The sequence below is a fragment of the Aegilops tauschii genome, chromosome 1 (genome assembly GCF_002575655.3).
Source record: "Aegilops tauschii subsp. strangulata cultivar AL8/78 chromosome 1, Aet v6.0, whole genome shotgun sequence".
In the NCBI taxonomy this organism is placed as follows: Eukaryota; Viridiplantae; Streptophyta; class Magnoliopsida; order Poales; family Poaceae; genus Aegilops; species Aegilops tauschii.
In genome coordinates this window covers 331,990,811-332,062,899 of record NC_053035.3, presented here as the reverse complement: position 1 = coordinate 332,062,899, position 72,089 = coordinate 331,990,811, and the positions used below count along the sequence as shown (strand labels likewise).

The following is a 72,089-nucleotide window of genomic DNA, read 5'->3' as shown; positions in this document are numbered from 1 at the left end:
ACTAATCCGGATGACTCTGAGTAGTAAACCGGATTCGTATAGTAGAGCAGTTATTTGAAATGGCTCCAAGTAGCGCGTGGTAGCATCCACAAGATGACATAGATATTCGTAAAGCACACACGGATCTGAAAGGTTCAGACCCGTTGACTAATAACCTCTCTCACAAGCATAACATGATCAAACCAGAACTCATTGAGTGTTAATCACATAGTGATGTGAACTAGATTGTTGACTCTAGTAAACTCTTTGGATGTTGGTCACATGGTGATGTGACCTGTGTGTGTTAATCACATGGTGATGTGAACTAGATTATTGACTCTAGTGCAAGTGGGAGACTGTTGGAAATATGCCCTAGAGGCAATAATAAATTGGTTATTATTATATTTCCTTGTTCATGATAATCGTTTATTATCCATGCTAGAATTGTATTGATAGGAAACTCAAATACATGTGTGGATACATAGACAACACCATGTCCCTAGTAAGCCTCTAGTTGACTAGCTCGTTGATCAATAGATGGTTACGGTTTCCTGACCATGGACATTGGATGTCGTTGATAACGGGATCACATCATTAGGAGAATGATGTGATGGACAAGACCCAATCCTAAGCCTAGCAGAAGATCGTGTAGTTCGTTTGCTGAGAGCTTTTCTAATGTCAAGTATCATTTCCTTAGACCATGAGATTGTGCAACTACCGGATACCGTAGGAATGCTTTGGGTGTACCAAACGTCACAACATAACTGGGTGGCTATAAAGGTGCACTACAGGTATCTCCGAAAGTGTCTGTTGGGTTGGCACGAATCGAGACTGGGATTTGTCACTCCGTGTAAATGGAGAGGTATCTCTGGGCCCACTCGGTAGGACATCATCATAATGTGCACAATGTGACCAAGGAGTTGATCACGGGATGATGTGTTACGGAACGAGTAAAGAGACTTGCCGGTAACGAGATTGAACAAGGTATCGGGATACCGACGATCGAATCTCGGGCAAGTACCATATCGGTAGACAAAGGGAATTGTATACGGGATTGATTGAATCCTCGACATCGTGGTTCATCCGATGAGATCATCGAGGAGCATGTGGGAGCCAACATGGGTATCCAGATCCCGATGTTGGTTATTGACCGGAGAGTCGTCTCGGTCATGTCTACGTGTCTCCCGAACCCGTAGGGTCTACACACTTAAGGTTCGGTGACGCTAGGGTTATAGAGATATTAGTATGCGGTAACCCGAAAATTGTTCGGAGTCCTGGATGAGATCCCGGACGTCACGAGGAGTTCCGGAATGGTCCGGAGGTAAAGATTTATATATGGGAAGTCTTATTTTGGTCGCCGGAAAAGTTTCGCACTTTATCGGTATTGTACCGGGAGTGCCGAAAGGGGTCCGGGGGTCCACCAAGGGGGTCCACCAGCCCCGGGGGGCCACATGGGCTGTAGGGGTGTGCGCCTTGGCCTATATGGTCCAAGGGCACCAGCCCCAAGAGGCCCATGCGCCAAGAGATAAGGGAAAGGGAGAGTCCTAAAGGGGGAAGGCACCTCCGAGGTGCCTTGGGGAGGATGGACTCCTCCCTGGCCGCACCCTTTCTTGGAGGAAGGGCCAAGGCTGCGCCCCCCCTCTCCCTTGGCCCTATATATAGTGGGGGGAGGGAGGGCAGCAATACCTAAGCCCTGGCGCCTCCCTCTCCCTGCCGTGACACATCTCCCTCCTCCCGCAGCGCTTGGCGAAGCCCTGTTGGAATCCCGCTACTTCCACCACCACGCCGTCGTGCTGCTGGATCTTCATCAACCTCTCCTCCCCCCTTGCTGGATCAAGAAGGAGGAGATGTCGCTGCTCTGTACGTGTGTTGAACGCGGAGGTGCCGTCCGTTCGGCGCTAGGATCATCGGTGATTTGGATCACGACGAGTACGACTCCATCAACCCCGTTCTCTTGAACGCTTCCGCTCGCGATCTACAAGGGTATGTAGATGCACTCCTTCCCTCTCGTTGCTAGTAAACTCCATAGATTGATCTTGGTGATGCGTAGAAAATTTTGAATTTCTGCTACGTTCCCCAACAATTGGGCCATTAAAGAGGTCAATTATGATTTCAAACTTGCCGGTGAGAAGAGGCTATTTGACATTAGCTCACTTGATGAGTGGAGAACCCAGGCCTATGAGAATGCTAAACTGTTCAAAGAAAAAGTTAAAAGATGGCATGACAAAAGGATATAAAAGCGTGAGTTTAATGTAGGTGATTATGTTCTGCTATACAACTCTCGTTTAAGTTTTTTTGCAGGAAAACTTCTCTCTAAATGGGAAGGTCCTTACGTTATCGAGGAGGTCTATCGTTCCGGTGCCATAAAAATCAACAACTTCGAAGGCACAAATCCGAAGGAGGTGAACGGTCAAAGAATCAAACATTATATCTCAGGTAATCCAATAAATGTTGAAACTAATGTTATTGAAACCGTAACCCCGGAGGAATACATAAGAGACACTTTCCAGAACGTTTCAAACTCCGAAAAGGAATAGGTATGTGGTACAGTAAGTAAACCGACTCCAAAACAGTTCTAATAGCAATTTTTCTCCGTTTTGGAATATTAAAAAAATAGGAAAATTAGAAGTAGTCCGAAAGGGACACGAGGCATCCACGAGGGTGGAGGGTGCGCCCTACCCCCTAGGCGCGCCCCCTGCCTCGTGGGCACCTCGTGTGCCCTCCGGACTCCGTTTTCCTGCACGATACTTCTTTTGGTCGGTAAAAATTCATTATATAATCTCCCGAAGGTTTTGACCACCGTACCACGCAAATATCCTCTGTTTTTTTTTCGAGCTGTTTTCTGCCAGAGTTGTCAAGGGCAGGCATCATGTCATCCCCCTCCTCCAACAATGAGGGCGACGATGCTTGGCTAATGAAGATAGAGCTTAAGAGAGAAGACCCCGGGGAGATCAACAAGGATGATAGGATCAAGAAGGCCACGGAGGATCAAGCTCCGGCAGCAGAAGAAGAAGACATCCTTCAACCTCATTACAATCTTCTTACCCCTACTGAAATTCAAGCTTTCAAGATGATTGAAATAGTTCGGGTGCAGAACAAGTATCTAACTCGTGAAAATATTCTGTTGCAAGAGCATATCACCGCACTCAAGGGCATTATTCGTAAGTTGGATCACCTCTTACGCTCGATGTTGGACGACAAGCCTACATCACCACCAACTCCATCATCACCACCTCAAAGAAAGAGACATAAATACATGGGTATGGGCACTCCCCTTGGCAACTGCCAAGCTTGGGGGAGTTGCCCCGGCATCGTATCACCATCACACTTCTATCTTTACCATTTTTCTTAGTTCGATCCTTTTGGTAATATCTTGATCTAGTAGAATAAAGTTTTAGTATGATCTGGTTTTGAGTTATGCTTTATGATCCTTCTATGTAATCGAGTCCATGAGCTATATATAATAAAGATTAGTTTTGAGTCAAGGGCTTGGTTATCTTTCTATGATCTTGAGGGAATAAAAGAAAGAATAAAAAGAATTAAAGAGATCATATTGATCTTATGGAGAGTAATGACTTCACATATAAAGAGTATGATGAATAAAAGTTGTTGAGAGTTGACAAACATAGTTTTGTTCATCATTGCAATTAATAGGAAGTAATAAAGAAAGAGAGGTTTTCACATATAAATATACTATCTTGGACATCTTTTATGATTGTGAGCACTCATTAAAATATGACATACTAAAAAGTTGATGTTGGACAAGGAAGACAATGTAATGGGTTATGTTTTCTTATATCTGAAATAAAGTATATTGTCATGGATCATCCAACATATTGAGCTTTCCTTTCCCCCTCATGCTAGCCAAATTCTTTGCACCAAGTAGAGATACTGCTTGTGCTTCCGAATATCCTTAAACCCGGTTTTGCCATGAGTGTACACCATACCTACCTATGGATTGAGTAAGATCCTTCAAGTAAGTTGTCATTGTTGCATGCAATAAAAATTGCTCTCTGAATATGTATGATCTATTAGTGTGGAGAAAATAAGCTTTATACGATCTTGTGATATGGAAGCAATAAAAGCAACGGACTGCATAATAAAGGTCCCTATCACAAGTGGAAATATAAAGTGGCGTTCTTTCGCATTAAGATTTTGTGCATCCAACCATAAAAGCACATGACAACCTCTGCTTCCCTCTACGAAGGGCCTATCTTTTATTTTTGCTTTATGTCTTATGCAAGAGTCGCAGTGATCTTCACCTTTCCTTTTTACACTTTATCCTTTGGCAAGCACATTGTGTTGGAAAGATCCTGATATATATATATAGATATAGATATATATAGTGTTACTATTCATCACCCAGGGTGCAGAATACGTTATTCTTCACCCGAGGTAATCTTACGATCATTTCATAAATAAATTACATTTGAAATACTAATAGTTACATTCATATTGATTTACTGCAAAAAAAATTGGCATAACAAAAAAAAGGTCAAAAATTGTATTTTACGTACATTTTAAATATGTTTTTACATTTGTAATTTTACGTAACATAAAATATTTTTTACGACGATTATAGGTTTTCTTACGTTCTCTTTTTATGTCTAAAATAAGACAAAATTTACGAAACATAAAATTACGGTGCATAGATGTTAAAATAGAGGTGGGTGAAGAATAAGTATTCCTCACCCAGGGTGACGAATAGTCAATCCTCGCGCTATTCGTCACCCTGGGTGAGGAATAGTTATTCTTCACCCCCTCTCTATTTTGACATCAATACACCGTATTTTTACGTTTTGTAAATTTTGTCTTATTTCATACATAAAAAAAGAACGTAAGAAAATATGTACTCGCCGTAAAAAATATTTTATGTTACATAAAATTACAAATGTAAAAACATATTGTAAAACATACATAAAATGTGATTTTTCTGATCTTATAACTTTTTTTAGACCAAATTTTACATATTGAATTAATGTGCATGTAACTATTTATATTCTAAACGTAATTTATTTAGGAAGCGATCGTAAGATTACCTCGGATGAAGAATAACTTATTCTGCATCCTGGGTGATGAATAGTAACACTATATATATATATATATATATATATATATATATATATATATATATCCAATTGGATGTAAGTTATCATGAACTATTATTGTTGACATTACCCTTGAGGTAAAAGGTTGGGAGGCAACACTATAAGCCCCTATCTTTCTCTGTGTCCGATTAAAACTCCATACCCGTAAGTATTGCGTGAGTTTTAGTAATTGTGAAAGACTAAATGATAGTTGAGTATGTGGACTTGCTGAAAAGCTCTTATATTGACTCTTTCCGATGTTATGATAAATTGCAATTACTTCAATGACCGAGATCATAGTTTGTTAGTTTTCAATGAAGTTTCTAATTCATACTTGACATTGCGAATAGATTGTTACTTTAGCATAAGAAACCATATGACAATATATATATATATATATATATATATATATATATATATATATATGTTGCTGTTATAAGAATGATCATGATGCCCTACCCCCCTAGGCGCGCCCGCTGCCTCGTGGGCCCCTGGCAGACCTCCGGTGCCCATCTTTGGCTATATGAAGTCTTTCGCCCTGGAAAAAATCAGAAGGAAGCTTTCGGGACGAAGCACCGCCGTCTCGAGGCGGAACCTGGCGAAACCAATCTAGGGCTCCGGCGGAGCTGTTCTGCCGGGGAAACATCCCTCCGGGAGGGGGAAATCATCACCATCGTCATCACCATCGATCCTCTCATCGGGAGGGGGTCAATCTCCATCAACATCTTCACCAACACCATCTCATCTCAAACCCTAGTTCATCTCTTGTATCCAATCTTTGTCTCAAAACCTTAGATTGGTACATGTGGGTTGCTAGTAGTGTTGATTACTCCTTGTAGTTGATGCTAGTTGGTTTATTTGGTGGAAGATCATATGTTCAGATCCTTTATGCATATCAATACCCCTCTGATTATGAACATGAATATGATTTGTGAGTAGTTACATTTGTTCCTGAGGACATGGGAGAAGTCTTGCTATAAGTAGTCATGTGAATTTGGTATTCGTTCGATATTTTGATGAGATGTATGTTGTCTTTCCTCTAGTGGTGTTATGTGAACGTCGACTACATGACACTTCACCATTATTTGGGCCTAGAGGAAGGCATTGGGAAGTAATAAGTAGATGATGGGTTGCTAGAGTGACAGAATCTTAAACCCTACTTTATGTGTTGCTTCGTAAGGGGCTGATTTGGATCCATATGTTTCATGCTATGGTTAGGTTTACCTTAATACTTCTTTTGTAGTTGTGGATGCTTGCAATAGGGGTTAATCACAAGTGGGGTGCTTGTCCAAGGAAGGGCAGTACCCAAGAACCGGTCCACCCACATATCAAATTATAAAAGTAACGAATGTGAATCATATGAGCGTGATGAAAACTAGCTTGACGATAATTCCCATGTGTCCTCGGGAGCGTTTTCCTTTATATAAGAGTTTGTCCAGGCTTGTCCTTTGCTACAAAAAGGATTGGCCCACCTTGCTGCACCTTGTTTAATTTTGTTACTTGTTACCCGTTACAAATTACCTTATCACAAAACTATCTGTTACCGATAATTTCAGTACTTGCAGAGAATACCTTACTAAAAACCGCTTGTCATTTCCTTCTGCTCCTCGTTGGGTTCGACACTCTTACTTATCGAAAGGACTACGATAGATCCCCTATACTTGTGGGTCATCAGTATTGCCCTCGTTCATTGCTCCTATGGTACTCCCCTTTGAATCTAGGTTTCTAGGGCAATGTGTGGTGGTTTCTCGATTTTTGGCTAAATCGGGGCTTGAGTAGGATATTGAATGACTGCTAGAAAGGAGGATTGAAGATTTAGTGGAGAATTTTTGAATTTTTGACCTCCGGTACTACCGGATCTGGGGGTTCCGTGTGCCCGTTCCCAGAGCGGTACTACCGCTCCTGCGCAGCGGTACTACCGCTCGGGCGGTACTACCGCCCCGGTTCCGCGGTACTACCGCTCGAGGCCCCAAAATCCAGAATGCTCCCTAACCCTTCCTTTCTCACCTTTGTTTCTCCCTGGCTTATGCATATTCTGTATTCATGTTTTCCCTTGCGGTTTTGTGTCACATTAGGTGGTAGTAGCTCCAAGGTCTGTCGCAAGAATGCGAATCCCCCATCCAAGCGTGGTCGCACCTATCATGCGAGAATCGTGTATTCCGAAGATGAAGAAGAGATTGCCCCCACACCTCCACCTGCTCATCGTCAGTCTGCCAGGAACAAGGGCAAGTCCAATGTCAAGTCAACCGCTGCTCACAAGAAGAAGGAGGAACCGGTCAAGACGGTTGCTGAGTTGAAACAAAATGAGTATTGGCAATATCGTGAGCAAAACCCTTACCTCATTCCTCAGGATCCTTCTATGGTTGGCTCACCATTCTGGAATAAGGACCAATCGCTTGTGTACTTTGATTGGATCAAGGGAAGGAAGAACCTGTTTGTGAAGACCAAGTCAATCAACATGGATCATATGGAGAAGTACCAGGCATACTTTGGAGAAGCTCGTGCCCTTTGTGAACAGCTCAACATCGTGCCCCTTGTGACCTTCAACTATGACTTTGATCTAGAGTTGGTTGCTCAGTTCTTTGCAACCATCTGGTATGGCACCAACTCAGAGCGCACATTGATCTGGATGACCAATGGCAGGCAATTGCGCACCACTTGGGGTGCGTTTATGGCACTTCATGGATATCCTGACGAGGGGCTGAGGAAGCCTCTTGGCCTTCATCCTCGCCATGAGGGGGGCCTACTCACAAGGATGAGCTGAAGCCTCATATAATTATCACCAAGACTGAGAAGGGAGTCAAGAAGGAGCTCAAGCCATTCTTTGACATTATGCATCACATCTTCCGGCACCCTCTCTTTCCTCGCATTGGCAACTTGGACATGGTGCATGGCCATCTTGTGGATATGCTCCTGTTGTGCCACTCTGAGAAGGGCGCGGATGCTGTCTTGGATGTCTCTCACATCATGTGGAAGGAGCTAGTGAGTGCTACCTATGGAGATCACTGCCCAATTTATGCTCCTTTCATCTTCAAGCTGATTCAGACTACCTGGAGCTCCACTTTCCCAGGTGTGCCTCTCGAGACCAGACTCTTGACTCCTCATGACGTTCTCAACTTGCGTCAGAAGGAGCTTTGGGCCTCTACTACTCGTCCTGAGGCGGTTGTGTCTTCTGCTTCTGGCGAGGATCAGGGTGATGATGGTGGTCCTGCTCCCGGCACAGAGCATTCTTCTGGTCAGTCAGGTTGGGCGGCCAAGATCAAGCATAAAGTGAAGAAGCTCTTTTGCCTTCAGACCGATGTTCAGCACAAGAAGTACTTGGCACATGTGGATGCCAAGAAGGCTCGTCAGGAGAGGAAGGCGATCATGAGGAAGCTTGAGATCCCAGTTCAGGATGGCTCTGAGGACCGTATCACTCCAGAGGACAAGTGGATCTCTTCGTACTCTCACTGGACGAACTCGGATGAGTCCAATGCTGCTACTTCTGCTCCAGCTCAAGATCAGGAGATCGAGGAGGAGACCGATGGGTCTGAGGAGGAGTCTGCTGATGGGTCTGATTCTGAGGAGGAGTCTGATGAGTCCATGGGAGGAGACTAGTGCCATCTAGAGTTGCGTTAGGTCACTCTCTGCTCCTTTTGGTGTCTCGATGCCAAGGGGGGAGAGGTTTAGGACCGGGGATTTGTCTTTCTGCAGGGTGTTGTTGAGTTACAAGCTTGGTTCTTGTTGCTTCTGTGTTTCTGCTTGTGAACTCTTTTCCTTCGTTTGCTTTGGTTTGTTGTGAGACTCTGTCATATGGTGCAAGACATATGCTACCCTGGTTAATCTTATTATGTCTCTATGTGCATGAATGTATGATCTTTTGTCTTATTAGTTTCCTTGCTTAAGTGTCCCTTATATCTTTGCAAGGATTGCCCGGTCTATAAAATATAGGGGGAGTGTTGATCCTAGTATGTGTGTTGTGCAGTCCAAAGCACATCTATTGAATGCATACATCTAGGGGAGTCTGTCTATATTTTATAGATTCTTGGGTTTGCTAATGCTCTGTAGCGATCCAACCTCAGACGGTCAAATCTCTGTGTTCAGTGTCATCCCTGGATCGGTCATATTGACACACACAGTACTCGAAGAATTTATAACAGAGTAGCAATCACACACTTATTACATCAAATATCTCAAAAGAGAACTTATTACAATAAATTTGGCTTAAGGCCAGCTAAATAAGATAACAGCGGAAGGCTTGGAAGATAAAGTGAGTCCATCAACTCCAACGGCATAGCTGAGTGCACGACAAACGTCCTAGCGCACCTTACTCCTCGTCTAAAAAGTCTGCAACATGATATGTTGCAGCCCGAAAACGGGTCAGCACATGGAATATGCTCGCAATATAACATAGTAGAGCAATGAACAGATAATTGCTATCACTATATGCATATATGGCTGGTGGAGGCTCTATGGTTATAATGTTTTTGCGAAAAGCCAATTTTTTCCTACAACAAAGGAATATATTTTATTTAACTATCATGGTGGTTGAAACATTGAGAATGGTACCCCCCATCTCAATCCCAATTAAAAAGTGTACATTAACAACCCAACAAATTAATTTAGAGTGATGAGATCAAACCAATAATTCAAGTACCAGATACTCAAGTTGTCCATAACCGGGGACACGACTAACCATGATTAGTTTGTACACTCTGCAGAGGTTTGCGCACTTTTCCCCACAAGACTCGATCTCCTCCGTTGGATTTCTCGCACTACTTGGTATTTGAGAAACGGATGACCGAGACACAGTCTTTCAGAAGCATTAACTCTAACCCCGGTAGACAGTACCAACCTACATCCCCTACATCTGCTAGCCTACCACTGGAAGAGGTCATGCAACATACTCAACTATGCTAGAGCCCATAATAGCTTGTGGCTGCACATGGAAGTTTCTAGCATTAAAAATCTTATGATCCCTTTGAGCCTGGGTGGCGGACCATAGGAGGATCACACGGTATAACCCCGGAATCAACTAGGACAACACTGGTATAACCCCAGGTGCCCTAAACCAACAATCCACCCAGATGTGTATCAAAGTTGACACCTTAAGTTGAACCATTATTTAACAACTCACATCTGTCATGGATACACTCAAACCCAATCCATGTCTACGAGCATAGCATGGCAATATAAGCATAACGTAGAAGTAACTCCCTAGGGTTTGATAATAAAACAAGTAATAGGTTCTAACTCATCATGTACTTCCCAATACCCACAAGTTAATCACATCCTAATCATGCAGTGTTTGAGGATTGTAACTAATGCATAAAAACTGGGTATGAAAAGAGTATGATCAATGTGTTACTTGCCTTGCTGACGATCCGCAAAACCTAATGACTCGTAGTAGCATGCTTCACACTCCGGGAATTCTATCGCACACAAACAATAGCATACATAAGCACTCAAGCAAAGATGCATGGGTAAAACTCAAATAAAAAGATCTAACCAGAAAGTTCAACTGAAGAACTCCGGTTTGCAAAAAGAATCAAATCAAACGGAGCAACGAAACTCAAATTACGAAAGAAACAAGATCTGTTTACTAATCTGGACTAAAGTCAAACTTTACACTACCAAAATCTTGTTCAAGTTGGTTAAACAGAAAGAGGGCTTCGAGAGAAGATCTAGGCGCTCGTTTCACCTAATTTGGATAAACGAGCGAAAAGATAAACTAAAACGAAAATCAGGGCAGAAATCGCGATCGAAAATAATCGCGAAAAAACCCTGGAAAATAAAACGAGACGAACAGGCTAACGAACGAACGTTTGCTGTCTGCGGCTAACTGACGAACAACGTTCGTTAAAATGAACGTACGGACGAACGTCCGCTATATAATAAACCGACGGAAAACCGAACGAACCGATCTAAAACAATAAACCGTGAAACAAAAAAACCGGGGTTAACTAGAAAAAACCGACCGGTCAACCGACGGGGTCAACGGCGGCGGCAAGATTCGACGCGGCGGCAGCGGCTTCGGCGCCGGCGGCGGCAACGGCGCGGGAGGCGGCAGCAGCGGAGGCGGCGGCGGCGCGAGGCGGCGGTGGCGCGGCTGGCGGCGGCTAGGGTTAGGGCGCAGGGTGCGGCGGCTTGGGCCTCGGGGTCGCGGGCTGGCGGCTTATAAAGCCCCGACCGAAGGACTCCGGCTCGGGCACGGCCCGGTAGGTCGGTTGACTTTTTTTTTAAATAAATCCTGATGCGGAAAAACTAACCAAAGAAATACTAAACGGAGTCCAAATATCCTGGAATAAATTTTCACGGTCCTCTAATAATATTGCGGACAAAGTGAACATTTATTTGGGCCTCTAATCAAATTTTGAAAAACGCATATTTTTCCTAACTCAAATAAAATAGCAATAAAATCCAAATAAAATTATTTATTTGATTTTAATTTTTCCCTTTAATATTTCTTTTATTTTGGAGAAGTCATATTATCTCCTCTCATATATTTTAATATCAAATATTTTCGAAGAGAAAAATAATTAAAACCAAATGATCCTTTTTTTTCAAAATTTGAGAAAAACTCAAATATGAAAATAACGAAATTCCCAACTCTCTCCGTGGGTCCTTGAGTTGCTTAGAATTTCGAGGATCACAAAACGAAATGTGATAAAAACATGATATGCATTAATGACCTATTTATAACATTCCAAATTGAAAATTTGGGATGTTACAAACCTACCCCCTTAAGATGAATCTCGCCCTCGTTATTCGGGTTGGCTAGACAATAGGTGTGGGTGGTCTTTGCGTAGATCATCCTCTCGTTCCCAGGTGGCTTCATCCTCAGTATGGTGGCTCCACTGAACTTTGCAAAACTTGATAACCTTGCTGCGTGTAACTCGGCTGGCAAACTCGAGAATCTTGACTGGTTTCTCCTCATAGGTCAGATCACTATCCAACTGAATTGCTTCCAGGGGCACTGTATCTCTCAGAGGAATATCGGCCATTTCAGCATGGCACTTCTTTAACTGGGAAACGTGAAACACATCATGAACTCCTAACAGTCCTTCAGGTAACTCCAACTTGTAGGCTACCTCTCCCATACGTTCCAAAACTCGGTATGGTCCTACAAATCTCGGGGCTAACTTTCCCTTTACTCCAAAACGTTTAACTCCTCGCAGAGGTGACACACAAAGATATGCCCTGTCTCCGACTTCATAGACTACCTCCTTGCATTTTGAGTTTTTAACTCTTCTGCCTGGACTGAGCTACCTTCAGTCTATCTCGAATCAGCTTAACCTTCTCTTCTGACTCTTTAATCAAATCCGGACCAAACAACTGACGGTCTCCTACTTCATCCCACATCAACGGTGTTCTGCACCTCCTTCCATACAAAGCTTCGAAAGGTGCCATCTTCAAACTGGCCTGGTAGCTATTGTTGTATGAGAACTCTGCGTATGGAAAATTGTCATCCCAACTAGATCCATAATCTAGCGCACAAGCTCTCAACATGTCCTCCGGAATCTGATTGACTCTCTCGGTCTGTCCATCTGTCTGCAGGTGAAAAGTTGTACTGAACTCCAGCCTGGTACCCAAAGTCTGGTGCAGCTGGTGCCAAAACTTTGAAGTAAACTGTGTTCCTCTATCTGATACGATAGTCCTCGGAACTCCGTGCAGACATACAATCCTGGTCATATATATCTTGGCCAACTTTGCACTTGTATAAGTGGTTTTCACTGGGATAAAGTGAGCTACTTTAGTCAAGCGATCCACTACTACCCAGTCATATCCCGATCGGGTCCTGGGTAATCCGGTGATAAAATCCATGCCAAGCTTGTCCCACTTCCATTCGAGTATCGGCATAGGCTACAGTAATCCTGCTGGCTTCTGATGTTCTGCCTTCACTCTCTGACATACATCACATACGACTACATACTCGGCAATATCCTTCTTCATTCCAGTCCACCAGAACCGCTGCTTCAAATCCAAATACATCTTGGTGTTTCCGGGGTGTATCGAGTATGGCGAGTCATGAGCTTCCTGTAGTATCAACTTCCTGATCTCGGCATTATTGGGAACATATACACGGTCCTCAAACCACAAGGTGCCGTGCTCATCCTCACGAAAACCTTTGGCCTTTCCTTTGCTCATTCTCTCCTTTATCTCAGCAATTTCCTTGTCATCCTTCTGAGCTTCTCGAATCTTTCCCAATAATGTTGACTGAACCTCCAATGCTGCAACAAAACCTCTAGGAACTATCTCCAAACGAAGCTCCCTGAGATCTTCGGCCAACTCCTTTGGCAATCCTCCGCTTACGAGGGTATTGGCATAACTCTTCCGGCTTAAAGCGTCTGCTACGACATTGGCCTTGCCTGGATGATAATGCAACTTCATATCATAATCCTTTATGAGCTCCAACCATCTCCTTTGCCTGAGGTTCAGCTCCTTCTGCGTGAAAATGTACTTCAAACTCTTATGATCCGTGTACACATCACAACGGTTTCCAATAAGGAAATGTCTCCAGGTCTTGAGCGCATGCACTACGGCTGCTAACTCCAAATCATGTGTGGCATAATTCAACTCATGCGGTCAAAGCTGTCGTGAGGCACATGAAACAACCCTTCCGTCTTGCATAAGTATTCCTCCAAGTCCTAAGCGAGATGCGTTGCAATACACTTGGAAATCCTTGCGTATATCTGGCAAAATCAGCACTTGGGCTGTAACCAAACGTTTCTTCAACTCCTGGAAACTTGCTTCACATTCTTCAGTCCAATGGAACTTGGTATCTTTCTTCAACAATGCCGTCATAGGCTTCGCAATCTTGGAAAAATTCTCAATGAATCTCCGGTAGTATCCCGCGAGTCCAAGAAAACTGCGGATCTCTCCAACTGAGGTGGGTGCCAACCACTCAGTGACAGACTAAACCTTGGTGGGATCCACTGCTATACCCTCTCCTGATATAACATGTCCAAGGAATCCAACTTCCTTCAACCAAAACTCACACTTGCTGAACTTGGCATATAACTGATGTTCCCTGAGCTTCTCGAGAACTAAACGCAAATGCTCCTTGTGTTCCGCTTCATTCTTAGAGTATACCAAAATATCATCAATGAACACCACAACAAACTTATCCAAGAACTCCATGAATACTTTGTTCATCATGCTCATAAAATAGGCAGGGGCATTAGTCAATCCAAATGACATAACCGTGTACTCATATAACCCGTACCTTGTGGTAAAAGCTGTCTTAGGTATATCCTGTTCTCGAATCTTCAGCTAGTGGTATCCTGATCGCAGATCGATCTTGGAGAACACTTTAGCTCCTTGCAGCTAGTCAAACAGATCATTGATCATCGGCAGTGGGTACTTGTTCTTGATCGTCACTTCATTCAACGCACGATAATCAACAACCATTCTTAATGATCCATCCATCTTCTCAACCAAGAGCATTGGGGCTCCCCATGGTGACGAGCTTCGTCGAATGTAACCTTTCTCCAATAACTCCTTAATCTGCTTCTTAATCTCCTCCAGATCATTTGCGGGCATCCGGTATGGTCTCTTCGATATTGGTCCGGTGCCTGGCAATAGCTCTATCAAAAACTCAATGTCTCGATCCGGCGGCATGCCTGGTAACTCCTCTGGGAATACATCTGGGTAATCCTTCACTACAGGCACTTCCTCCTGAACCACTCCTGAGAGAGAATTTACTTGGGTTCTCCTCGGCGCATGCCTGGATACATACTTGATCCTTTTTCCCTCCGGGGTGGTGAGTAGAATTGACCTACTAGCACAGGCAATATTTCCTCCATACTTCGATAACCAATCCATTCCCAGTATCACATCCAATCCTTGTGACTCCAAAATTATTAGGTCTGAGGGGAAAACATGGCTACCAATGGTTAGGGGTATCCGATCGCACCATCGGCTGGCCATATACTCTGCACCTGGTGAGCTTACTAGCAAGGGTGTCCTAAGGGCTAAGGTGGGGAACTTAAACTTGTCCACAAATCCCCTTGAAATGTATGAATGCGATGCACCGGTATCAAATAGAACAAGAGCGGTAAATGACTTAACCAAAAACTTACCGATAACTGCATCTTGCTGCTCTTCAACCTCCTCCACATTAACGTGGTTCACTTGTCCCCTGTTGAAAGGGTTGGGCTTCTTCCCAGCGCTTCCATTGCCATTTTCGTTCTTCAACTCCGGACAATCATTGGCATAGTGCCCAGTCTTCCCGCACTTGAAACAGGTAATGTGACTTTGATCTTTCTTGGCGGGTGTGGCTGGGTTAGAGCAGTTCTGATTGCTGCCTGCTCCATTCCCGTTTCCATTCTTGGGGCCACTCTGGTTATGCGTACTTCCTCCATTGTGAGTGTGGCCTCCATGGTTGTGGGTATATCCTCCCGTGTTCGGGGTAAATCGAGGCTTCTGCTGAGTTCCTGAATTGTACTTCCCTTGTCCATACTTCCTTTTGCGGCTCTCAATCTTCTGTTGCTTCCCTTCAATCATAAGAGCCCTGTCTACCAACTCCTGGTAGTTGTTAAATGTCGCCACCATCAACTGCATACTCATCTCATCGTTCAGTCCTTCCATAAACTTCTCCTGCTTCGCGGCATCTGTGGCCACATCATCAAAGGCATAGTGAGCTAATTTACTAAACTCATCTACGTACTGAGCCACAGTACGGTTTCCCTGGCGTAAGTTGCGAAACTCACGCTTCTTCATGTTCATAGCTCCAGTTGAGACATGTGCAGTGCGGAATGCTTGCTGAAACTGATCCCAAGTGATGTTGGCTATAGGAAAAGTGGATGTGTAATTCTCTCACCATGAGGCTGCTGGTCCATCCAACTGATGTGCGGCAAAACGCAACTTCTCTGCATCTGTGCAACCTACGGTGGTCAACTCCCTTCCAATCCTGTGCAGCCAGTCATCTACAACTATTGGTTCGGTGCTACTGGAGAACACCGGCGGCTGCAACCTCAGAAAACGGGCTAAGTTGTCAACTGGTGGTGGCGGTGGCGGGGGGTTGTTGTTGTTGTTGCCTTGGTTCTGGACTAATATCTGCATCAAGGCATTCTGCTGCTGGATCTCAGGTGGGAAGACAAATCCGGTGTCACGTCTCGGAGGCATCTGATGGGTTTAGAGGGGAGAGATTAGAATAGAAATGAGGTCTAGTGAGAAAGCACTACCCATATGCACATGAGTCAAACACAATCATATCACACCAAATCAATTCAAGCAAGGGCATACAATCGGTCTAGAACTATCGTTACAAAAGTGATCGGACTACTACTATATACATGGGGGGAATACTACTAATCTTATGGTGGTCATCTAGAAATTTTGATCGGTGGAAGACTCCATGATATCTGCTCCAGCTTCGTCTTCATAATCATCATCACTATCATCGGGGTCGGAGTCGGTGTCATCGATCATGATGTAGTCTTCAGAACGTATTTCCTTAGGTTCGTCGTCTTCTCCTCCTGGCGCGGTGTCTCCCATAAAAACTCCTAGCTTCCTTGTCAGGTCGTCATTCTTCCCCACGAGTATCATCATTTCCTCCTCATATCCATCGCGTGTAGACTTGAGTTCCTCTTCTAGCTCTGAAATCCTGGTCATTGCCTTCTTTAGGTCTATTATGCCTGCGCACATCTGATTCTCCTGCCGACGAATGTGCTAGTTTAACTCCTGGATGAACGCTGCAATGGGCATGTCCCTCCTGGTGCTGACTATCTCCCATTGCTCATCTCGGCGCCCACATATTTGGTAGATAGTATCCTTGAGATCCTTGTGATAAACTTCGCCAATGCGTCCCATGGCGATGTGGGCTACCATGCTCTTTCCTAGACTCCAGGTTGGTGCATCAAAGGAAAACTCTATGGGTTCTGTGACTGGCGTGAATGTCCTTCCTGGAATTTGAACTCGAATCATCCAGCGCTCCTCTTCTGGTAAAATGGCAGTGTAGGTCCCAGTGAAGCTTGGTATTCCGATGTTCAGGTACCTAGTGACTTCCTTCAAGTGTCTCCCGAAAGGTGTGTCTTCATCCGGTTGTGCAAACTTGTTCCTTGAGTCCGCCATCCTAAAGAGTAGAAAATGGAGAGGAGTCAGAAATGAGTAGAGAAGAGTGACCTATGGCTCATCTTAATGGTCGTGTCCTACATTCAGCGTGTGCTTTGGTACCATCTTGTAGCGATCCGACCTCAGACGGTCAAATCTCTGTGTTCAGTGTCATCCCTGGATCGGTCATATTGACACACACAGTACTCGAAGAATTTATAACAGAGTAGCAATCACACACTTATTACATCAAATATCTCAAAAGAGAACTTATTACAATAAATTTGGCTTAAGGCCAGCTAAATAAGATAACAGCGGAAGGCTTGGAAGATAAAGTGAGTCCATCAACTCCAACGGCATAGCTGAGTGCACGACAAACGTCCTAGCGCACCTTACTCCTCGTCTAAAAAGTCTGCAACATGATATGTTGCAGCCCGAAAACGGGTCAGCACATGGAATATGCTCGCAATATAACATAGTAGAGCAATGAACAGATAATTGCTATCACTATATGCATATATGACTGGTGGAGGCTCTATGGTTATAATGTTTTTGCGAAAAGCCAATTTTTTCCTACAACAAAGGAATATATTTTATTTAACTATCATGGTGGTTGAAACATTGAGAATGGTACCCCCCATCTCAATCCCAATTAAAAAGTGTACATTAACAACCCAACAAATTAATTTAGAGTGATGAGATCAAACCAATAATTCAAGTACCAGATACTCAAGTTGTCCATAACCGGGGACACGACTAACCATGATTAGTTTGTACACTCTGCAGAGGTTTGCGCACTTTTCCCCACAAGACTCGATCTCCTCCGTTGGATTTCTCGCACTACTTGGTATTTGAGAAACGGATGACCGAGACACAGTCTTTCAGAAGCATTAACTCTAACCCCGGTAGACAGTACCAACCTACATCCCCTACATCTGCTAGCCTACCACTGGAAGAGGTCATGCAACATACTCAACTATGCTAGAACCCATAATAGCTTGTGGCTGCACACGGAAGTTTCTATCATTAAAAATCTTATGATCCCTTTGAGCCTGGGTGGCGGACCATAGGAGGATCACACGGTATAACCCCGGAATCAACTAGGACAACACTAGTATAACCCCAGGTGCCCTAAACCAACAATCCACCCAGATGTGTATTAAAGTTGCCACCTTAAGTTGAACCATTATTTAACAACTCACATCTGTCATGGATACACTCAAACCCAATCCACGTCTACGAGCATAGCATGGCAATATAAGCATAACGTAGAAGTAACTCCCAAGGGTTTGATAATAAAACATGTAATAGGTTCTACCTCATCATCTACTTCCCAATACCCACAAGTTAATCACATCATAATCATGCAGTGTTTGAAGATTGTAACTAATGCATAAAAACTGGGTATGGAAAGAGTATGATCAATGTGTTACTTGCCTTGCCGACGATCCGCAAAACCTAATGACTCGTAGTAGCACGCTTCGCACTCCGGGAATTCTATCGCACACAAACAATAGCATACATAAGCACTCAAGCAAAGATGCACGGGTAAAACTCAAATAAAAAGACCTAACCAGAAAGTTCAACTGCAGAACTCCGGTTTGCAAAAAGAATCAAATCAAACAGAGCAACGAAACTCAAACTACGAAAGAAACAAGATCCGTTTACTAATCTGGACTAAAGTCAAATTTTACAGTACCAAAATCTTGTTCAAGTTGGTTAAACAGAAAGAGGGCTTCGAGACGAAGATCTAGGCGCTTGTTTCACCTGATTTGGATAAACGAGCGAAAAGATAAACTAAAACGAAAATCAGGGCAGAAATCGCGATCGAAAATAATCGCGGAAAAACCCTGGAAAATAAAACGAGACGAACAGGCTAACGAACGAACGTTCGCTGTCTACGGCTAACTGACGAACAGCGTTCGTTAAAACGAATGTACGGACGAACGTCCGCTATATAATAAACCAACGGAAAACCGAACGAACCGATCTAAAACAATAAACCGCGAAACAAAAAAACCAGGGTTAACCAGGAAAAAAACCGACCGGTCAACCGGCGGGGTCAACGGCGGCGGCGAGATCCGATGCGGCGGCGGCGGCTTTGGCGACGGCGGCGGCAACGGCGCGGGAGGCGGCAGCAGCGGTGGCGGCGACGCGGCTGGCGGCGGCTAGGGTTAGGGCGCAGGGTGCGGCGGCTTGGGCCTCGGGGTCGCGGGCTGGCGGCTTATAAAGCCCCGGCCGGAGGACTCCGGCTCGGGCACGGCCCGGTAGGTCGGTTGACTTTTTTTTAAATAAATCCTGACGCGGAAAAACTAACAAAAGAAATACTAAACGGAGTCCAAAATTCCTAAAATAAATTTTCACGGTCCTCTAATAATATTGCGGACAAAGTGAACATTTATTTGGGTCACTAGTGCAATTTTGAAAAACACATATTTTTTCCTAACTCAAATAAAATAGCAATAAAATCCAAATAAAATTATTTATTTGATTTTAATATTTTTCCTCCAATATTTCTTTTATTTTGGAGAATTCATGTTATCTCCTCTCATATATTTTAATATGAAATATTTTTGAAGAGAAAAATAATTAAAACCAAATGATCCTCTTTTCAAAATTTGAGAAAACTCAGATATTAAAATAACGAAATTCCCAACTCTCTCCGTGGGTCCTTGAGTTGCTTAGAATTTTGAGGATCGCAAAACGAAATGTGATAAAAACATGATATGCATAAATGACCTATTTATAACAATCCAAATTGAAAATTTGGGATGTTACATGCTCATTATATATCTCTTTGTGCAAATCTCGTATTGTCATCAATCCACCTAAAAGGGGGAGATTATAAGGGCATATTTCTCCGTAAGTGGTTTTGATGATTGATGACAATGCATTTGCGGACTAATCGTGTGCATTGAGCATTTCAGATATCTCATGGCTAGGCACTAGACGATTCGACGCCCCTCGGAGCCTTTCGAAGATGGTTTTTCTACGTTTCTTTTTTGGTGGATTTGAGTCGTACGAAAGCCGTACTATTAAGAGGGGGTCCGTTTCGTAAAGGTATGGGTGGAATCAACACGTACACGTCCCTATATGCACCCACAGCCTCCTTCCCATCTCCGGAGCCCTTTTTATGTTTTTGTAGTGTTTTCAGAATCTTGCTAGCGGTAGTACCGCCTGTGCCTACGGTAGTACCGCTGGTACTTCCGTACTACCGCTTAGGGTTTCCCCGAGCGTGCAACTTTCGGTTGTTTGTTTGTAATTCACGATAGTCGGGCGGTAGTACTGCTTCGGCAGTACTACAACCCGTACTACCGTCCTCACTACCGCTTGCGGGGTTTTCTTACGTGCAAGGTTCTGTTCCCACTTTGCCACAAGCGGTAGTAGAGTGGCACTAGGACGGTAGTACCGCTTGGCACGGTACTGCCGCCCCTGGCACCCTCTACTACCGCTGCATCTCCAGGACTAAGACCCAAAGCGGTAGTACCGCTCGGGTCAGCGGTAGTACCGCTCCAGCGGCACTACCGTAGATACACTCTGTGTAGTCTTAGGCCTAGGAGCGGTAATACCGCTTAGCTGCGGGCTGGGCAGAAAACGGTTGGATTTTTGCTCCCCTATATAAAGGGGAGGGGGGTCTTCTTCTTCCTAGGGTTGACATCTTCCCTTCCAAGCTCCATTATTGGTCAAAGCTTCATTTTTGCCCGATCTCTCTCCCTAGCCAATCAAACTTGTTGATTTTCTAGGGATTGGTTGAGAAGGCCCCGATCTACACTTCCACCAAGAGAAATTTGATTCCCCCACTAATATTTTGCGGATCTTGTTACTCTTGGGCGTTTGAGCACCCTAGACGGTTGAGGTCACCTTGGAGCCATATTTCATTGTGGTGAAGCTTCGTGGTGTCGTGGGAGCCTCCAATTAAGTTGTGGAGATTGCCCCAACCTTGTTTGTAAAGATTCAGTTGCCGCCTTCAAGGGCACCAATAGTGGAATCACGGCATCTCGCATTGTGTGAGGGCGTGAGGAGAATACGGTGGCCCTAGTGGTTTCTTGGGGAGCATTGTGCCTCCACACCGCTCCAACGAAGATGTACTTTCTCTCAAAGGGAAGGAACTTCGGTAACACACCCTCGTCTCCACCGGCTCCACTCTTGGTTATCTCTCACCTTTACTTGTGCAAGCTATATTGTGTTGTATCCCTTGCTTGCTCTTGTGCTTGCTATTGTTGCATCATATAGGTTGCTCACCTAGTTGCATATCTAGACAACTTACTTTGATGTAAAGTTTAATTTGATAAAGAAAAGCTAAAAAAAAGTTAGTTGCCTATTCACCCCCCCCTCTAGTCAACTATATCGATCCTTTCACAATGAATACTTTAGGGGGTGTTTGGTTCAGGGACTTTTTAGTCCCAGAGACTAGAAAAAGTCCCTAGGAATCAAACGGGAGGGACTTTTTCTACAGGGACTAGAAAAAGACTCTATTAGAGAGTCTTTTTTGATTAGTCCCTGGGACTAGAAAAAGTCCTAGGACTTCTGAACCAAACACCCCCTTAGTTTCTAAAAACCTCATGTTTTTTTCTTCATTTTAGAAAAAAAGTGGTCAAGGCTATTTGTTGAAGCTAGACACCTCAAAGTTTTGAAAACCGTGGTTTCTAAGAAGACTATAGTATTCTTCAAATACTAAAAAAAAATGAGCTCCCAAACGCAGCCATAAGTTTTTTTTAGGGATAAACAAAGGGTAATATATTTTTTAGGGACAAACAAAGGGTGATTTTTTTGGGGGGTAAGTTAAAACGCTAGTCGGCGTGGATGGCCAAAGCGCTTGCAGACTCTTGTGCCACTACAACGCCTCGAGGCCACACACCTCTTCGTCTCTAAAAAATGGCGGCGGCGGCGGAGGGGCTGGCGGCGTACCGGGCGGTGTTGCGGGCGGCGCGGCGGACGTTCTCAGGCGACCAGCTGATGCTGACGGAGTCGGCCGTGGAGATCCGACGCCGCTTTGAGGATCACCGCGGCCTCGCCCCGGGATCGGAGGACGCCGTCCGCGCCCTCTCCGAGGCCCGCGAGGCCGCGGACTTCATCGCCAACATGATCGTCCAGGCTAAGCGCTCACCCTCCGGATCCTTCGGTAATACTACCATTATCATATATGCAAATCGCCACATATCGCTTGGATTGTTATGCATGCTTTCTGTTTGGGATCTTAGGGTTTTGAAATATTTCGTTGCGTGTTCATCTTAGAAGCAGTCGCTATGTGAATTAGCGCTGAGTAGGCTCGAATTAGGAGTTGAAGATGGTAGGATCGGAGGAGCAGGGGTGTTGCTAATTTGGCACATTGACGCTGACCCTAAGATAACTGCAGTGCTCGGTTCATAAAATGTTTCAGATAGTTACAGAGTGGGTATTGTAACATTCGAATTTTCTAAAACAGATAAGATGTCGAACCCTAAAGGTATTTAAGTACAAATAGAAATTGAAGTTGCTAGTTTGTACCATATCTGCTAGAAATCTTCAGTAGCTCTTAACAGTAATGATGTTCTTTAGAAGTACCATTAGATGTAAATACTGTTATTATTCAGGCTACATGAAGTGGCATTTCACCAAAACAATATAAGCCTATGCAGTGGTTTTACTTGATCGGCTGCTCTCGCATGGGGTTTAACCGCTTGGAACTGCTGGATTTACTGATTCATGCCTGGCTGTAATTTGTAGTGATAGATAGGATACTAGATTTAAACGGTGCAACACAATATCAATGCGATTTTCCAGCTTTAACTGAACAACAGCCCTAGAAGAACGACATGTTAGGCCTTACCGCCTTAGGATGAAGTTTGCAACTTGGCATGGTTTGAGGGCAGAATTTTAATGTGACATATTATAGCTAAAGACATAAGGTCCAGATGGACCCATGCCCTTCGAAATGGATTAACTTGTCTTACCATGCCATGAAAATGGATTCCAATCCTTTGGAAGGTGCTTTGCTCTGATAACCTGGCTCCTCTGCATCCTTCCTCCATTGATGGCAGTTCAAGTAGCCCAGAAGCACCATAGCCAAAGTCAGTGATAATGGAGGCTTGAGCTTAGTGGTTGCAAAGATTATTGTTGTACAGCATTAGGACCCAAGGTGGTGCAAGAACTAGTGCCCTATAACAGCTGATTTTGGTGGAAGAGTGCACACTTCCCGTTGATCTGTTCCAATGATTTGGTTCCTGTTTTGATCATGCATGGGAATTGCAATGCATTTTACAGGACACTAGTACAGAAAAAATTTCGAATCTCTTCTTGGAACGGTTTCATTTGTTTAAAACTTTAACTAATTCAGTGGCATGCCATCTTTTAACCACATGCCATGGTTAAATTGTGTTTATTGAGTCAAGAGTATGAGAAGTGCTCTTTAGCAAATTCCTGTTTGTAGGTTATTAGTGATCATGCACTTTAACCTACCTTAAACTCCCAACTAATGGCCCAAAGTGAGGAGACTTTCACCATGTTGCTGTATTCACGAAGTTGTTGATGAATGAAAAGTGCACAAATATATTGACTGCGAAAAGCTACAAGCGACTCGTTGAATATTCTACTCTTAACATTTACATATGTTCTGTTTGTTACTCATTTTTTTTAATAATATAACCTAATTTATCAGTTGTCATGTATTTTTTTTATAACACATTGCTTAATGTAACAGTATTAATAGTGAAGTCTCCCTTAGGAAAAAACATCTATACTTGTATGTGTCCGAGAGTGCTTCCACTATCTCACCCATAAAATGTACCTCCTGCCTTGAGATTTGTGCATATTCTCTACCCCATGTCAGTAAATGCATGGTGAGAGAGTGCACAGATCTCAGATAATGGAAGCACTCACGCACACAAGCATATAATCCAGTCGCATATTTTTCATCTTCGCAGCAATCTCACAATTAAATGGCAGGAACATATGAAAGTTGCCCCTGTAAAATTGATCTAGTACTGTTCTCCCCTCTTTCACTCCACAGTGATTTTACTATGTGCTTGAGCTTTAGACAATTATTGTATTAAGGTTTCTCTAAAGGGCAAAAATGTAGTTATGGTTTATACAGATTGCAGAGAGTAATTAATGGCCAAATGAGCCACCAATTTTTTTATGTTGCCGATACATATCGAGTTGAAAGCTGATTTGTAGCATGTATATTCTTTGCAGTGTATCATTTTACTGGCATTGAAATATTGAATTTGAAACTGAAGGCCATATTATATTAAGATTGAAACGAGGAAACACATCTGTCTATTTTTTTGACATTGACCTTTTATCGCTGACCCAAAAGAGCAGGAACAGGCTCAAGGTAAAGGCAGGTTAAGGTTTTGGGGTAGCATTAGCCTGTTTTACAAAACCAGACACCTCTTGTTCAAGGAGTCTGCAATAAATGCAGTTTTCTAATTATTGGGATCGTGTTCCATGGTTATCACCAATACTCTGGATCACACTGTCATAGTATTCCCTGGCCTTGTTTTGGCTGTAGCAATACATCAGTACTGCTTGTTGTATCTGGTCGCAGTGGTCCAGGTTACACCTCATGCCAACAACCATGGCTGTGCAGGGTGCTAATGATGGAAAACTGTTTTTTCCAGACTAGTATTGGCTTCACTTGTGCTTTGCTTGTGACTTCCTTATGTGGAGAACCATAGTACTGACAGCTCCAGGGTCCAGGCAACAGTCTTGTACCAATTGATTTCAGATTTCGCTCTTTGATGAAGTAAACTATAGTATAATTATACTGCTATGTAAACCCTTAAAATGTTGATCCGTTGTTGTATGTGGTATATAGATAATAAGGCATTACCAAAGGTTGCATATCTTTTGTTTACTACTACGAGCTGCTGTGTTGGTTAGTTCTGACAATTCATTTACTTGGTGTTGCAGTTGTGAAGCCTGAGAAGGCACATGCCGGAGCTACGCTTGAGATTCCTTCCGAGGAGATCCTGTCTACGTTGAAATAGGGGAGGTTTGCATTATCCACTGTGCAAGCGTCACTGATAGGCTAGTTATAATAAGACCATTTCCTGCCGTCTGTCATAGTAGTGGTCAACAACATAGGTGCAGCACTTGTATTCCTTTTCGCAAGTAGTACAAGCCATCATGTTTTGCCTACTCTGTCTTGAGAACGATTTCTAGCTGCCCTAAATCACGTTACCCAGGCAAGTCACTGGAACCATAAAGTTTTTCCCGGATGAATTGGTACGGTTTTTGGAGGATTTATTTACTGATTTCTGCTGCCTGGGCTTCATCATTAATTCATATCATGTTTCATTCGAGCTGAGACTTGAGATTTTGTGGTAGTGCGTTTGTTTTGATTTGAAACTTTGAAATGATGGAGAGCAGGCATGCAGAGGACAGAGTTTTGTAGGCACCTGGGGTTTGTCTTGTTATGTGGCTGTCTACCTTGGATCTCTCAGGATTCTGTACTGGGAAATGCGCTTGCATCTAAACAAGCATCGGTGTTGTGACGCTCTATTGTTCCGTGGTAGGCTTGTCTGTCCTAAACTTTCATGATCTGCTAAGTGATTTCAGTAAAAAAAAATTGGTCAGAAATGTGTACTTCCCAGTTCTCATTGATGCTTACTTTTAGAAGTTGTCATCAACCAATAAGGCACATTTAAATTGATCTGTGTGGGTTGCGCTTTCCAATTGAATTGGTTGTTTAGTCTTCATTTTGTTGGCATTTGATTTTTCTGATAGGAAATTACTAGCTCACTATCGCAAATAAGTTTGTACTACTAAATGGTACCATGACATCTGAAGATGACCTGCGGGGCCAGAGATGATATTTCAGCCACGGTCAGTGCTGAATATCATCTTCGAACGCTTTGAAGAAAGTCATTGGTAAGCCATTAGAGCATCTCCAGCCGCGCCCCCAGAAAGGCCTCCCCAGGCTATTTTTTCGCGCCGGCGCAGAAAAATCGGCCCAGTCGTGCCCCCAGGAGCCCGGTTTTCGCCGGCCTGGGCCGAAATTAGCGCCGGCGGACCCAGGCCGAACCCGGCGCGCTGGGGGGGCGCCGGGGCGAGCGTTTTTGGCGCGAAAGAGCCGCGGGCCCGCCGCGTCAGCGACACTGCGCGTCGTCTTCCCCCAACGCCTCGGTTTCCCGCGGGGAATCAATGGCAAGGCTGCCGCCGGTCAGCCTTACCATTTATTCCTCACGGGGCGACGCCGCTCGGCCGGCGCACTCGCAGCGCCGGCATCGTCATCAACGAGGGCGGCCGGCGCGCCTCCTTGTCGGCTCCTCCGCGCTTCGTCAAGCCCAAGACGGAGCCGGGCCTCCCCGCGGTGAAGACGGAGCACGGCGGCGACGACGACGCGGCCCTAGAATGGGCGCGCGCGGACTCCCTGAAGATGGCGAGGGAGCGCCAGTGCGCCGCCCTGCGGCGATTCGCGCAGCGATGCCGGGGCCGCGACGAAGGAGGAGTCGTCGTCATCGAGGACAGCGACGACGACGACGCGCCGCCGCCACCAGTCCGCGTTGGCGACGCCGGTCAGGGGTCCACTAGGGACGGCCGCGTCAAGGAGGAGAAGCCCGACGACGACGGCGGCGGTGAGGATGGCGGCGACGACGGCGACTATTCCGTGTTCGGCCAGTTTCTTTTTTAATTAGAACTATTATGTAATAAAAATCCGCGACTATTATGTAATATATGCCGAACTTTGCCAAAATTTGCTATATTTTTGCCTTTTTTGAACGCGCCTGGGGCGACCCTGGGGCGGGCAGCTGGGGACCAACTCGTCCCCAGGCCGATTTTTTGCGCCGGCTCACCTCCAGGCGGCGATTTTAGGCACCTCTGGGGGTCAACGGCTGGAGATGCTCTTACCCATTAGGGTACTCATCAAACGGACGCTCTCAAATGTCCATAGACACAGTTTGGACGTACTTGCGGATAGCCGGTCGGGTGCCGGTCCTCCAAAGCTGGCCCTTTAATTTGAAACAGTGAATTTAGATGAAATTTAGACTAGTTCACTATATTACATGCAAAACTGAAGAAATTTAACTAGTTCCATATATTACATTGGAACTTAACCTAAACTAAAATTAAAAGACTAAATAGCGAGCGGTGACCTTATTGGCATCGCTTTCGTAGACCAATGAGAGCATCGTTGCCGTCGCGCTAGTTGTGGAAGCCGCCCTAGCTGCAGTGTCGCACTCGCGCCTTCTCCATCGCCTTGCGCGCACGGCGGCGACGTGTCTCCGCGCCGCCATGGATTGGAGCCTGGGCTCCCTGTGCCACCGGATCCATTATCGTGGCGGGGCAACAATACCTCTAAGTGGTACCACATCATGCGGGTGCGGGCAAGCTCCTCCAGCATCATCTTGTTGGCCATCGTGACGGGGCAATGATCGAAAGCGGTGGTGCGGCGGCTAGGGTTTGAGGAGAGGAGGAGAGTGGAGTGACAGTGAGAGATGAGATCCAGCTGAAGACCAATTGGGGCCGGGTTGTTGGAGCGACGTGGCAGAACGTCTACTCCCCTACTCCACCCCTTAATTTGGTGTTGAATCGGGCAATTTCGGATGTCCGCACGTATCCGGTCCAATATATGCATCCGTGTTCAAGGCCCAAAGTGTCCGAACTGTTCTGTCCAGTCCAGACATACAAAGGCGGGGTAGGAATCCACCATTGGAGATGCCCGATGGAACTCGGGCCTAACTTTGAAGCTTTCTTTATTAAAAAACAACGATATGTAGTCTTGAGAGAACATCATGCATGGCCCAGCTTTGTTTCTAGTAGGAGTACTCTACATGGTAGCGTTGCATGGAATGGAAGGTCTGCCCCGCGTGTCACCGGGCTGTCATCCTCTTGTTCTCCCCTGTACGGCACGGATTCCCCATGCTGCTGCTTGGCTGAGGTTCAAGTCTCGGTACTGATAATTGATGCTGTGTCTGTGTGGTAGACTAGACTGATAGTTCCATTCCATCGCTGTTTGCTGCCCCTCCTCCTTACGGCATCGGATTCAGATCGGACAATTGCTTCCCAAAAGTCTATGCGTCACGAGCGTGCGTGCCTAGTCTCCTCTCGACACGCATTTTCAGCGGGCGACGTCTAGACGGCACCAATTTCAGCCCACCACGCTGTTCCTTCCTTCGGGATCGCCGGAAATTCATGCGATCTGAGCCCGGCCACCGGCCTGGAGCTGTTTTTCCCACCCCCCACGTGCAACAATTTGCACTTACTAACACTTGTTTCCAGAGCGTCCGTTTACTCCGCAGTGCAGTGCAGGATTCTGAATGCATTCATGATGCGTGCATGTGATCATGCAGGTCGCCATGCATGCAGCCACGAGGTGAAAACGTCCGGTTCGTCGACATGGGCAATGTGACTGATCTGATCCTTGTGCGTGTACGGGGGGTGCGTTCTGGAAGCAGGTGAGCAGAAGAAGCGCTGGCAGTACGTGTCGTTGCTCGATCTACCACTAGACTGGCATCAGTAACTGTTACCCATTCCCTTCCATGTCTACGTACTCCACCGGTGGATCTGCTGCGTTGCGTCCGGGGCTGGACTGGCCATGGAAGGAATCGTCCTGTGACCCTTGGAGCGTTATGCCATGCAAAGTGTACTACTCCTACTAATCAAAAGTCATCCTGGCCTTTTCTTGCCGTTGGGAGGAGCTCGTGATGCAGGGCGCCTTGATTTTCTACATCCCGCCATTTTGCGTGTGTGCACATGCAGGGTATGTTCCCTAGAAAATGCTGCTAGGCTGCCTTTTTTCTTTTCCTTCTTCTGAATTGCATGTTGTATGACTTTTACCAAAAATGACTTTCAAGTGTGGATCATTTCAGACTTTTCTATCTTCCTAAATTTTACTGTTCACCATGCTCACATGAGCTGGAGGTAAGGAACTCCATGTCCTTGAAGAAGACGATGATCTAATTCTGCCACATAATCCAGCAGCAGAGCAGCATGAATGTGGAGGTGGTTTCAGGGTGGACGCGGTGGGTGCACTGCAGGTGTGGAGAGAACAAAGACTAGCGTGCCGCAGGGATATACAGTAAATGACATGCATGTGGATGAAGGACCAGAAGAACATCCCTAGCTATTAAGTTTACCAAGATTTCTGATGGTCCATGTAATAATACCGAAGTTTGTTTTTCGGCATACAAGAGGAAAACCCAATAACCCACTACAACGGCAATATAACGGCATTATAGAATGAACCAAAGCTTGCTGTCTTGGAAGATCTCGGCAAAGTGGGTGTGCCGTGCATGTGTGCGTGCGTACGTACACCATGCTCATGCATGTCCAGGTTGTTGTTGGGGTTAGCAAACCTTTTTCCAGACGTTTTGTACGTCGCAAAAGGAGCAGCCCAATAATTCCATGCGTGGTTTGTTTGCTTGAGCCCCCTTTTGCATGCGGCCAAGATCGGGGCCAACATGTCGATCCAGCTTGTGACGAGGCGCCTTTTAGTTTCTTTCGCCTCGTAGGCCAGCTGCTGGTACCTAGGATAAGATCGCACCGCAAGCAAAGTGGATTACTACAAGTTTTCCTTGGGTGTGTGGGTGTGATTCATGTCGTTCATCCCCCGCTGGCCGTTTAACAACCGCAAAACACCTAGAGCAGCTCGAGTCATGTATTGCACTAGTAAAAGGAAGATGAACAGCTTCATTAGATCTCCGATTGTTTTCATCGAATTGTTCATGGTAATAATACTAACATTAGTTCAAAACTGCGACACTTATTTTAGATCGAAGAGAGTACATGATTTTCTTTTTGTTCGTCGGCTACAAGTAGGCACGTCTAAAACACTCACTTGTCAGAATTACAGAAGAATTCATCCGGTGAAAGAGTAGGGGTTTTCTTTCACCCGCAGAAAAAGATATAATAAATAAATAAAAGAACAGTACTGTTCCATGCATGCACGGGTCTTCTCCCGTTCACCGCGGATCCGATGATTGCAGCGGCACAGCATCATGCACCCACACGCCTTGCATGTGTGCCGTGAGAATAGAATGTACGGTCATTAATCCAACCACTAATGTATAACCGTACAAATTACAGCATCGATTCCTACCAGTACCAGACAAAATTCTGACAAGGCAAGGAGTCGGCCACTCTTACAGCTCTGTGGTGAAGATCTGTCTGACCTCTCAGAGTAAATAGCATAAAACTACTACTTTACGGGCTAGGGTTTCAAAAAACTATCGGTTTTTATTTTTTCTCAAATAACTACCAAACGGGTGGTCGGCTGTTTCAGAAAACCCAAATTGTCCAGTCTTCATCAGTTGATACCGATTATGACAGGTCGGGCCCGCATCTAAACACACCGTTAGTTTGACCTTAGTTTGACCGTTAACTTACATGTGGGGCCCACATGTAAGTTGCATCTTCCTCTTCTCTTTCTTCTTCCTCTCCCTCTCTTCTCTTCCCTCCCCCTATGTCTCCCGTCCCGGCCATCTCCCCTCCCGAGCCGGCGACCTCCCTCCCCTCCAGAGCCGGCGACCCCCTCCCCTCCCAGGCCGGCGACCCTCCCCCTGAGCCGGCGACTCTCCCCAATCCCCTCCCAGGCCGGCGACCCTTTCCCCCGAGCCGGAGCTCCTGGTGGTGACGAGGCCAGCCTCGTCCGCGAGTCATGGCGTGGCGGTGGCCGCAGGCGAGGCACGGGAGGCGCGAGCCATGGCGTGGCAGCGGCGCATGCAGGTGAGGCACGACATGGCGGCTGTTGCGGGCGCGGCTCGCCGCTGCAGGGGATGCCCGGCATGGCGGCCGTTGCGGGTGCGGCTCGCCGGCCTCAGGTGGTGCACGGCGTGGATTCCGCCGCTGTGGGTGCGGCTCGCCGCCGGAGGAGGCAGCGCTGCCCTGCCGAGCGGGATCGAGCTCCCGGCTGCCGCGGGGACCCGATTGCTTTTTCAGAAAACTCACAGGGACCTGATTGCTTTTTCAGAAAACTTATAAGGACCTGATTGCTTTTTACAAAACTTACATGTGGGACCCACATGTAAGTTAACGGTCAAACAAACGATTATCTTACATGTGGGCCCTGTTGGGAATCGTAGCATAATTTTAAAATTTTCCTACGTTCACCAAGATGCATCTATGGAGTATACTAGCAACGAGGGGAAGGGAGTGCATCTACATACCCTTGTAGATCGCGAGCGGAAGCGTTCCAATGAACGTGGATGACGGAGTCGTACTCGCCGTCATCCAAATCACCGATGACCGAGTGCCGAACGGACGGCACCTCCGCGTTCAACACACGTACGGTGCAGCAACGTCTCCTTCTTCTTGATCCAGCAAGGGGAAAGGAGAGGTTGATGGAGATCCAACAGCACGACGGCGTGGTGGTGGATGTAGCGGGTCTCCGGCAGGGCTTCACCGAGCTTCTGCGAGAGAGAGAGAGAGGTGTTGCAGGGGAGGAGGGAGGCGCCCAAGGCTGTGTGTTGCTGCCCTCCCTCCCCCCCTTTATATAGGCCCCCTGGGGGGGCGCCGGCCCAGGGAGATGGGATCTCCAAGGGGGGGCGGCGGCCAAAGGGGGGAAGGGGTGCCTTGCCCCCCAAGGCAAGGGGGAAGTCCCCCTAGGGTTCCCAACCCTAGGCGCATGGGGGAGGCCCAAGGGGGGCGCCCCAGCCCACTAAGGGCTGGTTCCCTTCCACTTTCAGCCCACGGGGCCCTCCGGGATAGGTGGCCCCACCCGGTGGACCCCCGGGACCCTTCCGGTGGTCCCGGTACAATACCGGTAACCCCCGAAACTTTCCCGGTGGCCGAAACTTGACTTCCTATATATAATTCTTCACCTCCGGACCATTCCGGAACCTCTCGTGACGTCCGGGATCTCATCCGGGACTCCGAACAACTTTCGGGTTTCTGCATACATATATCTCTACAACCCTAGCGTCACCGAACCTTAAGTGTGTAGACCCTACGGGTTCGGGAGACATGCAGACATGACCGAGACGCCTCTCCGGTCAATAACCAACAGCGGGATCTGGATACCCATGTTGGCTCCCACATGTTCCACGATGATCTCATCGGATGAACCACGGTGTCGAGGATTCAATCAATCCGTATGCAATTCCCTTTGTCAATCGGTATGTTACTTGCCCGAGATTCGATCGTCGGTATTCCAATACCTTGTTCAATCTCGTTACCGGCAAGTCTCTTTACTCGTACCGCGATGCATGATCCCGTGACTAACGCCTTAGTCACATTGAGCTCATTATGATGATGCATTACCGAGTGGGCCCAGAGATACCTCTCCGTCACACGGAGTGACAAATCCCAGTCTCGATCCGTGCCAACCCAACAGACACTTTCGGAGATACCTGTAGTGCACCTTTATAGTCACCCAGTTACGTTGTGACGTTTGGCACACCCAAAGCACTCCTACGGTATCCGGGAGTTGCACGATCTCATGGTCTAAGGAAAAGATACTTGACATTGGAAAAGCTCTAGCAAACGAAACTACACGATCTTTTGTGCTATGCTTAGGATTGGGTCTTGTCCATCACATCATTCTCCTAATGATGTGATCCCGTTATCAATGACATCCAATGTCCATAGTCAGGAAACCATGACTATCTGTTGATCAACGAGCTAGTCAACTAGAGGCTTACTAGGGACACGTTGTGGTCTATGTATTCACACATGTATTACGATTTTCGGACAATACAATTATAGCATGAATAATAGACTATTATCATGAACAAAGAAATATAATAATAACCATTTATTATTGCCTATAGGGCATATTTCCAACAGTCTCCCACTTGCACTAGAGTCAATAATCTAGTTACATTGTGATGAATCGAACACCCATTGCGTCCTGGTGTTGATCATGTTTTGCCCTAGGGAGAGGTTTAGTCAACGGATCTGCTACATTCAGGTCCGTATGTACTTTACAAATATCTATGTCTCCATTTTGAACACTTTCACGAATGGAGTTGAAGCGACGCTTGATATGCCTGGTCTTCCTGTGAAACCTGGGCTCCTTCGCAAGGGCAATGGCTCCAGTGTTGTCACAGAAGAGAGTCATCGGGCCCGACGCATTGGGAATCACTCCTTCGTCCAGACTGCTTCCTGTGCTGCCTCCGAGGCTGCCATGTACTCTGCTTCACATGTAGATCCCGCCACGACGCTTTGCTTGCAACTGCATCAGCTTACTGCTCCTCCATTCAAAAATACACGTATCCGGTTTGTGACTTCGAGTCATCCAGATCTGTGTCGAAGCTAGCGTCGACGTAACCCTTTACGACGAGCTCTTCGTCACCTCCATAAACGAGAAACATATCCTTAGTCCTCTTCAGGTACTTCAGGATATTCTTGACCGCTGTCTAGTGTTTCATGCCGGGATTACTTTGGTACCTTCCTACCAAACTTACGACAAGGTTTACATCAGGTCTGGTACACAGCATGGCATACATAATAGACCCTATGGCCGAGGCATAGGGGATGACACTCATCTTTTCTCTATCTTCTGCCGTGGTCGGGCATTGAGCCGTGCTCAACTGCACACCTTGCAATACAGGCAAGAACCCCTTCTTGGACTGATCCATATTGAACTTCTTCAATATCTTGTCAAGGTATGTACTCTGTGAAAGACCAATGAGGCGTCTTGATCTATCTCTATAGATCTTGATGCCTAATATATAAGCAGCTTCTCCAAGGTCCTTCATTGAAAAACACTTATTCAAATAGGCCTTTATACTCTCCAAGAATTCTATATCATTTCCCATCAACAGTATGTCATCCACATATAATATGAGAAATGCTATAGAGCTCCCACTCACTTTCTTGTAAACACAGGCTTCTCCATAAGTCTGTGTAAACCCAAACGCTTTGATCATCTCATCAAAGCGAATGTTCCAACTCCGAGATGCTTGCACCAGCCCATAGATTGAGCGCTGGAGCTTGCATACTTTGTTAGCATTCTTAGGATCGACAAAACCTTCCGGCTGCATCATATACAACTCTTCCTTAAGGAAGCCGTTAAGGAATGCCGTTTTGACGTCCATCTGCCATATCTCATAATCATAGTATGCGGCAAGTGCTAACATGATTCGGACGGACTTCAGCTTCGCTACGGGTGAGAAAGTCTCATCGTAGTCAACCCCTTGAACTTGTCGATAACCCTTAGCGACAAGTCGAGCTTTGTAGATGGTCACATTACCATCTGCGTCCGTCTTCTTCTTAAAGATCCATTTGTTTTCTATGGCTCGCCGCTCATCGGGCAAGTCAGTCAAAGTCCATACTTTGTTTTCATACATGGATTCTATCTCGGATTTCATGGCTTCTAGCCATTTGTCGGAATCCGGGCCCTCTATCGCTTCTTCATAGTTCGAAGGTTCACCGTTGTCTAACAACATGATTTCCAGGACAGGGTTGCCGTACCACTCTGGTGCGGAACGTGTCCTTGTGGACCTACGAAGTTCAGTAACTTGATCCGAAGCTTCATGATCATCATCATTAACTTCCTCCCTAGTCGGTGTAGGCACCACAGGAACATTTTCCCGCGCTGCGCTACTTTCCGGTTCGGAAGGGGTGACTATCACCTCATCAAGTTCCACTTTCCTCCCACTCAATTCTTTCGAGAGAAACTCCTTCTCTAGAAAGGACCCATTCTTGGCAACGAAGATCTTGCCCTCGGATCTGAGGTAGAAGGTATACCCAATAGTTTCCTTAGGGTATCCTATGAAGACACATTTTTCCGACTTGGGTTCGAGCTTTTCAGGTTGAAGTTTCTTGACATAAGCATTGCATCCCCAAACTTTTAGAAACGACAGCTTAGGTTTCTTCCCAAACCATAATTCATACGGTGTCGTCTCAACGGATTTAGACGGTGCCCTATTTAAAGTGAATGCGGCAGTCTCTAAAGCATAACCCCAAAATGAGAGCGGTAAATCGGTAAGAGACATCATAGATCGCACCATATCCAATAGAGTGCAATTACGACGTTCGGACACACCATTTCTCTGAGGTGTTCCAGGCGGCGTGAGTTGTGAAACTATTCCACATTTCCTTAAGTGTGCACCAAACTCGTGACTTAAATATTCTCCACCACGATCTGATCGTAAGAATTTTATTTTCCTGTCACGTTGATTCTCAACTTCACTCTGAAATTCCTTGAACTTTTCAAAGGTTTCAGACTTGTGTTTCATTAGGTAGACATACCCATATCTACTTAAATCATCAGTGAGAGTGAGAACATAACGATATCCTCCGCGAGCCTCAACACTCATTGGACCGCACACATCGGTATGTATGATTTCCAATAAGTTGGTTGCTCGCTCCATTGTTCCGGAGAACGGAGTCTTGGTCATCTTACCCATGAGGCATGGTTCGCACGTGTCAAATGATTCGTAATCAAGAGACTTCAAAAGTCCATCTGCATGGAGCTTCTTCATGCGCTTGACACCAATGTGACCAAGGCGGCAGTGCCACAAGTATGTGGGACTATCGTTATCAACTTTATATCTTTTGGTATTCACACTATGAACATGTGTAACATCACGTTCGAGATTCATCAAAAATAAACCATTGACCAGCGGGGCATGACCATAAAACATATTTCTCAAATAAACAGAACAACCATTATTCTCGGATTTAAATGAGTAGCCATCTCGAATTAAACGAGATCCAGATACAATGTTCATGCTCAAAGCTGGCACTAAATAACAATTATTTAGGTTTAAAACTAATCCCGTAGGTAGATGCAGAGGTAGCGTGCCGACGGCGATCACATCGACCTTGGAACCATTCCCGACGCGCATCGTCACCTCATCCTTCGCCAGCTCCGTTTATTCCGTAGTTCCTGTTTTGAGTTACAAATATGAGCAACCGCACCGGTATCAAATACCCAGGAGCTACTACGAGTACTGGTAAGGTACACATCAATTACATGTATATCACATATACCTTTGGCGTTGCCGGCCTTCTTGTCCGCTAAGTATTTGGGGCAGTTCCGCTTCCAGTGACCACTTCCCTTGCAATAAAAGCACTCAGTCTCGGGCTTGGGTCCATGCTTTGACTTCTTCCCAGTAACTGGTTTACCGGGCGCGGCAACTCCCTTGCCGTCCTTCTTGAAGTTCTTCTTACCCTTGCCCTTCTTGAACTTAGTGGTTTTATTCACCATCAACACTTGATGTTCTTTTCTGATCTCTACCTCAGCTGATTTCAGCATTGAATATACCTCAGGAATGGTCTTTTCCATCCCTTGCATATTGAAGTTCATCACAAAGCTCTTGTAGCTTGGTGGAAGCGACTGGAGGATTCTGTCAATGACCGCGTCATCCGGGAGATTAACTCCCAGCTGAGACAAGCGGTTGTGCAACCCAGACATTCTGAGTATGTGCTCACTAACAGAACTATTCTCCTCCATTTTACAGCTGAAGAACTTGTCGGAGACATCATATCTCTCGACCCGGGCATGAGCTTGAAAAACCAGTTTCAGCTCCTCGAACATCAAATATGCTCCATGTTTTTCAAAACGCTTTTGGAGACCCGGCTCTAAGCTGTAAAGCATGCCGCACTGAACGAGGGAGTAATCATCAGCACGCTGCTGCCGAGCGTTCATAACGTCTTGGTTCTCAGGGATTGGTGCTTCACCTAGCGGTGCTTCTAAGACATAATCTTTCTTGGCTACTATGAGGATGATCCTCAGGTTCCGGACCCAGTCCGTATAGTTGCTGCCATCATCTTTCAGCTTGGTTTTCTCTAGGAACGCGTTGAAATTGAGGACAACGTTGGCCATTTGATCTACAATACATAGTGTAAAGATTTTAGACTAAGTTCATGATAATTGAGTTCATCTAATCAAATTATTTAATGAACTCCCACTCAGATAGACATCCCTCTAGTCATCTAAGTGAAACATGATCCGAATTCAACTAGGTCGTGTCCGATCATCACGTGAGACGGACTAGTCAAGATCGGTGAACATCTCCATGTTGATCGTATCTTCTATACGACTCATGCTCGACCTTTCGGTCCTCCGTGTTCCGAGGCCATGTCTGTACATGCTAGGCTCGTCAAGTCAACCTAAGTGTATTGTGTGTGTTCCGAGGCCATGTCTGTACATGCTAGGCTCGTCAACACCCGTTGTATTCGAACGTTAGAATCTATCACACCCGATCATCACGTGGTGCTTCGAAACAATGAACCTTCGCAACGGTGCACAGTTAGGGTGAACACTTTCTTGAAATTATTATAAGGGATCATCTTACTTACTACCGTCGTTCTAAGCAAATAAGATGCAAAAACATGATAAACATCACATGCAATCAAATAGTGACATGATATGGCCAATATCATCATGCTCCTTTGATCTCCATCTTCGGGGCACCATGATCATCTTCGTCACCGGCATGACACCATGATCTCCATCATCATGATCTCCATCATTGTGTCTTCATGAAGTCGTCACGCCAACGATTACTTCTACTTGTATGGCTAACGCGTTTAGCAACAAAGTAAAGTAAATTACATGGCGTTATTCAATGACACGCAGGTCATGCAAAATAATAAAGACAACTCCTATGGCTCCTGCCGGTTGTCATACTCATCGACATGCAAGTCGTGATTCCTATTACAAGAATATGATCAATCTCATACATCACATATATCATTCATCACATCTTCTGGCCATATCACATCACATAGCACTTGCTGCAAAAACAAGTTAGACGACCTCTAATTGTTGTTGCAAGTTTTTACGTGGTTTGTAGGTTTCTAGCAATAACGTTTTCTTACCTACGTATTGACCACAACGTGATTTGCCAATTTCTATTTACCCTTCATAAGGACCCTTTTCATCGAATCCGTTCCGACTAAAGTAGGAGAGACAGACACCCGCTAGCCACCTTATGCAACTAGTGCATGTCAGTCGGTGGAACCTGTCTCACGTAAGCGTACGTGTAAGGTCGGTCCGGGCCGCTTCATCCTACAATGCCGCCGAAACAAGAAACGACTAGTAGCGGCAAGAAGAATTGGCAAACTCAACGCCCACAACTGCTTTGTGTTCTACTCGTGCATAGTAACTACGCATAGGCCTGGCTCATGATGCCACTGTTGGGAATCGTAGCATAATTTTAAAATTTTCCTACGTTCACCAAGATGCATCTATGGAGTATACTAGCAACGAGGGGAAGGGAGTGCATCTACATACCCTTGTACGCGAGCGGAAGCGTTCCAATGAACGTGGATGACGGAGTCGTACTTGCCGTGATCCAAATCACCGATGACCGAGTGCCGAACGGACGGCACCTCCGCGTTCAACACACGTACGGTGCAGCAACGTCTCCTCCTTCTTGATCCAGCAAGGGGAAAGGAGAGGTTGATGAAGATCCAACAGCACGACGGCGTGGTGGTGGATGTAGCTGGTCTCCGGCAGGGCTTCACCGAGCTTCTGCGAGAGAGAGAGAGGTGTTGCAGGGGAGGAGGGAGGCGCCCAAGGCTGTGTGTTGCTGCCCTCCCTCCCCCCCTTTATATAGGCCCCCTGGGGGGGGCGCCGGCCCAGGGAGATGGGATCTCCAAGGGGGGCGGCGACCAAAGGGGGGAAGGGGTGCCTTGCCCCCCAAGGCAAGGGGGAAGTTCCCCCCTAGGGTTCCCAACCCTAGGCGCATGGGGGGAGGCCCAAGGGGGGCGCCCCAGCCCACTAAGGGCTGGTTCCCTTCCACTTTCAGCCCACGGGGCCCTCCGGGATAGGTGGACCCCCGGGACCCTTCCGGTGGTCCCGGTACAATACCGGTAACCCCCGAAACTTTCCCGGTGGCCGAAACTTGACTTCCTATATATAATTCTTCACCTCCGGACCATTCCGGAACCTCTCGTGACGTCCGGGATCTCATCCGGGACTCCGAACAACTTTTGGGTTTCCGCATACATATATCTCTACAACCCTAGCGTCACCGAACCTTAAGTGTGTAGACCCTACGGGTTCGGGAGACATGCAGACATGACCGAGACGCCTCTCCGGTCAATAACCAACAGCGGGATCTGGATACCCATGTTGGCTCCCACATGTTCCACGATGATCTCATCGGATGAACCACGGTGTCGAGGATTCAATCAATCCGTATGCAATTCCCTTTGTCAATCGGTATGTTACTTGCCCGAGATTCGATCGTCGGTATCCCAATACCTTGTTCAATCTCGTTACCGGCAAGTCTCTTTACTCGTACCGCAATGCATGATCCCGTGACTAACGCCTTAGTCACATTGAGCTCATTATGATGATGCATTACCGAGTGGGACCAGAGATACCTCTCCGTCACACGGAGTGACAAATCCCAGTCTCGATCCGTGCCAACACAACAGACACTTTCGGAGATACCCGTAGTGCACCTTTATAGTCACCCAGTTACGTTGTGACGTTTGGCACACCCAAAGCACTCCTAGGGTATCCGGGAGTTGCACGATCTCATGGTCTAAGGAAAAGATACTTGACATTGGAAAAGCTCTAGCAAACGAAACTACACGATCTTTTGTGCTATGCTTAGGATTGGGTCTTGTCCATCACATCATTCTCCTAATGATGTGATCCCGTTATCAATGACATCCAATGTCCATAGTCAGGAAACCATGACTATCTGTTGATCAACGAGCTAGTCAACTAGAGGCTTACTAGGGACACGTTGTGGTCTATGTATTCACACATGTATTACGATTTCCGGACAATACAATTATAGCATGAATAATAGACTATTATCATGAACAAAGAAATATAATAATAACCATTTATTATTGCCTCTAGGGCATATTTCCAACAGGCCCCAACTGTCATAATCGCGATCAACTGAAAACGACTCGATGATTTGAGTTTTCTGAAACAGACAACCACCCGTTTGATAGTTATCTGAGAAAAATTAAAAAACCGATAGTTTTTTAAAACCTAACTTGTAAAGTAGTAGTTTTATGCTATTTACTCGACCTCTCGTGACTTGTCCGAGGATAAGAAGTGTATGCTTTGACACGAACGTACTGCAGTAGACACCAAGTATAGCACAGTACATAATTACATAGAGTCATCGCCCACCAGATCACTGTGCGCACTTCAGTAAGAACATTTCTCAGGCTCTCGGGGAGAAATTGTGCCGTTAAATCTGCCATGGAAGAATAGTCTCGCAGTAGAAAAAAAGTAACAAGCGTTCACACATGTTCATACAAGGATGAACGGCCGCATGTGACCATTGAAGACCGCAAAATCCAAGGCAACCGGGCGAAATGTGGAATGCTGGATCTAGTCGACTTCCGGACGTCCTTGAGACCATGTGACAACCAACGGACACGTACGGTGCGGCAGAGCTGATGTGCAAGTGTAACTGGTATGCGTTGTCGCTTTGTCGTGCCACATCTGCCCTACATGCTGTTAGTTACGCCGTGTTTTGCGTCGATCTCGTCTGTTTCGCCACGACCACGACCGTTCAAAAATGATGCACAAAAGCGAGGATATGAGTGGCATGGTTTTGCTCGTGATCAGTTTTAGCTAATGAGATCTCCCTTTCGGTGTCCCTCACCAGGTGTACATATTTTGATAAGTATGGACCATCACTGCTAATTAGCAGAAGCGCCTTCTGACAGTCACGCTCATGTATGGCAGAGCTCTACTCACTCAAGTATGAGTTGGATTCGCTCCTTCCGGATTGAGCTAAGGCACCTGGCAAGTACTAGGTCAGAGTAGTTCATGTACTTAGCGAGTTTCCCATTTAGTATAGTTGGTTTGCATGCCATTGGTTGTGTGCATTCAGATGCAGATACCGGGAGCTTTGGTTGGACTCAATCTGAAGTCAACAAAAGTCTTTCACTTAAAAAGTTGATCCGTCTATGTCTAAGTTGACTGGAATTTTCTTAAGTTAATTCCCATCGGTTCTGGAAAATGCAACTTTAGTCCAGTAAAAGCTTAATTTGCTTCCCTCAACAACAAAAACTTGACTTGCTACACATGTTTTAATCATCTGAGGACTGAGGTGGAGTACCCGTGACACCACCCAGCAGCATTCGACTCTATCTATCCTCTGAATCGTGGAGCGGAGACGTGTAGGCCGCACCTCTGTGACCCAGAAGAAGTATCGATCTACCCAGCCGAAGTCACTGTTTATTACTCCTTCCCCCTCTGAGATCCATCTAAGAAATGCTTCCGTTCATTTAACCGCAAAAACCAAATCTCTCCCCCCCTGTGAAGCAGTAGTAATCCACCACGCTTATCTCCACATGACATCAAGGAAGGAAGGAAGGACCAGCTACCTCCTCGCATACCTACCCAACATTGTCCGTGCGCGCCAAGTGCATCGTCCGTCTCCTCTCTCTCTCCGAGTAGCCGGAGGCACGCCTGTGCATTTCTCTTTCACTCGCGCGCATGCAAGCGCTTATCTACCCGAGAACCACTCCACCCGGAGGAGGAGCCGGAGTTACAGACAGTGCCGACGATGACAGCGACGGCGACGGCATTCCCGCCGCACGCCTCCATCTGCTCCCTCATCTCCTTCCTCGGCCACCACCTCGCCGCGCTCCTCGCCGACCCGGCCGACCTCCTCGCCACGCGGCGCCGGTGCGTCAAGCTGCTCGCGGGGCCTTCCCCGCGCCCGGCCTCCTCGGCCGACGGCGACGACGACGACGCCGTCCTCGCCGCTCTGCAGGGCGCCATCGACTCGCTCCCGTCCGCGGCCTCCGCGGACGCGCCCGGAGACGCGGGGCTCCTCCACGACGTCGAGGCGGCGCTGCAGGCGCCCGCGCTGCTGCCGGAGGAGGGGCGGACGGCGGGGCGGGACAACCGGGTCGTCGCCGCGTGCGCCTACTTCTACCTGGCCCTGGTGCGGGCGGCGCAGGGGGACGCGTGGCAGATGGCCGCGCACTTCCTGCAGGCGGTGCTCGTCTCCCCCGCCGCGCTGGCCGGCGGCGGGCTCGCGCCCCGCGCGCTCTGGGACGGGCTGTTCGACGAGGCCGTCCTCGCGCGCGCCGGCGGCGCCGGCGCCAGCGAGGAGGACGCGGCGCGGCGGGCCGCCAGGCGGTACAAGGACTGGCTCATGTACTACAGGGTCGTGGCCGCCGCGCCCGATGGCGCCGGCGCCTCGGCCGACGGTGGCGGGTGAGTGAGCCGTCGCGAGCGTGGGAACCCATGTTTGTTTTACCGCGAGACAGTTATAACGGTACTCACATGCAAGCCGTACGTTCACAGGGCGTATGCACATACGCTGGACAGTATAACTGTACGCGCACACACGTATACTCCTACATCGCACTGTACACACACCATGCTGACGAGGGGTACTGGAAAGTGAACAGGGGGCTTTTTCATGATAGGGTCGTGATGTGGTGCGGCCCCTTTTCATCTCGTGGAAAAGATTTTGCTGCTGCAGTTTTGTCCAATGTCTCTTTCACCTTTTCTCTTTTCTTTTCTTGCTAATTTCCTTTCCATCTCCATAACTGTGAAGTTCTATTCTTGGATCATAGATATAATTCTCCTTTGGTAACCTACCGTAGCTCGAAGATCGTTTGGAATGCAGCATTTCTTTGAAATCGAACTATAGGGAAAATGACCTTTGATTCAATGGAATTTTTATAGAAGTTTTGTAGGATTTTAATCCCAAGTTTTTCCTTTCTTTTTTGTCGAGGTCATTTGGTTCACACGATTTCAGATTTTAGAGGAAAATTTCCATCCACCCAAACTTCTAAGGCTTCGTTCGGTTTGGAGGTAACCAAAACGTAGGAACTGGAAGTATTATAGGAATTTGATAGGATGACACTTGTTATCCTAAGAAATTGACTTGCCTCGTTCCTACACATAAAATGAGATTTGAGTGGATGTATAGTTTTCTTCAAAAACATAGGAAATGAATAGTATTCCTATAAAATTCATGTACGCATTTCCTACGAACCGAATACATATGTAGGAATTTTTCTCTGGAATCCTTGTTCCTATGTTTTTCCTATGAAAATCCTCCATGTATTTTACATCAATGGTGCTAATTCCTGTAGATTTCCGTCCTATAAAAAATGTGAGATCCGGCAAACCAAAGAGGCCCGGAATTATTTCGTGTGGATACCAACTTGTGATTTCCAAAAGAGCTGACTGGGAGTTGCCTTCTTCATTCCTTTTGCTCAATCTTTTCTTTCCTTCCCGATTCTGTAGAGCACTTTCTCTACATGTCCCTGTGATATGGCAAAAAGGAAAAAAGGAGGGAGAGATCAGCAGAGGACTAATCCTTTTTGCAAAAGGGATTCTATAAAGGAACTTGACTGACACACCTTTTTTACCGGCATGCCATCTCCAAAATTCCTGACGAGTTTCTGAAGCAATGCAAAGCAAAGCAAAGATTCTCCACTAGCAGCTTGAGACAAGCATGCACACTAAACCATCCTGACCCACAACAACACCAGCCGCATGCCTACAAAATTTAACACCATCTAGAGACATCATCTTGAGTGGTGCTACACAACACTGCTATATATCAGAGTTGAAAAACACCTTCTGCTTCTCTATACTCCTACTATAGTAGTAACATACATACATACCTCCATGGACAGGTGCTTTCAGCCGGGAAAATCTGCAGGCTCTGTGATTCCAAGATGGAGAAATGTATCTGAGGCAAGTGATGTACTTTAGCACACATGTCTCTGTACAATGCAGGGCATGTATATGCAGATGAGTTGGGGAGTTACCTGTGTTTTAGAGCTGAGGTGGACTTGACATTTCTGCAGGAGACGACGGCCCAATGGATCGGACATGAGGAGAAGAGCACGGCCTCCGTCTCCAACATCGGCGGCCATGGTGGCTTCGCCGAGCTGAAGTACTTTCTCAGCTGTGCCGATCAGGAGTTTCAGGAAGATGCCAAGGGGAGCTCTGACAGCAGGTGCCTCCATGAGATGCTCGAGGAGGCCCAGTCCGACTCCCCGGTTTCATTCTACTCGCATATTGATTCTAGCGAAGCAAGCGACAGCGAGGTAAGACATGCAAATCCTACCACTCATTGCAAATTGTAATGGCGAAGAGAGTTCTGTGTTCGCATTTTTTTCCGAACAAGTACTGTGCTATCAGATCATTATCAAAAGAACAGCTATCCCTTATTTGAATGTTGTCCAACATTTTTGTTTGTGAGAAAATATAAAAGCCTAAGGAGACCAAGATGTTAAGACACCAACAGTACTAAAAATAGCACAACTGTTATCCAACAAAAATAAGTGAAATCCTTTCCTGCAATTGTAAGCGGAACTTTGTAACATTAGTATGTGGGGCAACAGAATTTGTACCTTAACTGCAAAATTTTAGATATGCTGGCGCAGCCCTTAGAGTTTAATGGCATTTAATTCATCTGAAGCAGGCAGCTCTACATGACAAAGGGAGGCCAGCAAAGATTATGCCTATTAATGCAGATTTCTTGTCAAGTAAACTCCATGAAAGGTACTACTGCATTCGACTTCATCTGTTATACTGCCGAGTATTGCCATCCTAACGCATTCTTTTGTTGGGTAGATCATGCCACAACAAGAGTCTAACATGGTGCACTTCTCCTGAGAATGCAATGATATATGCCCCCGAATCTCCACTTTACACTGTCGATGACGCTGAGATGCAACCAAACAACTTGCAATTAAGCAGATCACAAGGCTCACCGAACAGTCTGTCAACTTCAGTCTTCGATCTGCACAATGCAGACTCATACGCCGTGTCCAACTATTTTAACAAGGATGACATTTCTCCACAATGCACACCCAGGCATGATCTCAGGTGCTTCAGCAACTTCTCAACCAAATTCATCAAGAGAAGTGCTCTATCCGACCTAGTGTCTCGAGGAAGCATGAGTAGGAAATTCAAACCTTTCTCAAACAGTGATGACTGGAGCGATGCCAGCTCGCGCAGCGGGAACAACAGTCAGGTTGACTTTCTTGAAAGATTCGAGAAGGCGGTATCAAAACTATTGGTTTCTGACGGGCTAGAAAGCTGCCTAGATGCCAGCTCAGAAGTCACAACTATATGGCAGCTGCTGAGCCATACATCTGAAGTGAGACACAAACCGTCAGTAAGGCAAGACATCCTTGAACAACTGTTTGATAGCATTTCAACAGACAAGAAGGATAAAGTGATCAGAGCATCAGTTTATGTTCTAGTGCTTATGATATCTGAAGATAGGAATGTAATGAGAGACATCAAGAGGAAAGACTTCTATTTATCCAATTTAGCCACTGTGTTGAAGAGAGATGTGCATGAAGCGGTCATTCTGATATATTTATTGGATCCTTCACCTTCAGAGATAAAAAACTTGGAGCTGTTACCTTCACTTCTACACGTGGCCTGTAACACTGCCACCCAAAAATGGCCTACGCTGCTTCCACTGACGCCAACATCTGCATCGATAGCTCTCATTGAGATCTTAGTGACAGCATTCGACTATGTAACGAATAATGTTCACTTGGCCACAATCAGCTCTCCTCCTATTCTCTCTAAGCTTGTTGATGTTGCAAAGAACAACAACTTGGAAGAAGGCATGGCCCTGGCAGCTATTCTCGTCAGGTGTGTGCGACTTAGCGGAAACTGTAAGAAGTTTCTTTCACAGGCTACTCCAGTGGAACCTTTCCTTCACCTTCTCAGAAGGAAAGAGCAGCGTGTCAAGTACGCTGCGCTTGAATACTTCCATGAGATTCTTCAGATTCCTCGGTATGATCCACACCCTGATAAGGCTCAATTGTTAAACCTTTGCCATAATAACTTGTCCAATTGTGTCAACCTTCAGGTCCTCTGCAATTTCTTTGCTACAAAAAATATGGCAGCTAGGAGGCATTGCTATTATGCATACATTGGTGGCCTGCCTCCATCAAACTGAACCTGAGCAACGGGTTTTAGCGGCTAATCTCCTCCTTCAATTGGATATGCTGGTATTCCTACTATCCCAGATACTCCTGATCTGAACAATCATTTTTCTTCTGGTCCATAGAAACAACAGATGATATGCTGCATACTAGCTAGAATGAACTTTAAGGGTCACAATGCATTGACACCCACCATTTTTAACTGAGCCGTCTCCCAGCTTATGTTGGCGTTTGTCTTCTCTTTTTTCTGTTAATCAAATGAGGCAGAGCTCCTGCCCTTGATTCCAAAAAGAAGGAAATACGTATTTAAACAGACACGGCACTGCAGTGACCTTACATTATCGGAAATGAAAGTTTATTTTCTTGTTTTTGCAGGAAAACCCAGATGGAAGGAGTGTCTTCAAAGATGAAGCAGTGGAGGTCCTACTGGAATCTCTATCATCTCAAGAAAATTTCACTGCACAAGCACTAGCAGCGTCTTTTCTGTCAAATCTTGGAGGGACTTATTCCTGGTCAGGAGAATCCTACACTGCTGCATGGCTATCAAAGAAAGCAGGTCTCACCTCGAAATCTCATAGAAATATGATCAGGAACATCGACTGGCAGGATGCTTGCCTTCAGGTCAAGTATAAAAATATTCATTATTTGCTAGCGTAACAGAAACTAGTTTTAATTGACGAGTAAAAATACGATGCAGGATACAGAAATAAACTCATGGAGCAACAAATTTGCACGAGCAATTATAGGAATAGGAGTGCCATTTATCAGTGCACTAGCCAAAGGATTGCAAAGCAAGGTGAAGGGAACCTCACACGACTGCCTAGTATGCGCCGCATGGCTTGCAAGTGAGCTGGCTTCCCTTGGTGAAAATGATATAAGATATTATGCTTGTGAGATCTTGTTGCTTGACATAGTGCACCACCTTCATCCGGGAAACGAGCTTGACGAAAGGGTTCTAGCGTGCATGTGTGTATATAACTACACCTCTGGAAAAGGTAAGGAGAGTTTCTTATGCCTATTTATTAGACTTAAAGTTGAATGGTTTGGTATTGACTAGCTAGTACATTGCGTATTATGTTGATTCCAAATGTAGAGTCAACTAGCCTAAGTTTGTAACACAATAATAGTCAAATTAATATGTTCCAAAGAAGTGATCTGTTTCCCCAACGTCAGGTAAGCAAAAGTTGATGAGCTTGTCAGAGGGTTCGCGAGAATCCCTTAGGAGGCTTTCATCATTCACATGGATGGCTGAGGAGTTACTTCAAGTTACAGATTACTACCTCCCTAGGAAACCAGTGAGTACTGTTAAAATTAAGTCATGTTTTATTTACTTATTTTCCCCTCCTTCCTTTCTGAATCAGATCTGTGAGCGAAAACTCGATGGTTCATATTCGTCTTTAACTTATACTCCCTCCGTCCCACAATATAAGATGTTGTTACATCCAATATGTGAGTATATTGGATGTAATAACATCTTATATTGTTGGACGGAGGGAGTAATAAAGATGAATTATACTGTCTTAAATAAAAGATGGCACCAATATTAAAATGGACATCTACGTGTCTTTATAATTTTAGCGTGGTCCTTTTTTCCCTTCTAAACTCAAGAACATGTGCTTTAGGATTTTCCAGAAGCTATAATGCAGATGTAATAAGAATTATTCGACTCTAGTTCTCCTTCGCAAAGCTTTACTTTTACATGAAATCTAATTGTCTGAAGTTGTCAGTGCAGCGTGTATCATGTGTACATACACAAATCCTAGAGATTGGTCAACCTGGCAATGGAGCAGCAACTGCTATAACATTCTTTAGAGGGCAGCTCTTTGTTGGTTACTTCAATGGCACCATCAGGGTAATGATATGTTCCATATCTCAGTAGATACTTTCCAACCCATAAGTCACACATATTTGCCTTAAACAAAAGTAACACACATATATTTGCATGGCAATAGTTAATTCATAATTAGGGATAATCTATGGTTTTTCTCCTTAAAAATCATCTATTAAAACGAGAGTAACACTGTAATAGTTTGCTAACTAAATTCCTAATACTTGGGTGTTCCTACACAGGCATGGGATATAAAAGGCCAGAGAGCAGTAATCATCAGAGAGGTTAAAGAGCACAAGAAAGCAGTCACGTGTTTTGCACTATCAGAAACTGGACAAAATCTCTTGAGCGGATCAGCTGACAAATCTATTCGGGTAGGAACTGCAATCAACCATAAAGGAAAAGTAATCATAAATCATTAACTAATATGCTCCTTTGTTCGGGTAAAATAATGCTCCTTTGCAGGTATGGAAAATGGCACAGCGCAAGCTTGAGTGTGTTGAGGTATTTCAAATAAAAGAGGCTGTGCAGAAGTTTGATATTTACGGTGACAAAATTATTGTACTTACACATAAAAACGTTCTGAAGGTGTGCATTTGCTTCCTATGGTCCAGAAATTATCTCACCGGATGGGGTGTATAGCAATAACACTGTTTTTACTTTGCATTCCTTTTACTTCCACAGTTCTCTTGTTCAGCAAGAAGCACCCAGACATTTTACAAGAGCAAGCATGTAAAATCCTTAGCTCTTTCTCAGGGAAAAGCTTACCTCGGCTGCGGAGACTTGAGTATACAGGTTAGTTTTGTTAGTCGATGATGGTAGCAGCATCTAAAAACATGATATCTGAAATATAAAACATGTTATCAGGAATTAGATGTATCAGTAGAATCGAAGATTGAGATAAGAGCACCTACAAGAAGCTGGAGAATCAGTAAGCAATCAATTAGCTCCATAGTACTATATAAAGATTGGATGTACTGTGGTGGTTCTCAAGTGGAAGGATCTGCCATAAAGGTAATGTTCAGTTGATCTCTCAAAACCATCATCCATCACATGAAAAATAAAATGCTAAACATGGTACTACTTTGGAAACAGGACTGGAAAAGGCGATGCAAGCCCACGATGACAATGCCAATGCCAAAGGGAACAAATGTAGAGGCAATGGCAGTGGTCGAGGACTTCATCTACTTGACCTGCAATAAAAGCCCAAGTGTCATTCAGGTAATAGGTTTATTATTATTATTATTATTATTATTATTATTATTACTACTACTACCTGAAGAAAGATTATTACTATTATTATCATCATCATCATTATTTTGGTTACACTAATCTATATATCAATATGTGGCATGTCATACTAGTACACCTCTTTCACTCCGATGTCTTAATTACAAAATTACAGAACTTACCAACCTGATTATGCTTCTGCCAATTGATATTGACAGATATGGTTGAGAGAGAAGCAGCAGAAAGTTGGAAGGCTGTCTGCAGGGAGTAAGATAACGAGCATCTTCACCGCAAACGACATCATTTTCTGTGGAACTGAAACCGGGTTAATCAAGGTCAGTACTCAGTAGCATACCATGAATCTTATGAGGTGTCGTTCATGTTCTTCTAGCATTTACACCAAGAATAAATTGCTATTACAGGCATGGATCCCCTTGTGAAGGGCGCAAAAGAAAAGAGAAGAGCACAGAACATGGATCAACTTTTGTAAATGCAGAGCGTGTACAGAACACACATGGAAAATAAGGAAATGACACCCCTTTGTTGTACAAGGCACCCCTCCTGAGGACACAGCATCGTAGTGACTAGTACGGTCGTACCTTCACAATGTAAATAGTGATCTTGTGAGTATATTTCTTCTTTGAGAGGATAACGTACATGTTCACGGTTAAAAAAACTTGATTCTGTGTCAGTGTGTGTGAATACTTGACACTTTCTCACTGGTAGCAACTTCCATAAATTCGCATTGGCATAGTGAAACTGAAATCGGGCATTTAGGCAGAAAGCCAAAGAAGTGTAGAATCAAAGCTCAATATGGCCGGGCTGCCAGCATTCCAGCTACCATGTAAAAACAGCGCATGCTGAACAACAAAAGCAACGCAATTTGTAGCAGACCGACGAACAATACTGATAAGGATCAAGCAAAATACAGGTGCACCTGATGAAGCATCCGAAGCAAATTGACATAGCCGCCACTGCTACTGTGCCGATGGCATGTCCGTTGCGGCATTCCGACGAACACCCTGCGGGTGTGCTCCTGGAGAAACTCTTCTTGGCTTCTTGCCCTCCCCCCTCCACTACGCGTCCACGCCTGACCTTCCGTACATGTATGCGCGACGCCAGACCAACCAGGAATCAGAGGTCCGAGTTGAGAGGAGGGAACCTTTGAGAGAGTACTAGAAGCTTCCGGAGAAAATATGCACCATTTGAATGGAGCCCCCACGCGCCCCGCCGAGAGCCAATTCTTGTACCCCGCTGGTGGGCTGGGCCGGTTTTGTCGGTTCTTTTTCCGGTTTTCGTTCCACTTTTTTGTGGTTTTTTATTTTTTATTTTTTTAATATTTTTTCTCATGTAAAATGTATATGCATGTATTTAATTCAACAATGAGATATATCCTCAAAATATTATTTGTAAAAATACATGCATATACTTTTTTATGGAAAATACATGCACACACACACACACATATACACATATATATCCTCACAATATATATTTAATTCCCTCCAAAAAAATATTTTTACTTTACGTGTTGTTCTAGGATGGTATAGACTTTAGATATGATTTTTAATGGTTTATTTATATAGCAAATTGTACTTATATTTGTACCGTTGTTTATAAGGTTTTAGAACAATTATTATTTGCAGTTAGATTTCTTAAAGTTAAATCCTAATAAAATTATTTAGGGTTACTTGCATCGTACAAGAATGTGGTAGTATTATTTGGCACAAATTGAATTAGAAAATTTTAGTTGCCTACTAAGGCAATAAAATCCAATAAGATACAAAAATATGCAAATGCCAAATAAGCTTCAGAGTTTTTCTTTTTTCTTTTTTTTGTATTCATTGATACATATAGGCGATCTAATACATAAAGCAGGGTGTGGCAAGTTCCAAAAAAATAAGAAAAATGTTATTTATTTCATGTGGAATCACTCTTTACAAGATGGCTCGAATCAACGAGGAGCGCTGCAGCTAGGCATGTGCCTTTAGCATTTAAGTTTAGGCCCACGAGCAGAATGAGAACGCAACAACCTGCTCAATGGTTACCACTGCCTGGGAACTTCGCAAAGCTCAACGTTGATGGAGCGATCTCAAGGCATGTAGTCAAGGGAGCAATTGGGGCAATCTGCCACGATCACTAGGGTGTTTACCTGGAGGTGTCGATGGTGGGTTTCAAGGGGATTACTCTGGAACGCTCAAAATTCTGGCATGTAGCGAAGCACTTATATTAGCAGGCGACTTATACCTTCATCGACTCTATGCGGCGCAAGATTGCAAGCGGTTGTGAAAATATCCATAGATTTTGGAGAAAAAAATTCATGAATTTGAAATGAATCCACGCATTTAATATAAAAGAAAAAGAAGGAAGAAAAGAAAATGGTAAAAGAAAAACCCAATAAAAATGTCAGGAGAAAAAACCACGAACTGGAGAAAGAAAAAAAAACAAGTATTTCCCAATGGGTGGGATAGACTAGTGGTTGCTGTGCTTTCCTTCAAATCCAGAGATTACAAGTTTGAAGCCTGTCGCCTGCACCGGCCCAGGTAAGAGCGCCTTCATCAGTTAACAGCATGTACGTTAATGAGCGCTGAAGGCATCGAATAGGAAATGCCACGAATCGCCGGCTCGTTTTGGCAGAGCTGCCAGCACGGCCCTCACCATAATGAGCCCAAAGCAGCAAAATGGCCTCAGGTTTCTTCCTCCCCAGCCCAGCCCAGAAGGGGAGATACACACACAAGCCTGCCAGTCCCCATGGTTGAAGGTCGTCCAGAAAAGAAAATTGAAGCGGGAAAGGAGCCTAGTCACAGGCACGGGCAAGTGCAGCAACGTGATGGAGGCATGGGGGCACAGCTCACACCACATGATCCACATGGGGATGGGGGGACACAAGCACGGTGCCGCCTCATGATCATTCATTCACGCATACACCGTCTCACGCCCGGCGTGAGCACCAACACCAACACGCATGGCACAAGCATATGTTTGCTCCAAAAAGGCACCCCCGTAAAATAAAAAATAATAGGAGTACAAAGTAAGTTGCTGATCCAGAGTGACCCTTCACAAGCGTGGATGATTTTTTGCTTGTGGTTTGTGTTGTTCGTCCCATCCCATTATTGGTACCCTGCAATGCATGCCTTGGGTAAAATGTACAAAAATAACCCAAAGCCGAAAGTAATTTAAAAAAAATCTGAACGAAATTATTTCACAGAAATAACCCTTTCAGATAGCGTCCAACACATAGACGAAGGCGCTATACTACACAATATAGCGCCTGACACGGAGAAGCTATGCTCACAATGTAGGGTCATGACTCGGGTGCTACATTGTGTAGCACCCATGCCTCAAGGGTTACCCGTGTGGCATAGCGATTATGTGTTGAGAGCTAGTACCTAAAAGGGTTGAAGTTTGTGAAATAGATTCGACGAGAGTTTGTTTTCCAAATTACTTTCGTGCCTTTGGGCTATTTTGTCCATTTTGCCCCTGCCTTGCGGATGCACAATTTGCCGACGCCGACGCCGACGCCCGTCGTCTACGGCACGACGACTCCTGAGAAAAATCTACGCATCGCTGGACCCCTTTGGCGTCCTGCCGATCGTTGGACTCTTATTCTGGCGTTCACTTGAGCGGCCACACCTATCATGTGCTAGTGTGGTTCAGGTCACCCTCGTGGCGGAAGACGGAGTCCCGGGGTTCAAACATTTGCGCGTGCCATAGCATACGAGAGTCCTCTTCGAGGAAGTAGGGTCTGCCGCTTTCGTGGGGTCACGGGGCCGGCCTAACATTTGGAATCTTCCCTCGTTGCTGGGTAGGTACACACACAGTGAGAGACCCAGGTAGGTCGTCCACACTCGGACAGCTGGACTGGACTAGGAAACTCGCTGAGAAGTATGGCCGCCATCAGTCATGCATGCATGCATGCAGACATGGAGCGCAGAGTCCAAATTTATCCGGCCAAGAAGGAGATTGACGGGTTGAAACGGTGTGGCGGTTTGGCAGATTTAGGTGTTCATTTCATTTCATTCCATTTAGTCGCCGCCCGCGCGACGTACGGAGTGCTAGCTGCTGACTGCTCTGCTTTCTCGTAGATTTCCATCCCATTCCCATGGAAGATCACACAAGACTTTGACAGAAGTACCGGTCAGGAAGTCTTCTGGTGCCCCAAGAGGATCTCTATCAGACACCGTATAATGCCGACCTGCAAACTGCGTTTACAGTTCGCTACAGATGAAATTTGCGGGTCGAATTTGTGCGCTGCTAAAATCAGACACCGTATATGAAATTGTAAAATTTAAAATAAGCATTCACGGGAGAAACTTGCAACGACATTGATCATACATTAGTTCATCTACATAGCACATTGATCATACTAGTGGGGGAATCTGCGGGACCAAAAATCGACGAGCTCGCGGCGGCGACGACGCAGCGAAGGAGCCGGAGGAGCTCAATCCTCGTCGAAGGAGTCGAGGTCGATGAAGAACTTGGCCTGCTCCGCCTTCATGACGCGCAGGTCCGCCTCCTTGGACGCGTGCGCCCGCGACGCCCGTCTAGAGGAACATCTGCCGTACTCGAGCTCACGGTAGCGTGCTTCGGCCTCCTCCTGCTTCCTCGCCGACACGCTCCATGACGACGCGCTCTAGGTGCTCCTCCTGCCCTGGGGGGAGGTAGTCCTCGGGGCCGATCACTCCTCGACGTGGCGGCGAGTCGGCCTTGAGCTTGACGGCGAGCGGCCCGAGCTCCTTCGGCTCTCTCTTCCCCGGAGTGAGCCGCGAGCTCGAGGCGCCCACGGACGAGCTCCCCGCGGCAGAGGAGCCGGAGGAGGCGTGGCGGCGGCGGGCGAGCTCGCGCTCGAACTCGACCAGCTCGCGGGGTTCGAACGCCGGCTGGCTACCGTGGTTGAGCCACCTCCGGCGCCCCGCTTGCGTGCGGCGTCGGACCTGGCGTGGCGGCGGCGCTCCGCGTCATCCCCAGAGCTCCCGTAGCCATCCATGGCTTTTTCAGGCTCACTGGCGGCAAGAAACTGGGCAGAGGAGGAGGGGAATCGCGACAGAGGAGGAGGGGAATTGCGGCGGAGCGGCGGCGGAGGAGGATAGGCTTTGACCCGTATTTGAGCGGTGAAATCGCATATATAGCGGTAGGGAGAGAGTTTTTGCGGACCGCGGTAAAATATTTACGGGCCGGACCGCGGATACGGTGTCTATTCTAGCCAGAAAAACGGGCCGAACCCGTACACTTACCGGAATTATACGGGCTCGGCCCTTTTACGGATCTGCTAGATATGCTCTAAGAGCAACTCTAGCAGACACCTTAAAACTGCGACCCGTATAGCCATTTTAAGGGCTGAGAAAAACACGTTATAATGGCCAAAATCGGCTGCGGCGGAACAGCGCCCACAAACCCAACCGGTAAAAGAGAATATCCCTGCGCTGTTCCGCGCGCAACCAATTTCAGCCCTCAAACCGTAAAACCAAATAATGCAATTGGCCGTGATTTTGATAAATAAAACACAAATTACGAGAATTTAAACACAGCTTTTGCGACATTTAAATGTAGTTTTCGTGCCACAACCCAAAAGACATCGCATCCATCGTCACTCCATTATCATCATCATCACAAGATGAAACCTTCGCCGTCGCCATTGCCACTTGCCGAACCACCACCGAACCTTGGCACCGCATGCTGAAATTTGAGATGGGCTCTAGGCCCATATTGCAATTTCTGAAAAATCCCTAAGGGACCATGTGGGTTTATTGGCACTAGGTGGAGTGGGAAGTTTAGTCCCACCCCGAAAGTGGAAGAGGAGTTGGACCTCCTTATAAGGGTTTCTCTTCTACAAGCTATTGGAGCTTGAGAATATAAGAGGCCCTCGCGCACTCCTTCTCCGCCGCCCGCCTCGCCACGCCTCGTCACGACACGCCGCGGGTTGCGGGATTGAGCCGAGCCGAGCTCACACCTACGCGCTTATTTTTGCCAGTCACTAACGGAGTGTTCTCTGACAGCTGGGCCACGATTTGAGACGTCGGATCGTGGGCTGTCACGGACTCGGACGTGGGTCGAGCCCACGTCTCTCCACGCGGCTGTGCCTATATAAGTGTACGGTGTCTCCTAACCCTAGCCGCCACGAACAGATCACATCTGCTCCATGCGCTCGCCCATCGTCGTTCCTTTGCTGCTGCTGCTGCCGCCGGTGACTCCATCCCGTCTGCCGCGTACACGGTCGATGGGAGAGCAGGTCTCTGAAACCCCGTCTCTCCGATTCCAGTACAGGAGAGAGGCGAATATGTTTTTGGGAAGCGACTACGCGACTGCTCGCCGTTCGTCTACTTCCTCTACGTCAGCGTCGTCCTCGTCATCACCATGTCCACCGACGCCGAACGTGCCACCGCCGAGAAAGCTGAAGCCGACAAGAAGGCCTCCGAGGATGCTGTTGCCGCCACCACCGCATTTATCCCGCTCCTGTTTATTTTCGTATTAGCAGTACTAACAGTATGTGTAGGTTTGTCTACTGTTTGCTTAGTACGTGCATGTTTAGATCAGAGTCAACACATCGTCAATTCAGTCAATGCCATGCTAGTGATTTATCTATGGATTAAATTAGTCGAAAAGTTGCCTATTTACTCAGCAATCCAAAAACCTATTATGTGTAGGAATTTTTCGGCAAGTGGCTTTGCCGCTGCACTGAAATCGGATAAGTTTACCGGTACGTATTTTAAGCGTTAGCAGACTAATACCACTTTATGGCTCACGGCTATGAACGTGTTCTGGGTCACTGGTGTCTCCACGGGAACGATTGCTCCTGAACAGGAGAAGGCGTTTAAGGAGGCCACCATTGTGTTTCTCGGAGCAGTTCTTAGCGTGATCGGAGATAAATTGGTCAACGCATATTTACATGTGCATGTCGCCAAGGACTTGTGGGAGGCGCTCGAATCTAAGTTCGGGGCCGCCGGCGCCGGGAGCGAGATGTATATTATAGAGCAGTTCCACGATTACAAGATGGTTGAGAACCGTCCTGTATTGGAGCAGGCTCATGAGATAACATGCATTGTTAAGAAGCTTGAGCTTCTTAAGTGCGAGTTACCGGGCAAGTTTGTCGCGGGCTGCATAATCGCTAAGCTCCCTAATTCCTGGAGGAACTTTGTCACCACTCTAAAACATCAGAGGCGTGAATTCTCTATGGAGGATGTCATTGGCCGTCTGGGTGTTGAGCAGAATTCAAGGGCAAAGGACTCGCACGGAAAAGGGGCCGAAGGGACTTCTGTCGCCAACATGGTGAACCAGAAGAACTTCAACTCCCACAAGCCCAAGGGAAAGAACGGTGTCCAACACAATACCGACTTTAAAAAGAAGGGTAAGAAGACCTTCAAGAAGAATAAGAAGGATGAGGGCTGCTTTACTTGTGGTTCGGTTGAATATTGGGCCAACAAGTGCCCAAACAAGTACAAGAAGCCAGGACAGGACTCCAAGTCTGTCAACATGATTGTGGGCAACAATGAGAATGGTGCATCTGGGTACGGTAATTTATTTACTGCTTTTTCAGTGTTTTAGCCCAATGATTGGTGGGTGGACACAGGTGCAGGTGTTCATGTGTGTGCTGACATTTCATTGTTCACTTCTTACCAGGTCACAGGCCATGGGTCCATATTGATGGGGAATGACGCGAGTGCTTCTGTTCATGGTGTTGGCACGGTCGATCTGAAGTTTACTTCGGGAAGGATCGTGCAACTGAAGAACGTGCAACATGTCCCCTCCATCAAGAAGAACCTCGTTAGTGGCTCCCTTCTATGTAGAGAAGGGTTTAAGTTGGTTTTCGAGTCTAATAAATTAGTTGTTACGAAATATGGACTCTTTGTTGGAAAAGGTTATAAGAGCGGAGGGATGTTCCGCCTTTCCCTCGCAGATTTTTGTAATAAAGCCGTGAACCATATTCATTCGAATGTTAATGAATCTGAAGTTTGGCATTCACGTCTTTGTCACATTAGTTTTAGTGTTATGACGCGGCTAGCCAAGTTGGATTTAATCCCGAGTTTCACTTTAGCCAAAGGTTCTAAGTGCTTTTCATGTGTGCAAGCTAAGCAACCTCGCAAGCCTCACAAGGCCGCGGAGGAGAGACACTTGGCACCATTAGAACTCATACATTCTGATCTTTGTGAGATAAATGGTGTGTTGACTAAAGGTGGAAAGAAATACTTCATGACATTGATAGATGATTCCACTAGATATTGCTATGTATATCTGTTAAATACTAAAGATGAGGCTCTACACTACTTTAAAATCTATAAGGCAGATGTTGAGAATCAACTTGTAAAGAAAATTAAACGAGTCCGATCAGATTGTGGTGGAGAGTACTTCTCGAGTGAGTTTGATTCTTTTTATGCGGAACACGACATTATTCATGAGAGGACGCCTCCCTATTCACCCCAGTCAAACGAGGTTGCCGAGCGGAAAAACCGTACTCTAACTGATTTGGTTAACTCCATGTTAGATACATCGGGTTTATCCAAGGCATGGTGGGGGAGGCTATATTGGCGGCATGTCATGTCCTGAATAAAGTTCCGACAAAGGATAATGAGATCACTCCCTATGAGAAATGGGCGAAAAGAAGGACAACACTCTCGTACTTGCGTACTTGGGGCTGTTTGGCGAAAGTCAATGTGTCGATCCCCAAAAAGTGTAAGCTTGGACCCAAGACTGTGGACTGCGTTAATTTGGGCTACGCTAAGAACAACATTGGCTATAGATTTCTAGTAGTGAAATCTGAGGTACCTGACCAGAAGGTCGGTACAATTATGGAGTCTAAGGATGCTACATTCTTCGAGGATATTTTTCCTATGAGAGATATGCAAAGCACTTCTAGACAGGAATCTGAGGAGACTCCTGAGCCTGCCATTCCTATGGATTATTATGAACAAACACATGATGAAAATCCTGAGGAGGATGATGAGGAAACCCTTGGTAGGGGCAAGAGAGAAAGGACTGCAAAGACCTTTGGTGATGATTTCTTCGTGTACCTCGTGGATGATACTCCCACTTCTATTTCAGAAGCGTATGCCTCTCCAGAAGCTGACTACTGGAAGGATGCGGTCCGTAACGAGATGGATTCCATCATGGCTAACGGGACATGGGAGATCACTGAGCGTCCCTATGGTTGCAAACCATTGGGATGTAAGTGGGTGTTCAAAAAGAAGCTTAGGCCCGATGGTACGATTGAAAAGTACAAGGCTAGGCTTGTGGGCAAGGGTTATGACCAGAAAGAAGAGGAAGATTTCTTCGATACTTATTCACCTGTGGCTAGACTGACCACCATTCGAGTATTACTCTCGTTGGCGGCCTCGCATGGTCTTCTCATCCACCAGATGGATGTTAAGACGGCTTTTCTGAAGGGAGAGCTAAACGAGTAAATCTACATGCAACAGCCAGATGGCTTCGTGATAGATGGTCAGGAAAGAAAGGTGTGTAGGTTGCTAAAATCTTATATGGCCTGAAGCAAGCACCTAAGCAATGGCATGATAAGTTTAATACAACTCTGACATCTGTTGGCTTCGTTGTTAATGAACCTGACAAATGTGTATACTATCGCCATGGTGGGGGCGAAGGAGTTATACTGTGCTTGTATGTTGATGACATACTGGTATTCAGAACCAACCTCAAAGTCATTGAGGAGGTCAAGTCGTTTCTATCTCAGAACTTTGAGATGAAAGACCTTGGTGTGGCTGATGTTATCTTGAACATCAAGCTATTGAGAGAAAATGAGGGTGGGATTACACTTCTGCAATCCCATTATGTTGAGAAGGTGTTGAGTCGTTTTGGATTTTTGAACTGCACACCATCTCAAACACTATATGATCCTAGCGTGTTGATTCGAAAGTCTCAAGGCATGGCTAAAGATCAATTGAGATACTCTCAAATCATTGGTTCACTGATGTACCTAGCAAGCGCAACGAGGCCTGACATCGCGTTTGCTGTGAGCAAACTGTGCCGGTTTGTTTCCAAACTGGGTGATGTACATTGGCATGCTGTTGAGAGAGTTATGCGCTATCTGAAAGGTACTATGAACTATGGACTTCACTATACCGGATACCCGTCGGTACTTGAAGGGTATAGTGATGCGAATTGGATCTCTGATGCTGATGAGATGAAGGCCACAACTGGGTATATGTTTACTCTTGGAGGTGGCGTTGTTTCCTGGAAGTCTTGCAAGCAAACGATCTTAACGAGATCGACAATGGAAACAGAATTAACAACATTATACACATCTGGTGTCGAAGCAGGATGGCTTTGAGATCTTTTGATGGACTTGCCATTGGTTGATAAACCGGTTCCGGCTATCCTTATGAACTGCGACAATCAGACTGTCATCACCAAGCTAAAGAGTTCAAAGGACAACATGAAGTCCAACAAACACATAAGAATGAGATTAAAAGCTGTCAGAAAATTAAGAAACTCCGGAGTGATAGCATTGGAGTATGTCCATACGGCTAAGAATCTGACAGATCCCTTTACAAAAGGGCTATCATGTGTTGTGATAGATAGTGCATCGAGGGAGATGGGTATGAGACCCACATGAGTTGCCATGGTGGTAACCCAACCTATGTGATCGGAGATCCCGTGAAGTAGGACCTGGGAAAACAAGCCAGTGGTGAACTGAGGAGAGTAACTATACTAACCCACTCCGCTGGAGATGCAATACTCTCAATACTGTATGGTAGGATGACTACTGTCTTAATGTGTTCCGAAGCTTATATATGCAAGATGCTATCCTACAGAGCGATCTTTGGAGGAACACACCTATATGAGCCCGACTGCTGGTCACAGTCTATGAGATTGGGGTGATCTCTAGTAAGCTCATGAATAGGCCAGGAGTGTGACTTATATGCTCCACCCGAGGGGTCAGCCTTCGGCAGCCTAGTACTAGTAAGACATGTGGTGAAACTTCTTTATGCCAAACTGACAATTCAAGGCATAGTCCATTGTTCAGTTGTGAAGGAGTGTAGCTACTTGCTCTAGGTGAATCTCAACCTTAACAGGTTTTCACTGAAACACTGATATATCGAAACAACAATTGGAACAGAGGACACAATGGGCCCTCGAGATCTGGTGGGGGATTGCTGAAATTTGAGATGGGCTCTAGGCCAATATAGCAATTTTTGAAAACTTTCTAAGGGCCCATGTGGGTTTATTGGCACTAGGTGGAGTGGGAAGTTTAGTCCCACCCCGGAAGTGGAAGAGGAGTTGGACCTCCTTATAAGGGTTTCTCTGACAGCTGGGCCACGATTTGAGACGTCGGATCGTGAGCTGTCACGGACGTGGGTCGAGCCCACGTCTCTCCACGCGGCTGCGCCTATATAAGTGTGCGGTGTCTCCTAACCCTAGCCGCCATGAACAGATCACATCTACTCCACGCGCTCGCCCACCATCGTTCCTTTGCTGCTGCCGCCGGTGACTCCATCCCGTCTGCCGCGTACACGGTCGACGGGAGGGCAGGTCTCCGAAACCCTGTCTCTCCGGTTCCTGTATGGGAGAGAGGCGAATAGGTTTTTGCGAAGCGACTACGCGACTGCTTGCCGTTGTCTACTTCCTCTACGTCCGCGTCGTCCTCGTCATCACCATGTCCACCGACGCCGAACGTGCCGCCGCCGAGAAAGCTAAAGCCGACAAGAAGGCCGCTGAGGACGCTGCTGCCGCCACCACCGCCGCGGCGTCTGCATGGCCTACTGGAGGGTATAACGCATTTATCCCGCTCCTGTTTATTTTCGTATTAGCAGTACTAGCAGTATGTGTAGATTTGTCTACTGTTTTCTTAGTACGTGCATGTTTAGATCAGAGTCACTACGTCGTCAATTCAGTCAATGCCATGCTAGTGATTTATCTATGGATTAAATTAGTCGAAAAATTGCCTATTTACTCAGCACCGCATGGCCTCTTGCGGCTAGCCTTCTCCTCTCCAAGATCTCCAACCTTGCAATGTCATGCCATTCTTTGGTGACCTCATCCATCTCATTCCGATTCATGAGCATGATCTTGTTCTCCCCGGCAAGAAGCTTGGCCATGGCTTTGTTCTCATCGGCCATGCCTCTTCTCTCCTCAATGGCATTCTTGCAGGCGGTCTCCTCCTTGATTAGTAGCCACTTCTCTTGCTTCTCTTGAAGCTTCTTCTTGGCCAACTTATTTTTTTCCTCCAATGTCTTGATAACCAATTCTTCGTTGGACTTGACCATGTGATCAAGCTTGTCCCGCAAGCTTGATGCCTCCGCTTCCTTCTTGATCTTGTCCTTGGCCTTCTTGTTTCCATCGGGCTTGTTCTTGTTTCTTTGACCGTCATCATCTTCATCGTCATCATCATCCATCTTGATGAGTGCATCTCTCTTCGGTGAGGATTCTTTGTCAAACACCTTCCACTTCTCACTATCTTTGAGAAGTTCCCAACAATGCTCTAGTTGAAATGCCTTTTTACCGGAAGCTTCCAGTTCTTGTACCTCTCTTACGCAATTTTGTCCTACAAAATGAAAGCAATGTCAAATTTTTCAACCACTTGGACGGCTACAAAAAGATTTGCACAACTCACATAGTCAGCCTCAACGACATCACTTGGAGGTGCATTGCGGACTTGCGTCAAGCAAGCAGCCCGACGGCTATCAATCGGCTTGATCACGTCCTGACGACCTTGAAGAGACCGGAATGTGCATGGCGTCCTATTGGGATACTTTGCCATCATTCGAAAGTATTGATCCTCGATCCTTTGCCAATACCGCTTCGCGGTTTGGTCGGTGCTGGTGGTCGCATCAAGAGACATCTTCTCCCAAGCCTTGGTCAAGACTTTATCTTCTAATGGCGTGTAGTTCTTCGATCTTGCGCGTGATTTTGCTTGTGCTGCGTCGAACGCCCCCTCCTCAACCTCCTCCACATCATCATCTTCCTCGCCATGACCGTGCATGCCACCGTCCATCTCATTGTAATTGTAATCACCGATCGGGGCTTGATCGATATCCACGGTGTTGTCGTCCAAGACTTGCACAAAGTCGGCAGACGCATCATGCATACCGGCGCTGCAAGTTCCGTCGACAAGTCACGAACGTACGCAAATGTAAAAAAATGAAAGACGGGCAAGCAATCAGAGTGTCATACCTATCGGCCATTCCGTCGAACACCTCCGGGGCGATGACAGGAGCGCCATCGGCAGGCATGATCGGGGTAGTCGGAGCTACTCGGGGAGGTGTTGGCGGGGTCACTCTTGTGGTGGCCGCCGCCTTGCGTTTCACAGCGGCAACCTTTTTCTTCGCCGGCGCGCGACCGGCCCGAGTCGCCGCGGCAGGGGCAGCGGCGGCGGCGGGCGCGCGTGCCTTCTTTGCGGGGCCGCCGGGAGTGCCGCCCTGAACGACGACGTTGCCCTGCCGCTTGCGGGGTGGCACGGTGGAGCATGCGACGGCGACGGGCGCGACATCGCCTGCGACGAGATCTGCCAATGGGAAGCCGGGCATGACATCCACGGTACGGCCGACGGTTGAGAAGCTTCCATGGCGGCGGAGGGAAGCCGGGGGAGGGTGCTCCGGAAGCGGGAAGGGCCGGGCGAAAATGTTCCTCCCGCCAAATCTCGCACACGATAGGGGTCGCGCTCGAGTCGGCCTCTTGCCCCGTGAATATAAATGTTGAGGGCGAAGTTTTTCCACGCCCCGCATTTTTTTTTTCAGTTTGTAACCCGATACTGTTTCTGGTCTGGCCACTTTTTTCGCGCGAAACCAAACAAACGGTTATTTTGCGGGTTGGCGTGTTTTAAGAGGTCTGCTAGAGTTGCTCTAAGGTGTCTCCAATGGCAGCCCGTAAATTTCCTTCTACATCTGTCATGCATGCAGATATGAAGGCCAGAGTCCAAATTTATCTGGCCAAGAAGGAGATTGACGAGTTGAAACGGTGTGGCGGTTTGGCAGATTTAGGTGGTCATTTCATTTTAGTCGCCGCCCGCGCGACGTACGGAGTGGTAGCTGCTTGCTGAGAGCAAGGACTTAGCAAATTTTGTCCCCATAAACGCCCGCGGGTGCGCCTAATCAGTGATCGGACGTGTCCATTTTAAGTTATTATTTTTTCGTTCATGCATCCACACTTCTTATTTTCTTACTTGTATATTATGTCACTTGCGTGTGATTGGTGGAGAGAAGTTTTTGCCAATACTCTACAATCATTACATCAACATGGGATTGCAAAAGGGAGGGAACTAAAAAGGCGACTCCAAAAGAATTTCGTTTATAGGATTCAGTCGTCCGTTTGTTTTGTTTTGAACTGACATAGAGAAATCTTTCTTAATTCAGAAATAGGTGGCGAAGGCTACTTGTTCCTTGTATATATATAAAGAGAAAGAAAAAAAGAATAAACAAAGGCAAAAGGGTGGTCTGACGTGGGCCGCGTTTTACGTGAAGGACTGCCCGGACGCCCTCATATCCTTCTTACATTTATCCTTAATATAAGGGTTCGCGGACAGCCCGGATGTATAGTGATGATACGAGGAATCCTATTGAGTCACTTTTTTTCTTTTCTCTCCTATCCAATCACTGACTGGGCGTGTTCGCGGACGTATGACCTGAGGGTTTGAGGCGTCTGTTCGTAGATGCGCTCTGCTTTCTCATAGATTTCCATCGAGATCGATCACCCAGTAGTCCAAGACTTCGGTACAGATCGGCGCCCCTAACTGAATGAAGCCGTGTGAACGTCCTCACCCCATGATGCTAACCTCAAGCTAGTGGAAGCCCATCACCAGTGCGCGTCACTCTACAGGGGAATACCATAGTTCAACGAGCGAGCCACGTGAGGCATGAGATGCCCACGTCCCTTCGCTTCTTCCACACCTTTCTCCCTTTCTCGGATGCTTGCTCTTCGGGAGTTTTCTCATCCAAGGATTATAGGCTGTAAAGTGGTGATCTGATGAGGAGATGGCACCTCCACGGTACAATAATTTACTATTATGCGACAAGAGGCAGCAAAGGGGCATCAAGCTTCAGTCTATCTCCGTATGTAGCATAGGCACCTCTTACTAACGTACTGCCTCCGTCTAAATATAAGTCTTTTTAGAGATTTTAATATAGACTACATACGGATGTATATAAACCTAATTTAAAGTGTAGATTCACGTATTTTGCTTCATATGTGGTTTATAGTAAAATCTTTAAAAAGACTTATATTTAGGAACGGAGGGAGTACTTCACTTTACATGAAAATTCAGGATAAGAAGAATATGAAAATCGCGAACCAACATGTGATTGGATGGTTAGATAGTGGTATTCATTGCCCATTAGAGTTCAAGTCTTTGAGCGTGATTGTCTTCATAGGGGTGAGTGTATGCTCATGTATATGAGCAATTTTGATTATACCGTGTTAAAAAGAAAATGGCAAAAGTGCCACATAATGCTGATGCCGACGTACAATTCCACTGCATGCGATATTTTATACCAGTCTCTCCTCTTCCTTCACATTGATACACGTACAATTGAAATCGTTGACTACGTACGTATCAGACGAAAATTCATCTCTGCACCTGAGCTTATCTGCACCTGTGATTACAGAAAAAATCAAAACAAATATTAAAAAAATTCTAAAAATTTCAAATTTTTTAGGGATAGACAATTTGATGCGTGAGGGCCGCTCTAAATTTCAAGTCATTTGGCCGTTTGATCAGCTCTCAGCAAAAAAGACAAATTGAGGGTCTGTAGAAATGTTTACTGTTCATGTACTGTTTTGGCCCGATTTGTCTTTTTTGCTGAGAGCTGCTCAAATGTCCAAATAACTTGAAATTTGTAGCGGGTCTCACGCATCAAATTGTCTACCACATAAAAAAATTTAAAATTTTCTGAATTTGTTGTGAATTTTTTACGAATTTTTTTCTAACCAGGTGCAGATGAGCTTGGGCACCAAAACGCCCTGCTCCGTATCAGACCAGTTTTGAGCTCAGCAAAATGTGTACTCCGACACCATGCTCCCAATACTAAAAGTTATTACGTACGAGTATTTCACATGTATAGCATCGCTCCACAAGAGAAAAGGCACACGTATGTATGCATGGCTCGTGAGACTTTTGTCCGATCTTCACCAAACTTCTCCTCCATTAATTAATCATTGGTTGACCGTACGTGTACGTATATTACGTACGTACGCAGCTTAATTGACCCGGCCACGTTTGGCGCACAAACCACGGCACCGCGCACCCAACTTTTCCTAGCTAGACGGTCCCACTCATTAGCCAGTCCAAATGTGAAGCTGGAATAGTAGATGGATCCAGTTGCGTGCAGGTCCAAATGCCAATTCACAACCATTGCTTTCAACCGAGCTGTCTTTCACTTGTAGTGGCATTGTTGTGGCATATATGAATATATGTATGTATGTATAATCTTCCGTATGCCACCGCTTGTCGGCGCCATCATTAATTCAAAACATATTCCGCCCTTAGAAAACTCCAATGCGGATTATGGAAATGGAGCTTATCAAATGTTTGCGGACACGTTTAGATGTGTTCTTTGACAGGGATAGGTAGAGGTCATCCAATTGGGACACCAAATGTCTTTTTCCAAAAAAATGGAATGAAAATAAACTAAATGACCGCCTTTGATCAATATCGAAAAAGGCTTTCGCCCCGTTTTATATATAAAACAAACCGTCAGAGCCGCAGAGTATAACAAGGTTCACGCCACACACACCTAGACACAAAACACAACGGAGGTCCAATAGGTTCTGCTGAGGGCACAACTCAACAAGCCCAAGAAAATAAGAACAAAGAGACAACAAATCATCTGCGCCTAAAGGCGACTAATCCGGCTCCCGAGGTGGCGGAGGGAGCGGTGGCGACAATCGAAGGGCCATCGAGCGAAGGTCGGCAATGAAGGCGGTGATGGCGTCGCGGTCCAGGGGGCGGCTAAGCGACCGCCAGAGCTGCAAATAACCACAGAATTTAAACAGAGCGTCAGTAGCACATCGAAGCGGGATGCACTGGATCACAAGTCTGTTGCGAACTGTCCAAAGGGTCCAAGCAAGGACCCCAATCTCCAACCACCTAATGTGGCGAGCACGCTAAGGGGAAGCCTGAAGCTCGGAGAATAAGTCGGGGAAATTGGAATGGCACCAATTACCCCCAACCGCGTCCTGAAAGCAGCTCCGAAGGAATTGGGCAGAAATGCAAGTGAAGAAGATGTGCTTTGAGTCCTCAATCGTGCCACACAGGGGGCGGAGACCGTTGCCCGGGCCATTCCGCTTACGAACCTCTATACCAGAGGGGGTCCGACCATGGATCCATTGCCACATGATGATCCTAATCTTCAGAGGTAAGCGAATGGACCATACTGCGGTGACGGCCAGAGGGGCGGTGGACGGCGCAATTTCCTGGTAGAGGGACTTTGTGGAGAAGACGCCCGAGGGCTCCAGGTGCCAAGACATGCGGTCGGAAGCAAGGTCGACGTCCGGCTCGTGGAGAGCAATGCAGTCAAGCAACTCATGCCACGATGCGAGGTCCGGCGGCCCGAATGGCCGTCGGAAGGCGAGGCACCCTAAGTCAGTAAGGGCGACCTCGATGGAGATGTGGGGATCAACCGCGGAGGAGAATAAGTCCGGGAAGCGAGCGGCGAAGGGGATGTCCCCATCCCAACGGTTAAACCAAAACAGAGTATGCGACCCGGAGCCCACCGAGATGGAAGTCCCGATGCAGAGGACGGGGAGAAGCTGCACCACGGATTGCCAGAATTGGGAGCCGCCGGCATGTTGGCAGAAGGCCAGGGGTTGTCCACGCAAGTACTTGTTCCGGATGATGTTGAGCTAGAGACCTCCGTGCCCTTGTGCGATGCGCCAGAGCCACCGGGTCAGAAGGGCGATGCTCATGCGTTTGGAGCACATAATTCCGAGCCCTCCCTGGTCACGGGGCTTGCAGATGTTGGGCTAGCTAACCATGTGGTATTTCTGTCGATTGTTGTCGCCCGCCAAGAAGAATCTAGCCTGCACCTTAGCGATCTCATGGTACAAGGTCTCATGAAGGCTGTAGAAGCTCATGAGGAACAGGAGCAAGCTGGACAAAGAGGAGTTGATGAGGATCGTCTGGGCTGCCTTGGAGAGCCACCTACCCTACCAAGGCTGAATCCGGAGCTGGAGCTTGGCCACCGTCGGCCTCAGCTCAGCCACTCAAAGTCTAGAATTGCTAATCAGGATCCCCAAATAGATTGTGGGGAAGGTCCCGAGGCGGCAGTTCAGGCAGTTGGCGATGCTATGGCTCTCATAAGGAGAGTAGCCCAACACCATCATGTCACTCTTGTCGAAGTTGATCCAGAGGCCAGACATGTGTTGGAAGCAGAGGAGGAGGAATTTCAGGTTCATGACGTCCTCGTCCGAGCCTTCCACCATGATAATGGTGTCGTCAGCATACTAGGAGAGAGACCCCGCGTCGCCCGGTCAGGTGGGGGGGGGGGGTGATCCCACGAATATGGCCAGCCGCCTTCGCCTTGTCCAGGATGACGGCGAGGGCGTCAACCACCATGTTAAACAAGAAGGGGGAGAAGGGATCGCCTTGTCGGACCCCGCAGAAGGTGGGGAAGTAGGGTCCAATCTCCCCATTAATGTTAACGGCAGTCCGGCCACATGAGACCATTTGCATGACATGCGTGACCCATCGATCGTCAAAGCCTTTCCGAAGCAGAACTTCCCGAAGGAAGGGCTAAGAGATCGTATCATAGGCTTTGTGAAAGTCAATCTTTAGGAAGACCGCCTTAAGGTTTTTCACGTGGACCTCGTGCACGACCTCGTGAAAAACCAGCACCCCATCCAGGATATATCAGCCTTGGATGAAGGCCGACTAGTTGGGGTGTGTGATGCGGTCGGTAAGGAGGGTCACCCTATTGGCGTACCCTTTGGCCAGAATACGAAAGATCACATTGATCACCATGATGGGGCGGAACTGACGGATTTCAGAGGCCCCAGGAACTTTGGGGATGAGCGAGATGATCCTGTAGTTAAGGCAGGCAAGGTGAATAGAGCCCAAGAAGAACTCCTCGAAGATGGCCATGATTTCCGGTTTGATCACGTTCCAGAAAGTCTGGAAGAAAATGACCGGAAGGCCGTCGGGGCCAGGGGCCGACAGGGCTTTCATGCCCTTAATAGCTCGCCAGACCTCGTACTCCGCGAAGGAGGCTGTCAAGGCCGCGTTCTCGGCGGCCGAGACTCGCTGGTGCTCATCCCAGAAATCTGGGGACAGTGCGAGCCCTCCCCGAGGGGAGGCAGCGAATGTCGCAAGGGCGTTGCAGGAGAGACTCCCCATCCCTAAGGAGGGGTATAGAATTGCGACGCCGCCGGCAATTGGTGACGGCCTGAAAATAAGCAATGTTCGCGTCGCCTTTGAGGACCCATTTCTGGGTACCTCGAATCCGCCAATAAGCTTCCTCATCGGAGTAAATGACGGAGATGTGGTCTTCCAAATCATAGCGCAGGAGTCATTCCTCGGGATGAAGGCCCGAGGAGTCCGCCCAGAGATCGAGGGCCTGGATAGCTACTAGGAGGGCCTTTTCCTCTCCCGGAGGTCCCTCCCCAGGTTATCGCCCCAACCCTTCATAAACTGGCGGCCACGCTTGGCGCAAAACTGCCAAGCATCGATGGCCGACGGGGTTCGGTGGGGGGAAGCCCGGGCCTCCATCCACCGGTCTCGGACCGCATCGACAAATCCGGCCTCGGAAAGCCAGAAGGTCTTGAAGCGAAATCACGGGGGGCGGGCTCATCGGAGGAAGACAGGAGGAGCGGGACGTGATCGGACGCAATCCGGGTGATGGCACGAAGGGGCACTAGGGGGCAACGCAACTCCCATTTAGGGGAGACGACGACACGATCAAGCATTGAGCGTGTCGGGTCCACCTGACGGTTGGTCCAGGTAAACCTGGCACCAACCCTATCTAACTCTCGGAGACCGAGGTCTGCGATGCAGCCATTAAACAACTGCATCTGCGGGAAGTTGACGAGGTTATTACTCTTGTCCTCAATTGAGCGAATGAGGTTGAAGTCGCCGCCCACTACCACTGGGAGTTGAGCGGACACGACCTTATTGCGGAGATCGTCTAGAAAGGTTGGCGAGCGCCGGTGGTCCGCGGGTCCATATACGACGATGATCTCCCATTTAAAGTTCAGAGCCCGCTCGAACATCTCCATACTAACGAAGAACTCGCCATGGTCCATACTCCCCACCTCAAAGGTGTCATCCTTCACACCTCGAAGGATGCCACCCGAAAGGCCCGAGATCCCACTAGAAGGGAGTCAGTGCCAAGCAAAGAGGTGAGGACTTAAGCTCAAGATCGGGCAGCGAGAAATCCGAACGCTTGGTTTCTTGGATGGCCACAATGTCGATCCGTTCCTCACACATGTATTCCACAAGTTGGCGACGTCGGCCATCTTGGCCGAAACCACGGATGTTCCAGAATAGCGTCTGCATTAAGGTGCCATCGGGGGCTGCTTGACCCCAACACGCGAGATGCACTTTGAGCGTGGAGGGTGGCTGTACGGGAGCGCGTGCGGCCATAGATCTCAACCACCGCCCCCGCGGGTCTGCTGGCGGCCGACTGGGAGAGAGGGGGTGGCCTGGGTAGGGGTCGTGAAAAGGGTATGGCCCTTTGCCAATTTCCCATCTAGGATCTCTCTGGCACGAATGACCTTGATCTGGACTAAGGCAGGGGCGACTTCGCCCCTAAAGACTATCGCCGAGTCCGTTGCCGCCTTGGCTAGGTGGCTCAACTAAGCCGACTCGAGAGCAGAGAAGGAACAATTTGAAGAACTGGCAGGGTGTGATGGAATACCTGTGTTGAGGTTCCGGGCAGCGGCCCGGAGCTCCGCTTGCTCGGGGATGGGCAGAGCAGGGCTACCAACCGGGCGAGTCGCGTCAACCCGGGCACTGCGGAGAGAAGCAGTCACCGGGGTCGAGGTCGACCTGCTCCTTCTGGAGTACATGGTGGATCGCGGGGGGAGGCCACTGGGGTGGACACCGCCGAGGCCTCCACCACCGACCCAGCCCGCGGGGAGGGCGGGAGGTCCGCCGCCTCCAGAGTGGCAGGAATGAGGGCGGAGGGGATGAGCATCAGCGACGAGGCGGGGAGGTCCGGGAGGCATGGTCCCGAGTCGGAGGGGGCGTCCAGGGAGGACAGCCCCACCGAGGGGAGTGGAGGCCGGGCAGACGGCGAGGCAGGCTGCGCAGCCGCAGAGACGGGGACGTCCGGGCTGGCCGAGCCGGCCAAGGACTCTGCCTCAATGACGGGTAGCACAGACGCCGGCAGGGTGTCCAGGGGCTCGACGAAGAGCTCGGACGAGACGAGGATCGCCTCCTGGACGGTGAGGGGGGAGCGTCCGCGTGGGGGGAGTGGAGAGAGGATGCCGGAAGGACCACCATGCACACACTAGAGGTGTCGCTGTCCCCGGCCGGAGAGGTCGCGGGCGACTCGGGGGCAGGAGGTGGCTGGGTGACGTGGGACCGACCCGCCCGCTATCCCCCCCGACCTGGAGCAGGGGCAGGGGGTTGTCGGAGTGGGACCCGCTGTCGTCGGAGTAGTCCCCTTCGGCGTCCGAGCGACGAGAATGGCGCCAACGCCTGTCACGGGACCCGTCGTCCTCACCCGGGCTGCCACCCGTGGGAAGGTTGTTGACCCACAAGTATAGGGGATCAATTGTAGCTCTTTTCGATAAGTAAGAGTGTCGAACCCAATGAGGAGCAGAAGGAAATGGCAAGTAGTTTTCAGTAAAGTAATGTGTGCAAGTGCTGAAATTGTAAGTAACAGAGTAGTTTGATAGCAAGATAATTTGTAACGAGCAAGTACGATAGTAGCAATAAGTATGCAGTAAGGTAGCCCAATCCTTTTGAGGCAAAGGACAGGCCAAAACGGTCTCTTATGATAAGCAAAGCGTTCTTGAGGGTACACGGGAATTTCATCTAGTCACTTTCATCATGTTGTTTGATTTGTGTTCACTACTTTGATAATTTGATATGTGGGTGGTCCGGTGCTTAGGTGCTATTCTTACTTGAAAAAACCTCCTACTTATGATTAACCCTCCCCTCCCGCAAGCATTCGCAACTACGAGAAAAGTATTAAGAATAAATTTTAACCATAGCATTAAACTTTTGGATCCAATCGGTCCCTTACGGAATAGCGCATAAACTGGGGTTTAAGCTTCTGTCACTCTCGCAGCCCATCATCTAATTGCTACTCCACAATGTATTCCCTTAGGCCCAAATATGGTGAAGTGTCATGTAGTCGACGTTCACATGACACCACTAAGGGAATCACAACATACATACTATCAAAATATCGAACACATATCAATTTCACATGATTACTTGCAACATGATTTCTCCCGTGACCTCAAGAACAAAAGTAACTACTCACAAATGATAAACATGTTCATGATCAGAAGAGTATTAAATAGCATAATGGATCTGAACATATAATCTTCCACCAAATAAACCATATAGTAATCAACTACAAGATGTAATCAACACTACTAGTCACCCACAAGCACCAATCTATAGTTCCGGCAACAAGATTGAATACAAGAGATGAACTAGGGTTTGAGATGAGATGGTGCTGTTGAAGATGTTGATGGAGATTGCCCTCCCCAAGATGGGAGAGTTGTTGGTGATGATGATGACGATGATTTCCCCCTCTGGGAGGGAAGTTCCCCCGGCGAAATCGCTCCGCCGGAGGGCAAAAGTGCTCCTGCCCAAGTTCCGCCTCGAGACAGCGGCGCTCCATCCCGAAAGCCTTCTCCTTATTTTTCTAGGTCAAAATGATCTATATACCAGAAGATGGGCACTGGAGGTGGGCCGAGGAGGGCACAACCCACCAGGGCGCGCATGGGCTCCCTGGAGCGCCCAGGTGGGTTGTGCCCACCTGGCGGGCCCCCTCTGGTAGTTATTTGCTCCAATATTCCTCAAATATTCCATAAAAATTCTCTGTGAAGTTTCAGCTTGTTTGGAGTTGTGCAAAAAAGGTGGCCTAACGTAGCTTTTTTAGGTCCAGATTTGCAGCTGCCGGAATTCTCCCTCTTGGTGTGTACCTTGTAAATTATGAGAGAAAAGGCATTAGAATTACTCCAAAAAGCATTATTATGGATAAAAATATTATGAATAACAGTAAGAAAACATGATGCAAAATGGACGTATCAACTCCCCCAAGCTTAGACCTCGTTTGTCCTCAAGCGAAAAC

General features: G+C 46.8%; 2 protein-coding genes and 1 long non-coding RNA gene across 4 annotated transcripts; 2 read left to right on the top strand and 1 right to left on the bottom strand.

Moving 5' to 3' along the window:
- Positions 1–21,906: 21,906 nt before the first annotated feature.
- LOC109733600 (mitochondrial zinc maintenance protein 1, mitochondrial) lies at positions 21,907–25,363 on the top strand. Its single transcript, XM_020292826.4, has 2 exons — positions 21,907–22,221; positions 24,993–25,363. The coding sequence occupies exons 1-2, from the start codon at positions 21,975–21,977 to the stop codon at positions 25,067–25,069; spliced, it is 324 nt and encodes a 107-aa protein (XP_020148415.1). The 5' UTR covers positions 21,907–21,974; the 3' UTR covers positions 25,070–25,363.
- Positions 25,364–41,249: 15,886 nt separating this feature from the next.
- LOC109733609 (putative E3 ubiquitin-protein ligase LIN-1) lies at positions 41,250–49,594 on the top strand. Of its 2 annotated transcripts, none has more exons than XM_045227217.2 (17): positions 41,250–42,126; positions 43,566–43,626; positions 43,740–43,982; positions 44,357–44,439; positions 44,512–45,693; positions 45,770–45,911; positions 46,221–46,466; positions 46,543–46,840; positions 47,019–47,140; positions 47,578–47,697; positions 47,916–48,047; positions 48,139–48,261; positions 48,358–48,468; positions 48,541–48,687; positions 48,769–48,894; positions 49,122–49,238; positions 49,326–49,594. In XM_045227217.2, the coding sequence occupies exons 1-17, from the start codon at positions 41,468–41,470 to the stop codon at positions 49,341–49,343; spliced, it is 3,930 nt and encodes a 1,309-aa protein (XP_045083152.1). In that variant the 5' UTR covers positions 41,250–41,467; the 3' UTR covers positions 49,344–49,594. The 2 variants fall into 2 exon arrangements, with proteins under 2 accessions (XP_045083152.1, XP_073353523.1); XM_073497422.1 differs by having other exon boundaries at positions 41,251–42,126; positions 44,360–44,439.
- Positions 42,851–44,567, bottom strand: LOC109733615 (uncharacterized). Its single transcript, XR_002225670.4, has 5 exons — positions 44,289–44,567; positions 43,701–43,959; positions 43,554–43,621; positions 43,287–43,426; positions 42,851–43,190 (listed from the first exon to the last, which is right to left on the bottom strand). It is a non-coding gene; the product is annotated as an uncharacterized lncRNA (long non-coding RNA).
- Positions 49,595–72,089: the final 22,495 nt, after the last annotated feature.

Bases quoted from the DNA above. Each gene is read 5' to 3' on its own strand.
- LOC109733600 (XM_020292826.4), top strand. From the start codon at position 21,975: ATGGCGGCGGCGGCGGAGGGGCTGGCGGCGTACCGGGCGGTGTTGCGG. The intron at 22,222-24,992 runs GTAATACTACCA...TTGGTGTTGCAG, and splicing joins CTCACCCTCCGGATCCTTCG to TTGTGAAGCCTGAGAAGGCA.
- LOC109733609 (XM_045227217.2), top strand. From the start codon at position 41,468: ATGACAGCGACGGCGACGGCATTCCCGCCGCACGCCTCCATCTGCTCC. The intron at 47,698-47,915 runs GTAATGATATGT...GTTCCTACACAG, and splicing joins ACTTCAATGGCACCATCAGG to GCATGGGATATAAAAGGCCA. The intron at 48,688-48,768 runs GTAATGTTCAGT...CTTTGGAAACAG, and splicing joins TGGAAGGATCTGCCATAAAG to GACTGGAAAAGGCGATGCAA.